This window comes from Scardinius erythrophthalmus (genome assembly GCF_964197995.2).
Source record: "Scardinius erythrophthalmus genome assembly, chromosome: 15".
Classification (NCBI taxonomy): Eukaryota; Metazoa; Chordata; class Actinopteri; order Cypriniformes; family Leuciscidae; genus Scardinius; species Scardinius erythrophthalmus.
Window position 1 is genome coordinate 37,535,467 of NC_138235.1, and position 72,089 is coordinate 37,607,555.

At 37.7% G+C, this 72,089-nt stretch overlaps 2 protein-coding genes across 3 annotated transcripts; both read left to right on the top strand.

The window, feature by feature from the left end:
• The first annotated feature begins 3,092 nt into the window (after window positions 1-3,092).
• On the top strand, window positions 3,093-9,120 carry LOC308702771 (uncharacterized protein). The gene is made up of 4 exons (XM_081385847.1): window positions 3,093-3,167; window positions 5,719-6,036; window positions 6,169-6,284; window positions 8,155-9,120. The coding sequence occupies exons 1-3, from the start codon at window positions 3,128-3,130 to the stop codon at window positions 6,270-6,272; spliced, it is 462 nt and encodes a 153-aa protein (XP_081241973.1). The 5' UTR covers window positions 3,093-3,127; the 3' UTR covers window positions 6,273-6,284; window positions 8,155-9,120.
• Window positions 9,121-25,329: 16,209 nt separating this feature from the next.
• LOC308703374 (uncharacterized protein) lies at window positions 25,330-49,564 on the top strand. Of its 2 annotated transcripts, none has more exons than XM_081386810.1 (4): window positions 25,330-25,469; window positions 29,231-29,557; window positions 44,353-44,492; window positions 48,127-49,564. In XM_081386810.1, exons 2-4 carry the CDS (start codon window positions 29,287-29,289, stop codon window positions 48,259-48,261), a joined length of 546 nt encoding a protein of 181 aa, XP_081242936.1. In that variant the 5' UTR covers window positions 25,330-25,469; window positions 29,231-29,286; the 3' UTR covers window positions 48,262-49,564. The 2 variants fall into 2 exon arrangements, with proteins under 2 accessions (XP_081242936.1, XP_081242935.1); XM_081386809.1 differs by lacking the exon at window positions 25,330-25,469 and adding an exon at window positions 27,943-28,137.
• Window positions 49,565-72,089: the final 22,525 nt, after the last annotated feature.

Consider the following 72,089-nt stretch of genomic DNA (forward strand, 5'->3'; position numbering starts at 1 on the left):
TCCGTAATCCGCCACAGGCTCCGTCTATCTCTGCTATCTTTGAAATGATGGGTTATCTTGTTTGTGCATTTCTGTTTTGCTTTCCTGATGCCACGGGACAAGACGGCTCTCGCTGTTCTCAGGCCAGTTTCATCTCCAGCCCTGAAGGCTTTATTTCTAGCCCCCAACAGTCGATGGATATCCCCTGTCAGCCACAGCTTCTTATTAGCCCGAGTGATGATGGTTTTTGTGTGTGTCACATCATCAATGCACTTACTGATGTAAGAAGTGACCGTATCTGTATACTCCTCAATGTCTGTGTGATCATTATATGTGGCTGCCAGCATTTACATTCACATTAGTTCGCTGCTGTTAACGTTACCGACGACTGCCCTGGATGAGCTAATTGGTTTAGCAAAGAGTTAAAATGCTTTTAAACAATCATCCGTCAGTGTCTGTGTTCTTCTGCTGCTCTCCACTATCAACCATATAAGTACATGATTTATACCTTAGTCATAAGTCACTGCACTAATGCTGCTATACTGATATCGGTGTCTGTTTTGAGTCATAAAGAAAAGCTATGACCAGGCTCTTCACTTTCGTTTCGAGTGCTTGTTCATCTGCTGTCTGTCTGCTCTCTGGAAGATGATGAGGACTTGTGTTTGTTCCTCTGAGGGTATGATTATTCTTTAAACAACATATTATTCATTTATTAACACACTCGCGGTCAAAACATGAGTTTAGTGTCATTTGTTTCTGAATGAAGATATGAGTTATGACCATATATCTATATGTATATATATCTATATCTATATGTATATATATGACCATATCACAGTAAAAAAGGTTATGACTGATATCCGACCGCAGGGTTTGAGTAACGATTTCCACCCGGTTTAATTTGGGATATATTAAATTAGGCTATTTATATAGAATTTAGCTATTTTTCAGTTTAAGTTTAAGTTTTTATTTCTTCCCAGTTAATTATTCTAGTGCTTCAACTTCAACTTATTTCAGTCTATTGCTAGGCAACATTTCTAATTTTCGTTACCTAATATTATAGGCCCTTTTTATGTTCAGCTTTATTTCAATGAACTTAAAATGCATTAATAGTTTTAGTTACAAATTATTTAGGATAAACCAGGTGTTGAGGATTAGTTGTGGGGGAGGGGTTAGGATTAGGGGAGGAGTTAGGATTAGGCAGGTACTGATTTCAACTAGGGGGTAGGCCTAATAATTTGGCAGGGGGTCGGAATTTGGCACAACACCTTCCGGGACACCATTAGGCCAGGAGTCGCAAGTTTGATTTGCTACATATTCCCGCTTTTGGGTCTTCTTTTCCTAACTATAATCCATTAGTGATTGACACTTCAATCAACCAACATTTTTCAAAATAACTTATTTTGTGTTCAGTAGAACAAAGAAATGTATACAGAATTAAAATTTTTAGGTGAACTGTCTCTTTAAATGGATTAGCATCTTTCGCATCTCCACCTATAATGCTGAGAAGAAGGATAATCTCCACAACAAAATATTAATGCTTGTTACTGAATTCTCTCTAATGTGATTTAGATTTTAATTTGTCTCATTTTACCATTTTATAAGGATTATAATAATGAACTATTACCAGTTGTACTCCTTTAATCCATGCTGCTATCGCCTCTGTTTTCTATTTCTCTGATAGGCCTTCTTTAATAAATGTTATACATCCCCCTCCAATTCCTTCTTCCTATATCATGTCTAATACTTACTTACACTCTAATTATTATATTGACTTGCTTGTGCATTCAAATCGTTTCTCACCCGCTCCTCCCATGTTATTCCACTAATATCAAGATGATGTGGAGCAGCCTTTACTATTACCTGGATTCTCTCTGTTTTTGACTTGATTTCCATTGTCGCATTTATCACTCCTGCAATGAAAGTTACCAACTGTTGTACTTCCACCAACATTTTCCTCTCAACTGATTCTTCTTGTACTTCCATAGCTTGTCTAGTCATTTTGGATCTTCCCTCAATTCCTTATTTTTGATTGATCCTTCTCACTGCTTCTGCATATGTGATACTTGTGTCTTTATTTGCTGAATTTCTTTCTCTCTCTTCATTACTGCACACCCTCCAAATGCCACACTGATTCCCCCCCCCCCCCCCCCCCCCACACATTGGCAGCACTTTGGCTGTGCCTGTGCACTACGATTACATTCCTCAAATTCATGATTCCCCCCACATCTTGCACATCTTTTCTTTCCTTTACATTTTTTGGCCACATGACCAAATCTTTGACAGTTAAAACATGATCTTACTGGTTTTGGAATGTATTCTCTTACATTATAACTCAGGTATCCTATAATGTTACTTTTGTTGGAAGTATCTCATCATCAAAAACTATCACAATGCCCTCACTGTCACATTTTCCATCCCTGACTGTTTGCAACCATCTTACCTCTTCCTTCCCCTTCGTAAATTTGACTTAGATCCTCCATTTTACATTGATTGGCACACCCCAGATTACTCTTTTACCCAATCACTTCCTATCCCAATATTGCTCGTATCACTTTGTATTTGCCTATCTCCTTGATTTTCCTTGCTCTTTCTATCTGTTCCTCACTCACTTTTACACACAATCATACGCTTCGAAGACACTCGCAATGCATTTGTACTGTAGGCCAACTGGTAATACAAATATAGTACACTTAAATGCACTTAAGCACACTACAAGTTTTTTTTTCCACCAGGGTATATTAAGAATAAGATCATTGTGCTCTCCATAAGCCAGAATTTTATGCACCAGCTCCAGATGCGCTATTTTGCAACAGATCTTGCGATCGGTTATCCGCGGACTTATCCTAATGTGTGTGCCGTAGCCTAATGTGCCAAACACTCTTACATCCACAGACAGATAGGTCACTGAGCCAATGCGTATTAAACGCCAGAGAACCGCTTGTAGGAGAGGGGAGGAGGCAAAAAAAAAAAAAAAAAAAAAAAAAAAGGAGAGGGGAGGAGGCGGGAGGCGTCGATCATTCCCTATTGGCTGTTTCGTTGTGCGTTGGGAAGGAGCCATGCATAGCCTATAAAGCCAACCGGCACGGTGAAGAAACTCAAACGGGGATTCAGCTTTGAGCAGACTTGGATATTTATTGAGCAAAAGATGAAAACCATTGTCGCTGTCAACTTGACACTTTTATCAGGTAAACTATAGGGTGACCGGGAGCTTTGTCCCGCAAGACGTAATCCGTGTCCCGCATTTCAATCATGTCTGTATTATTTAAGTTTTAATAGCGATAGATTCTATTTACATTAAGTGAAAATAGCGAAAGATTCTATTTACACTATGTAAAAATAGCAGTAGGCATAGACCTATTTTCTTTGCAATTGGCTAAGTGTAGGCTAAATAGTAGGCTAGTTAGATGCTATTTTATACTCGTTATAAATAGTGGCAGATAGGCTATTTGCACCCCAGTGTTGTTGTAGCCTACATGAAACGCGATTATAACATAGTGTATGATTATATTTATTAAGATTATTAAATGGATGCCGCCTTATAGGACTCTAACCGATAAACACTCTATCATTAAACACACAGTAGAAACTTCATTTCATTTCCACTTTTATATCTTATATTTTCTAAATTTTTATTGAAAATAAATGGCTTTCCGAGCTGATAGTGATGGGAAAAAGTAGAGCGAGTTCGGCAAAAGGCGGATTCAAACTGATGCTCGATTTGCTTCAAAACTCTCCGACACGAGCTTTACCGCAACACTACCGCTGTCAAAATCATCTTTCTGTCTTCCAGTTTTGACTGTCCCAACCAGACGCCAGTGTGTGTGAAGAAGGGCTATTCGCACTTGGCGTAAAGACACTCCGTTATTCCCCCCTGAAATTACAATACCACAACAATAAGAAATATAATACTAAAAAACCGATTGCCGTTTAAATATGCGCAGCCGTCATGTTGTAGCTCGAGCGGGGAAAATAACCAAGCAATGCGTTGTTTAATAGTAGCCTAGTATAATAGTATTGTATATCCAGGGGTGCCGCCAGAAATTCTGGGCCCTATGGAAACCAAAATTTCTGGGCCCCCTACTTTTTTTACAGATAAAATTTAACCCAATAAACATGCCCTGTATACTTTAAAAAAGATACTTAGCACACTGCGTAGTTAAAATGTCAAGAAAAGCCTACAAAAACAAGAATTTTTTTTTTTTTGTATAAGTCAAACACACACGTAATAACCATATTATTTCTATTGGCCTATTTAGTTTTCTTAATATAAAATATTAAAATATCTATTTTGTAAACTCCTTATAGCCAATGGTTACTACAGACACATGCTTTATTCAGTTTTTTATATATTTTTTTTTTCTGGGGCATTTTATTCATATTAAGAACGTCAAGTTTGACATAATCGAGCGTAGCAGCAGCACTGTCACTTCACAGAACACACGACACACACGGCAAACTGATTTTGTGATTTTTGAAGCGTATAGATTAGCCTACTTTTTGTTTTGTAAAGTTATCATCATGTGGCGAACACAGTAGATAAGACGTGTTGAGAGGCTTCAATCTTCGTGAAGTTTCGCGCTCAGGCTCACCTTGTTCAGCTGAAGGTCCTTGCACACTGAATGTGAATCCGAAATTTTCGCATAGGCCTATGCGTTTTTTCGTACCGTCATTCTGTGGCTCTAAACTGTCAAAACACCATTCAAATGCTTGTTACGGATGCGAAAAACGCAGAAAATCGAACCCGATCCAATTTATTTATTTATTTATTTATTTTTTGACGGACGAAAGTTTCGGAGGCAGTGTGCAAGTATGATTGACATAACGTGAGGTTGTATTTATTTTTTTACGTGCTAAAATATCGGACGCGAATTTCGCACGGGGGGAGAAGGAGGACGTGGGTGTGCAGCAGCCGCTGAATCTGTGTAGAGCTATTTTTTACAGTCTATGGTGTAGAGACATGATAACCCAGAGATGTTATTGTTGGATGTAAATCATAATTCAGTAATTATTTTACTAAGCTAGCTAGATAAAAGCAGGTCATGTAGCAACAAAAATAAGTAACTCTGAAAGTTTTGGAATGAATAGGGCAAGCTACCTTTCTTTTTGAAAAACTGTGTGACATACTGTCGCTTCGGCGTTCTCTGTCTTCTCTTTCCTTCATTTCTTTCCGTTGTTGATGCCCTGACTTTTGATGTGACATGCCTGCGTGTGTCACAGTCTGCGCTGCATCATAGCAAGTGCAATAAGCAAGAGACGCTACACGATCGTAGCTCGGACAGCGCAGGTGGAATGAACCATTGTAAGGGGGAGGGGTGTGACTGAAACAGTAAATACATTATTTGTTTTTTTAAATATTAAATCTATGGTCAAAACGGACAAAATACACATTTAGTACATGAGGGGCCCTAGCACATTTAATGTATGTATAAAAAAGAGAAAAGAAATAAGAAAAGAAAAAGGGGGTCTGCTCTTCTGGGCCCTAAATCAGCCTGGGCCCTTAGAATCGTCCTAACCTTCCACCCCTTTACGGCGCCCTTGTGTATATCTCACACACGTGTCCCGCATAGTGCCGCAAAATCACTTCTACTGTCCTGCAAGAGCAATAAGCAGGAGCTCACCCTGAGATAGACTGTTGATTTAATCTGCGGATACTCGGATACTCGTAGGCTATAACCAAAAGAAACGGTACTGTCAGATTATTCCTCATTATTCTAATACAGTGGTTCTGATTTGCAGCTCTGGTTGTTGCTGGGTCGAAGTTCGAGGCGATCGATGGACAGAATGTTACAATATCCTTCGACATCGATGAAGTGGAGAAAGCAGATGAAGTAAAGATTATTTTTAAAGAAGACAAGAAGGAATATGCTGTAGTTATTGCGCAGAAGCCTTGGGTCTATGATGATCCTCCAGAACCTGGAGTTTCACTGATAGTTGGAAAAGGACGTTTATCTCTAATCATTCAGAATGTGGACATCTCCAGATCAGGACTATATAGAGCAGAAGCCTACACTGGAAAGAAAGTGTGTGAGGGGAATGCCACGCTTGTTGTCAACAGTGAGTATATTACTATAATATCTGTATGTCTGTAATGTACAGAATCAGGATTATGTGATGGTCAGGATAAGAGTCATTTCATTTGCAGTTTTTAATCCTCTAATTGTTTCTTATTCTTGTTGTATTTTACAGACGCAGTTTCCTCCAGCCCAAAACCTTTCAGCTCCTCTGACCTCCAGTGGCTTTATGCTTTAATTCCTCTAGTTGTTGTGGTCTTAGGGGGCGTTTGCTTCTGAAAACTCAGGAGGGCAAGTAGCCTATACATCATATACATAATCCACCCGCAATATAACTTCATTATGTACCGGACCTCTGGGACCTTAATAACCCTGTGTGTGTGAAGGCATACTCAGAGGTTTCAGAGAGCATAGGCCTTTCCGGACGATATAAACACCTCGATGCGCACTTTAGCTGAGTCTCCGGTCTGCACTAATGCGATCTCTTCTTCATGACATTCAAAGCAGCGTTTTCCTCAGAGGAAGACCTCAAGTGCTTAAAGTGCTACTGATTTAGTCAGCTCTGAGTGAAGAGTTTAAGGATGAGGCAGAATGATTGTCTATCTATTAACAGGTTAAAAGATTGTGATTCATCTGAACGTTAATTCATTAATTTGCTTGTTTTTGAATGTTTAAAATAATGTCAAAGAATGTAGTTGAAATGCAATATTCCCTCTAATGTTTTTTTCTCACCAGAGTAAAAAACAAACCAGACCTGTACAGTATGTGGTTACAACATGCAGTCATAACGTAACTTTAATGTCCTATTTCTATTTGATTGGACCGATGTAACTGATGTACATTTTTGAAGACAAGCAGTTTATTCAGAAGTCACTCTTCTGTGCCCATCATTTCCACCACTATTTAAAGCATGATGACATTTTATTTAATTTAATTTCTTGTTGTATTGAGCTTTTTGGCTCCAGTGTTGCCAACTATTTTAAATGGAAATATAGCTAAAGCTGAAAAACACTTGACAACACTGTTTGGCTCACAATCACATCATGCTCTTTCTGTGAAACCTGTAAACCACATTCACTGGTTCTGAATCACTCACTAACTCTATAGCCACACTAACTCTGTAGCGACACTAACTCTATAGCCACACTAACTCTATAGCGACACCAAATCTATAGCCACACTAACTCTAGCGACACCAACTCTATAGTGACACTAACTATATAGCCACACTAACTCTATAGCTACACTAACTCTATAGCGACACCAACTCTATAGCCACACTAACTCTATAGCTACACTAACTCTATAGCCACACTAACTCTATAGCCACACTAACTCTATAGCGACTCCAACTCTATAGTGACACTAACTCTATAGCTACACTAACTCTATAGCGACTCCAACTCTATAGTGACACTAACTCTATAGCTACACTAACTCTATAGCCACACTAACTCTATAGCGACTCCAACTCTATAGTGACACTAACTCTATAGCGACACTAACTCTATAAAGACACTAACCCTATAGTAGCGACACTAACTGTATAGAGACACTAACTCTATAGCCACACTAACTCTATAGCTACACTAACTCTATAGCAACACCAACTCTATAGCCACACTAACTCTATAGCTACACTAACTCTATAGCCACACTAACTCTATAGCCACACTAACTCTATAGCGACTCCAACTCTATAGTGACACTAACTCTATAGCTACACTAACTCTATAGCGACACCAACTCTATAGCCACACTAACTCTATAGCTACACTAACTCTATAGCCACACTAACTCTATAGCGACTCCAACTCTATAGTGACACTAACTCTATAGCGACACTAACTCTATAAAGACACTAACCCTATAGTAGCGACACTAACTGTATAGAGACACTAACTCTATAGCCACACTAACTCTATAGTGGTTGACCAGAGCGCTTCAATTATTTCTCATTTACTAGATTACAATCGATTGGCTTCTCCACACATTTTGCGCCCGTCCTGCGCAGCCGAGACATGAGAAGTATCGCTTATCTTAGACGGAGTATTGCTGAAATGTATAAATTAAGCTTTGACCTTTTTATTTGGTTTGGTTTACATGATGTCTTGTAATTGTGTTTTTCACTAAGCTCAGTTTTCTGTTGTTTTTTTTACAGATCCTGCATGTTTTTTTAAAAATGGGAACCAGTTGCAGTGATTGTGTGTCCGTCGCCTTGAAAGTTTGTGTAGAAAACTCTGAAGATCTTCTTACAGATACCAGAGTGTCTTAAACCACTATATCATTCCAATCACTTGTTCAAACTCTCAATCCAAATCAGATTTGTGTTCATATCCGATCATATTTAGTTCACATGAAATACGATTTACAAATCTGTTTCAAGCTACATTCAAATGTGGTTTGAAATCCTATTGCAGTCTCATCTCTGGAAATTGTTTGTCTGACCGCTCTGATTGTATTTTATGAAGCTTGTCACTTTCTCATGCCACGTGAAACTTAAACATAAGCCCCCGGTTTCACAGACAAGAAAACCCCTCGATGGTGCTGGTGTTATTTTTTGGCCATATACACATATATATGCAGTTATTCCAGAAAATGAAAGACAATCACTTATATCAGATTCCAATCAGAAATAATCTGATTTGGATTGAGTGTGAATAGCCTTTGAAGCCAATAAACCTGCCAAACTGTCGGATGCATTTTTTTTCACACATAAATTGTATGATTGTTGATCAAATGACTCTTGTTGCATTAAAGTCGGGCAGGCTGCTTTGACTGTTTTCTCATCTGACTGGTTAAATCACTTCACTTCACTCCACATTAGAGAAATTAATATCTGTCTTTTCACTGTTAACTTGAAGCCGTAGCTTTTCAATAATCAGTTATGTGAGTGTTAGAGTGTTAGAACATGATTTTATCAGTTATCTTTATTCTTTTGTATCATTGTTTTGCATTTTAAGTGTTACTTTTGTTTTCTTTTGAGTCTAGTTTACTTTTTAAGAACTGGAAGGGACAGATAAAAATTAGCCTTTTTTGTATCTATTTATTGTATAATTTTCTTGTGTAATGAACACAGCGTTGTCAAATAAAAAGAAAAGAATAAAAATCAAACTTGGATTTTCATGAAAATGTAGATTTACACCTTCACAACACAAATTATATAGTTTAAATTTACTTATGCATGCTGCTATTTATGCAACGGATATTTTTAATGGCTTTTTAAGAAGTAGGCTACAATTACACATTAATTGGTTGAGATTGCAGGTTTGATGTATCAGAGATGAACAAAAGCTTCTATATGGATCTTCAATCAGATCCACACATTATGATGCACCTCAGGATATGCATTTACTTGCAGTCTTAATGAAAGAAGGGAAAATAATTGACCTGAATTTAGTTATTTGGCCAAAACAGCCCTACATAGCTGATAAATCAAGAGATCACACATGTAAAGCACACTCCTCTTCATTTAAAGGAATAGTTCAACCATATGAAAGTCAATGGGGTTCATCAACTGTTTGATTACCAACATTCTTCAAAATATCTTTCATACAACATGAGATGAGAGTGAGTAAATGATGAAGCATTGTTATTGTTGGGTGAACAATCCCTTTAAGCATCATGTAAAAAGCACATTTCCTCACTCTTTTCCCACATAAAAGAGCTGCCATCAGCACTTGTGAGTAAGGGTTGACTCGAACTGATTGATATGCAGAATAGAAGCTGCAGTTTGTATCTCCGCCCATAATGTCTCATTTCAGCAATTCTTGAAGCTTGATCACTGATCGATTTATATCAGATCGAGCAATGCAGAACTCCAATACAGTGAGTTATTCAGATATTTCATAGCCCGGTTTAATACCAATCTATTCAAACTTTACTCAAAAATATTAATTAAAATAAATGCTATAACTAATGATATTATGCAGATTGATATTAACAGATTTTCTGTTTGAACTCTGAACGTTACAAGAAAACATAAAACCCTGACTTTATAAGTAAACAGCCGATATGCATGTTAAGCGACTAGTTAATAGTGCGAATTAGACCCTAAACTAAAGGTACCTTTTTTTAAATCATACACTCATTGGAGGCTGAGCCCCCCTAAAATTAAAATCCTAGAATCGCCCCTGATAATAATTAATAATTTCTGAACATTGACTCTCAGTCTTTATTCACCCTTTTCTCAGTAGAATTCATAAAAAAGAACAGTATATAGAATATCATCTAATAAGGGCTCATTGTAACGCAGTGTTACAACATGCCCCGCCTGCGCAACTGGGATTTAAACCCGGCTAGTGTCTTCTGCTGGTTAGATCAGCATTAAACAACCATCTTTCAAACTTTCAAATAACAGATTTAAACCCTCTGAGGGTATGATTATTCTTTATTAATCATTTTTTAACACACTCGCGGTCAAAACATGAGTTTAGTGTCATTTGTTTCTGAATGAAGATCTGCACTGAAATAATAGTGTGTTTAAGTTGATGTTCATCTTTTGTAGAAATGGATCATGTTCCTCTCTCTGTAGAGGAGACCCGAGCAGAACCGGCCCAGAGTTCAGTGCGGCCATGTTCATTCACACACGAGGAAGAGTGTGTGTGAGCGATGATGAGGATGATGATGACGACGATGATGAAGAGTAGCAGGACAATCTAATACAAATTCACATTTGTATTGATTTCCTATTAAATAGTTTGTGATTCAAAATAAAGCACTTACTAAAAAAACTGAAATATTGTATTTGTTTACATGCATGTGACCAATAACCGACAGCAGATAATGTATCTGCAAAGGTTTTGTTAGATTATTGAAATATGAACTTCAAAGTAAATATTTTAGCTCAAAGTGGTTTGACTGACAAAAAAAGTTTGGGAATCCCTGATTCAGAGGATATAATAGTTTCACTGCAGGCCGATATGAAACACCTGATGCCTTATCAAATGTTCCTATTTTTAATAAGAATTTAATGTGTGCAGATCAATCCATCTTTTATTAAAACAATCAACAAACACTCATATTCAGATGTATTTGTTAAATCGCCCGAGTTGAAGATTGCAGTGTTGGCTCTGCACATTTTGTTTGTCTTTAAAATGTATTTGATAGCGTTCAAAAACTCTAGTTACATTTTGGTAACTAAATAGAATTTTATGAAGTTTAGTGACAACATGTTACAATGTTTACATTGTACAATGACTGGTAGGATACAGTTTTTATTATTGCTTGACAAAAATTTCAAGATTTCAATTCCATTCTTGTGATTTGATTCCGATTTTGATTCAATATTGACTAATTTGGATATTGTTTATTTTAAATTTTATTTAAAAAAATAATCTCACCTAATGCTGTAAACATAGAGGGCCCAATATGCTGGTATTAAAGGTTAAAAATAACAAATTATAAATATAATGCCGTTTTTATAATAACAATTATTTAATGACATAAGTAAAAATATAATAAATATGTAATATAGTACTCAGCAAAATCTCCTCTCTAGCTATTTTTTCTATTCAATTAACATGCTATGGTCATTAAATGGCTTTCCTGAGGTAGGCTAAATGTAACGTTATGTGACATAATTGTTCTCCTGCTGTTATATTGACCTCTTTCCGTGGTTGAAAAACACTAATTGGTCGAAATTATGTATACTTTCAGTAAGTTGTACTGCATCTTTAAATAAAAAAGTAACAGATGATCGGTTCACGTGCACTTGAACTGAGGCGCTCAGCGATCTGTCACGTCACATTTACAAGCGTCAAACGTACACTCACCTAAAGGATTATTAGGAACACCATACTAATACTGTGTTTGACCCCCTTTCACTTTCAGAACTGCCTTAATTCTACGTAGCATTGATTCAACAAGGTGCTGAAAGCATTCTTTAGAAATGTTGGCCCATATTGATAGGATAGCATCTTGCAGTTGATGGAGATTTGTGGGATGCACATCCAGGGCACGAAGCTCCCGTTCCACCACATCCCAAAGATGCTCTATTGGGTTGAGATCTGGTGACTGTGGGGGCCATTTTAGTACAGTGAACTCATTGTCATGTTCAAGAAACCAATTTGAAATGATTCGAGCTTTGTGACATGGTGCATTATCCTGCTGGAAGTAGCCATCAGAGGATGGGTACATGGTGGTCATAAAGGGATGGACATGGTCAGAAACAATGCTCAGGTAGGCCGTGGCATTTAAACGATGCCCAATTGGCACTAAGGGGCCTAAAGTGTGCCAAGAAAACATCCCCCACACCATTACACCACCACCACCAGCCTGCACAGTGGTAACAAGGCATGATGGATCCATGTTCTCATTCTGTTTACGCCAAATTCTGACTCTACCATCTGAATGTCTCAACAGAAATCGGGACTCATCAGACCAGGCAACATTTTTCCAGTCTTCAACTGTCCAATTTTGGTGAGCTCATGCAAATTGTAGCCTCTTTTTCCTATTTTTAGTGGAGATGAGTGGTACCCGGTGGGGTCTTCTGCTGTTGTAGCCCATCCGCCTCAAGGTTGTGCGTGTTGTGGCTTCACAAATGCTTTGCTGCATACCTCGGTTGTAACGAGTGGTTATTTCAGTCAAAGTTGCTCTTCTATCAGCTTGAATCAGTCGGCCCATTCTCCTCTGACCTCTAGCATCAACAAGGCATTTTCGCCCACAGGACTGCCGCATACTGGATGTTTTTCCCTTTTCACACCATTCTTTGTAAACCCTAGAAATGGTTGTGCGTGAAAATCCCAGTAACTGAGCAGGCGGCCCGTCTGGCACCAACAACCATGCCACGCTCAAAATTGCTTAAATCACCTTTCTTTCCCATTCTGACATTCAGTTTGGAGTTCAGGAGATTGTCTTGACCAGGACCACACCCCTAAATGCATTGAAGCAACTGCCATGTGATTGGTTGGTTAGATAATTCCATTAATGAGAAATTGAACAGGTGTTCCTAATAATCCTTTAGGTGAGTGTATTTTTGTCTGAATTTCGTAATAAAATTGACGGAATCTAAGAGAGAATTAGTTTAATATTAAAAGTACATCTTTGCTCCGCAATTTTTCTGTGCGTGAGAAAATGGATGTGTGGGGTGAGAGCGTGTGAAAAGTGTCAATTGCGTGAGAGTTGGCAGCCCTGCCAGCTCCAGCACACTCCTCCTCCTCTGACCTCCAGTGGCTTTATGCTTTAATTCCTCTATTGTTGTCATCTCGGGGGGCGCTTCTGAAAACTCAGGAAGGCAAGTATATACATAGCCTATATCCACCTGCTGTATAACTTCACTATATGCACCGGGCCTCTCTAGGACCTTAATGGACCTTAATGGTGGGTACGGCCCTGAGTGTATAGGCCTGCAGGTTTCAGGTTTCACTTTTGCTGAGTCTGCACGCACTAATGCGATATCCAAAGCGGCGTTTTCCTCAGAGGAAGATCGCGAGTGCTTTTCTCATCTGACTGGTTAAATAATTTAACTTCACTTCACTCTGCCACATAATAGAAATGAATCTGCCTTGTTAACTTGAAGCCGTAGCTTTTCAATAATCAGTTATGTGAGCATTAGAACATATGATTTGTCAGTTAGGCATATCTTTATCCTTTTTTATCATTGTTTTGCATTCTAAGTGTTACTTTTGCGATCTTTTTTCTTTTAAGTCTTTATGTTGCTTTTTAAGAACTGTCTGGGACAGATGAAAATTAGCCTTTATACTGTAAATGAATAAAAATCGGACTTGAATTTATTTCATGCGATGTTGATTTATAACACAAACATTTTGATTTTGTGGCTCTCTGTGATGGTACCACGAGCCGTCGCTCATTGACCGATCGTAGGCTTCTGGTAGAGAACATAGGTAGAGAATCATTTAAACTGTATTTGCAAGTAGCCTAATATTTTATTTTAAAATGAGCAATATGTCGAAAACGTCTCCACTATAGTGGACCTAATGCATAATTTCAGCAACAATTCATACTATTACAGTAACTGTTGTTTTTGAAAATACTTAATCTGCAGTAATGTTTTTTACCGTAAATAATTATTTGTGTAATTAGAATGTGTGTTGGAGCCAGTGTTATATGTATTTTGGGGCAGTATGTGCACTGAGGGTTTTTTAAACCGGTGTTTTACCCTTAGAGTTAGAAGGTTGGTGGGGGAACGCATACAGTTTTTACCACACAAAGCTTGATGTTCACCGTCTGAAGTATGTAACTGTTTGCATTTTGTTTAAAAAAGTAACCAAAGAGTTGAGATCGACTACAAGACTGTTGGTGTGCGTAAAGCGTGTTACATAACCAAGCTATTGGCAGCAAGCTGCTGTTACAACAGGAGATAACACAATATTTGCAAGTAAATATGGATTAAAGCTATAAACCGTTAATTCGCCAATTTTAAATAATTTTGGATTTTGGGAAAAAACTACTTTTTCGCACTAGTCCTAGGTTTTTGTAGAGTGGTAATACCGAACTCTGCTACTTCGCTTTGCTTCGTAAACAGAGTCTGGAATGGCATAATTGAAAAGCGTTTTCTTTCTCGCGGGGGGGTTTGGTTATGACATGGCTCAGCCGCATGATGCGAAAACAAAACCATCGAGCGAAATACCGGAGTGAACATGGCTGTGAAAGACTTTTGCAGATTATGTGAAGTAAATCTATGCATCCCCGGTACAATCAGCTTCTACGTCACGGCTCTCAGCCCGCCCTCTGTTCGTTGATTGGCCGGCTGTTTTCAGGCCGGAGCAAAACTGAGAGACAGGTCGCTGTCTCAGACTGAGTACAGAAGCGAAATGAAATTGAGCGGAAGTACGAAGTCTGACGTAGTCAGGCTAAGGTTTTTGGCCCAATCGGAGCCACTCCAGTGCAGCAAGATTCTCTGGAGTCTGATTGTCAATAATTATCAAGAAAAGTCTAAATTTCGCTGCACGGTCGCTAGGGGGTGCCAAAATATTCTACATGTCAGCTGCCACTTTTACAAAAATGGCTATAACTCATGAACGGAACTAGATATTTTCGCCAAACTCTGGACACGTGTATGAGCTCAATCTGAGGTCATGACGACTGGCCACCAAAAAATATAAAAATGTCTATAACCACCACCCAACCATTAGCCCAAATGACTTGAAAATTGACACACACTGTCTTGTACGAGATCTAGTCTATGAGGACATTGACTTATCTCAAAAAACATGGCCGCCAATGAAATTTGAGTAGCTATCAGACAAGGTTACCGGAGGCTGATCATAACGAAACTTAGTGAGCATGTTGGACCCTAGTAGGCGCTAACTAGTTTTATGGCTCATAATTACGTGATGCATATCATTTGTTAGATCTCCTTATAATAAAAAACTTTGCCTCAAGAACCACTGCTGTCAATCAAATCGTTCATTACATTGTCTTGATTATGTTTAAAACCTACTTTTGCAAACTAGTCTTCGCCCGATCAGAACCAAACCAGTCCCTTACAATTATCTGGACTCTCTAGATCAATAATTATCAAAAAAAGTTGAACCTTTGGGTAGCTATAACAGGGTCATTTAGAAAATGAGCATGGCAAAATACACTCAAAAGACTATAAATCCTAAACGAAAACTTAAAACTTTACAAATCTTGGTGAGCATATGTGACATAACATCATAAACAAAAATGCAAAATTCTATGGAAATCGGACCATAGGTGGCGCTATAACTGTCAAAACGTTTTAAAAACCATATATTTCCTTAGTAAATTGCCTATATTGGCTGTAAATGGTATTTTCCCTCTGTGACTTAATTGGTTACATTCTTGCTAAATAAAACTTAATGTATTTTAATGCTTATCTGCTTAAAGGCCTTAAACGCTTGAACCCCGATAAATGCTGCTCACAGCTTTAATATTTTATTTTTTAAATGTGCAACCACCTTACCCAAAATATGTCACGGTGGCTTTTCCAAACTCACACTTGGCAAGGTTAATTGTTAAATTGGCTTTGGCCAGACGTACAAAAAGTTCTTTAATTTGGTCAAGATGTTCGGAACAAAACAAAACAACATCGTCTAAGTAAGCCTTGCATCCTGACAACCCAGACAGTACTCGATTTACCCACCACTGAATCTGAAGCATTTCTGACCCCAAAATGCATAACCGTGTACTGCAGGAAACTATCAGGTGTAACAAAAGCAGGCAATTCCTTAGCACAAGATGTCAAGGGAACTTGCCAATAGCCTTTCAAAAGGTCGAATTTGCTGACAAACTGTGCAGAGCCAACACGATCCACGCAATCATCACTTCTAGGTAAGGGGTAACAATCAGGTTTTGTCAGTGTATTAACCTTCCTGTAGTCAGTGCAAAAACGATAAGAATTATCGGGTTTACTTACAAGAATACAAGGAGAGCTCCAAGAGCTAAAACTGGGTTCTGCTAAATTATGAGAAAGTAAGTAATCCACCTCTTTCTGAAGCTACTCCCTTTTTACAGGGTTTACTCGATATGCATGTTGTTTTACAGGTTGAGCCATACCAACGTCAATGTCATGCTCAATGAGTTTGGGTAGGGATATCAGAAAAGAGAGAGGGGAATGAACTTACCAACTTAATTAGGCTATATCTGTCTCCTCTGATTCAGACAAATAAGAAGTCAAATTAGCAAGAACTTCAGAATTGTGGAGTCGCCCTTCCTCGAGAAGGACTGTTCATTTCATCCGTAGCTATTGGACCCGAATTGTCCCCCATCTTCTCAGATACTTCTGAAGTGCTCCGACCAACAGTTGTAGTAGTTGACACAATATCAACAGACAGAGAAGTCACAGGAGTCATAAGGTTTTAATAAATTAATATGACAAACCTGTAGTTTATTTTGGCAGTCAGGCATGTTTAATAGATAGTTGTTATTGGGAAGACATTTTGCAATCATATAAGGTCTAATAAACCTAGCCTGGAAAGGACTAGTCAAAACTGGTAACAATGCCAGCACTTGGTCACCTACTTGAAATTCTCTGAATTTAACCTTGCAGTCAAATAATCTCTGCATCTTCCCCTGAGACTTACCTAATTTTCATGGGCAATAGCTCTAGCTTCATAGAGTCGGTAACGAAAACTACTTGCATAATCTAAAAGATTTTCTGGCGGATCAGACGTCTTCCATTCATCTGCCAAGACAGCAATAGGGCCCCTGACAGTGTGTCCAAACACTATCTCATTAGGACTGAAAATAGACATACAACTTGTCAAAGCCTTTAAAATCGATTTAGCAGTAATGGATCTCAAGGGGTAGGCTGCAGGATAACGTGTGGACTGACACATTACAGTGAGTAAATAAGCTTGTCCAGCCTTAGATTGTGATAAAGGACCAACGCATTCAATAATCAAATACTCAAAAGGAGTTGTAACAGCAGCAATAGGCTGTAAAGGAGCCAACGGAATTTTCTGGTTTGGCTTCCCGGTCATTTGACATGTATGACAGGATCGTATAGTTAATCACATCACGTTTGACTCTAGGCCAATAGAATTTTCTCAAAATCTTGTCATAGGTCTTTCGTACACCCATGTGACCAGCGACGCCCTCATGAGACAGCTGCAGGATGGCTTGACGAAAAGTAACAGGAACCACAATTTGGATCCTAGGATCTAGTAAAATGTCAGAACGCATAGGTTGTTTCCTACAGAGAGCAATCCGTTTCTAAGAAAGTAGACAGGAAATGAGTTCTGGTCACCTCTTCCTTCATTCACCAAAGAAAACAGATCTTAGAGGGTGCACAGGGCCGGCCCGCGGCATAGGCAAATGCTAGGGGCGCCACTAATCCATAGGGGCGCCAAAATGAGTGAACGAGTGATTTTTTTTTTTTTTTATAAAAAACAATTTTTACTAAAACAATTTTAAAACCATTTATTCGAAATACTACAAAATAAAGCAAGCAAAACAAATAAAATAAATAAATGTAACTAAGTCCCCCGACTCCGGTCCGGCACATCAATCTTCCCCCGCCCAGCGAGTGCTTGAAGTGCGTGAGAAACAGAGCGCGCGCGATCAGTTGTTGGTAATTTGTTGTGTAGCGTCGCCTCTAGCCGCATCCAATGTAGACAGCATTGCTTTTGTTTGAGGGCGCTTAACACACTCAGGCTCCCCTGTAGAAACGGGCCTGGCAACTATGGGGTGAGATTTCGGTCACAATTCTGCGCGCGCAAGATCACATTTTGAGCGTGCAAAAGGGCATTTCGCACGCGCGTGAACTGAGTTTTGCGGATAAATTTTCGTCTCGCAGATAAGAAAATATTGCGAGCGAACGAAAATCAATTTTGCATTTAAAATAAGTATTTGGATGTGCGCGGACGTTCTCTTTCGCGTGTGCAAAGTTTCACTTTCTTGCTCCTTTCATACCAGCCGTGAGCGCTCTCTAAGCGCAGACGGCTCGCTTGCTCAACACAACCCAGCCAGAGCCATAGAGAGACAACTCTATGGCTCTCTCTATGGCTCTGAACCCAGCGTTACAATATGCCATAATTCCAGCCAATCAGAGATGAGACTGCTAAATTCTGATTGGCTGGCTTGAAAACCAATCACAAGACTCCCTGCATCACCGACTGCGGAAGAGAACTAGTGCAGTTGAGTAAAGTTGGCAGTAAATTCACAGATTCGAACTTCCCGGGTCAATAACTCGTGAGCTAAACGTTGTTACTGCACAAATAACACCTCTTTTTAATCGCAGTAATGTAGACAAGCAGCTACAACCTAATTTTCCCCCAAACGAGCTTTCCCTCGCAGTGGACAAAATACATTGATCTCTATGCACAGGCGGCAGCGAGACAGATCCGAAGGGACCGTCTGCAAAGTGAAAAACCCGAAAAGCGTTAGGCCTACAACGAAAACAGTCAATAACTTCACTGTCACACACTATAGTGTCATCAAATTCAGTTCACACATCACTGCTGTCCTCAAGGGCGTAGATTTGGTTTGAACATTGGGGGGGTTGAAGTTTGGGTATGCCTCCTGATGCCTCCTTTTCATGTGATCATGGTATAAATATTGGGGGGGTTGTAATGCATTGATTTAAATATTAAATCATTTGATACATGATACAAATACATGATACGTGCCATAGTTTAGTGGAAGATTGCTACCATCAACTGGAAAACAAACACTTTTGCTTGTGCTTCATGAATAGTTTGTGCATGAATGACATTTGGACGATGACATCACTGTTTTATCCAGAGTGGCTATATATAAATGAACTAAATTAATAACTTATTTACAACAAAAATAAACCATCACTGAACTTACTTAAGCTGGACTGACACTATTTTCTTCTAGATCTGCTGTACAGCAGAAGCAAACTTTTTTTGTATTATTTTCCTGTTATCACTATAAAGCTGCCTTGAAATAATCTGCCTAAAAATAAAAAAGCGCTATATAAATAAAGGTGAATTGACTTGAATGCTAGATGTAATGCTCTTGCTATTTGTGTTTAGGCTGTAATGTGTGTGTGTATATATATATATATATATATATATATATATATATATAGGCTAAATAATCATGAACACAATGATGGGGTGAAATGGGCTGTGATGCATGGGGCACCAGGTAAAGTCTTGCCTAGGGCAGCAAATTGGGGTGCAATCTGACTGCTGTTCTTTATAGTTCATCTCGAGTTACACTATAAAGTGGAGATAAAGAACAAGCATTAACATGAACACAGTCAAAAGAACTTTCAGGGATGGAATCAGACTTTTCCACATTGTCAATGACAGACTGTAATTCAGACACAGGGATCTAATCTCCAGTACCAGTAAACACAATATTACTTTCTGGCTGAGAGGAATTCACAGAAAAAATAAAAGTATTACTAAGAATAGTTTCCCTTTCGTCTGATCTCATTTTCTTGGCCTTGGCTCGAGTTATTGCACATGCAGGGAGACAGACAAGATGCAGTCAGGGGAGTCATACATTTTTCCTACAACAGGAACTACTAAAGGCGGAACCCAACCATCTGACTTTACCCACACATTTCCCCCTGCTAAATCATTTCCAAGTATGAAATTGACACCAGGGACAGGAAGCACTGAACGAACTCCCACAACAACATCACCTGACACAAGCTTTGTGTTAAGATGAATGCGGTGTAGAGGAACTTCCATAAACCCCATCTCAAACCCTCTAATACATGAGTTCCAGTAGCAGTACTATCAGACAAAGGCAGAAGTCCTTCCAAAAAAAGGACTGTGAGGCTCCCGTATCTCGATGCATACAAACAGGAACAGTCTTCTCAGAGCCAGGCAAAGACACGGTCCCTTCTGTAAGAAATGGTGCATAATCATTATGACTCTTATCCACCTCAGAGATATCCTTCTGCGTTTTCACAAATGGAACAGGACTATGGTTCTCACGTGATGTCGAAATGAAGCCGACAGTTTAAGCAGATCTCTCTTTTTTCTTAAGAATCACACAATCAGAAATTTGATGTCCTGCCTTTTTACAATAAAAGCAAACAATCTCTCCTTTAACATGTGTAGCAACAGCATGATCAGGGTAAAAATTAGAAGCAACATTTTGACTCTTACCCAAAACGCTCATCTTAGGCCAATGCAGATCATTTAAATGGCTAATCGAACCTCGGTGAGTAAGAACAAATTCATCGGCTATGAGAGCAGCATCTGACAATTTACTCCCCTTATTATCATTTAAGTACATAGCGACAGCATTCGGTACACAATGTTTAAACTCCTCCAAAAGTAACTCATAAGCTGTTCCTTAGTGCTTACTTTCATTGAGATACACCAACGATCAAACGGTTTCTTTTTCTCTGGCAAATTCAAGATAAGTGCACTTCTCAGATTCAAGAAAAAACTTCTAAATCTCTGACGATATGCCTCAGGTGCTATTTCATATGCTTGTAGTAGTGCAGATTTAACAGTTTCATAATCACGGCTTTGCTCAACAATTAGCGCAGAGTAAACGTCCTGTTCTCTCCCTGTTAAAACACATTGCACCAATAACGTCCAAAATTCTCTGGGCCATTTTAGTGACTCTGCGACACGTTCAAAATGAGAAAAATATTTCTCTACCTCTCTCTCAGAAAATGGCGGTACCATCCTAATGTTTTTAAAGACATCAAAAACAGGTGCAGCAGAGACTGATTCATTAGAGGACACGGAAGGTGGAGTTTCAACTGTTTTTGCATTCAGCTCTAACTCAACTTTCCTCAACTGAAAATGTCTTTCATCCTTTTCTGTTTCAAACTGCAACTCCATTTTTCACATCTCAAACTGCTGTTGTAATTTCTTTACCTCAACATCTCTCTCTAACTCTTTCTCTTTCAAAACACAAGCATCACGCTCGGCACAAAGCTTTTCCGCATCAACACATGACTGCTTTTCTTGGAGAGACATCTCACTAAACTTTACATTTCTGTCAGTCTCATAAAAAGGAGACGTTAAAGATTCATCAGGGTGAGGTAAGGAGAACACTCAGGGTCGTTATAAAGTTGATCTTCATCTTTTATAGAAATGTATCATCAGGATGTTCGAGGAGACCCGAGCAACAGGAATATGAACTAGATATTCACATGTTTCTTTTTGTATTAAATAGTTTCAGTGATCACTTATTAAAAGAATGATTACATAAAGCATGTTTTCATTCCTTTTCATTCAATTTCATAGCTTATTATTCCATAGCTCCATAGTTTTTTTTCCCACACAATGGAAGTCAATGGTGCCCTACAACTGTCTGGTTACCAACATTTTTTCAAAATATCCGCTTTTGTGTTCAGCAGAACAAAGACATTTATACAGGTTTGGAACAATTTGAGGGGGAGTAGAATTTTCCTTTAGATGAACTGTCTCTTTAAAAGGATTGGCATCTCTCGTATCTCCTGTAATGCTGCAGTGACTGAAAATAAGGCAATTGAGACGGACCGAAACACTGCTATTTTCTGCCTTCTGCAAAGAAAAACTTGATTTATTAAAATAGCGTGGGGAAACTGCTATCCTCAAGCAGATGAGACTTCTGAAATTGGGGGACAATTAAAAGAGATTGTTGCAGAATTTATAATGGATAAATTTGATTAGTTTTTCAACTGCTTACATTTTCAAAACTTTGCCTCTTTTTTTCTAAACTTTACACACAAATCCAAGAATTGCACACACAAAATGCAAAATGCCGCACATCTCTTTCAAAATGAAGCACTGCAAAATATGATCAAACATCTCAAAAGCAAACATTTGTCTTACGTTGCAAACACCTTTGCCATAATAATATATTTTTTGGATATATCATACACAGTTATTCAAAACCAAAAGCTCTTCTTTCATGAGCTCTATGTACATTTCTGTACAAGATTGAAAGTAATTGTCAGAGAGATGTTGAAAAATTCACGGTAAACAAGAAAGAAAGATTGAAAGCAAACTTTTTATTTATTTTTACTGTAAGCGTTTGTGGTTGTGAATACAGTATTACACAGTCCGAAAAACCTATAACTTGACCTTTGACCTATTCTAAAGCCATGATTGGTTAGTGTTCAGTAAAGCAATGAGTGTTTGCACATGTGAGGAGTGTGTGTGAGTCTCTGATGAATAATGTGGTATTTTGATAGGTTGTGTTTAAAAAAAAGGAAATCAAGTTCCTGTTAGATTTTTGTGTGTTACATAGAGAATTGATGTGGTTTGCAAAAAGTTTTTTTAGGGAATTGAAAACTGTGTCAAATGCTGAGACTTAGTGTATGGTTTTGCAGATCTGATGTGTGGTTATGGTGTCAGGTTTCAGAATTCAAATTATGATTCAGAGTCCTGGATCATCCTGCAAAGAAAAGAGACTCCTGATAAACTGCTGCTTTATTAAACACGCTCTGAACAGAAAAACCTGCTATTTCGCATCAGCTGCGGAGGGTTTGGACGTTTGTCATCTTTTTAATCATGCTCCACATTTCCTTAACTGAAGTACCAATTTCTTCACAAAATGATCTCCAATACTCTCTCTTTACTTCCCTTATAACTTTCCTCATTTCTGCTTGAGTTTTCTTATATATTGCCATATGTTCCCAATTATGTGTTTTCTTCAGTGTTTTAAATGTTTTCCTTTTTGTTTCTGACTGCTATTGAACGCTTCTCATTCCAGCATGGAACAATTTGCTCCTCCTTTTTTCCTTTACTTTTTTGGACTAATTCTTTTGCATGATTCTCACTGAAACTAATACCATATTTTTTCCTTTCAATTTATTTGTATTCCTTCCTCACTCATCATTACTTTGTATTTTTCCCAGTTAGCTTTTTCAAACTTCCACTTTCCTGTATTTCCTTGTTTTCCCCTCCTTATCTCATTATTTAGCCTACAATTGTAGCCTACATATTATAGAAAAATGATCACAACTGTATTTATTTAATACTTCACAATTTATTATTCCTCCTAATTTATCTGAAACAATTGTTAGATCTATTGCTGATTCCCTTCCTGAATTCACATCCATAGTTTTTTATAGTTTCCGTCATTTAAGCAAACAGTTTTCCTTTCCATCATTCTACAAAAACCTGAATATTGTGTCTGTCATATTCTCCCCCCCATAAATAGTTTCCCTTGTTGCTGGAAAAACGTATTCCTTTGTTCATTTTCCTCCCTGAACGATCATGTGACCTGCTATGGCACTTCTTGGTGGAGCAACACTGACCAACAATAACGCTGTTATTAAAAACTCGACAGAAAATCCAAAAACAGCCTCCTACACACGAATTCAAATACAGCGGATAGAGCGGGATAGGGCGCGATCGTCTAAATGATGCAACACGGCGTGACGTCACCTTCACATTCCCTATAGTATTTTGGGACAACATAGAAGTACTAGACTACTATAGAAATACTATAGCGGCTCTAGGATATTATAGAGGTATTACAGAACATAACATACTTCTGTGATGTTCTGTAATACCTCTATAATATTTTAAAGCTGCTATAGTATTTCTATAGTAGTCTTATCGTACTTCTAGTATGTCCCAAATTACTATAGTATTCCTATAAGATTACTATAGTATTTTGTCCCAAAATACTATAAGATTCCTATAGTACTTTTTCGTAAGGGTATGTCCCCCACCGAATCGGCTTCATTAGCCTACCACTTACGGTTTGTAAAGATACAATTATAAAATTACTGCAAATTTTTAATCTATCAATATTTTTGTTCTATTATGCATTTTCCTTGTTATATGAATAACAGAAATTCATAAAATAATATATAGGCAGACACACAGTAATAAGATATTTATTCAAATGTTGATTTTGAAATTAGTGAACATCACCATATAGCCTATATGATTTGGAAAAATAAATAAATAAATAAAATTATAAATTAACATTTCTAAAGACAGTTAATCTTTTACATAGAATATCACAAAAATATTAACAATTAGTTTTTTCAACATCTTCAGTGAAAGTGCACACAGTGAACGTTTCAATGGCAAGAACAAAAACAATCTGTGAATGTCCTATTACAGGCGGAATTTATTGCAATTTATTGCAGAACACTGCTTGCGTTTTGACCACTTGCTCATCTTCACAGTTTTGTTGTGTGGCGTGCAAACTGGCGCTAACGATTTCAGCAGCTTTCAGTCCATAATGGCGGACGCGCCTCCGCAGCGCCATCTACAGACTGTTACCCATAACACAACAGAGTTTCGCCTCTTGGGCTTCTATACTCTTTGCTAGAGCCATAAAAAAAAAAAGATATACATCTATGGCTGTCTCAAACAAGCCTTGTATACCTATGAAAGACGACCGAGCCAATCAGAGTAAATAGACAAGTGCAGCCCCGCCCCATTTTGCACACTGCAGATCCTCCTACGCCATTTCTCAAAAACAGCCATGATGAACTGGTTTTCCCCAACCTTCATCACGGTCACAAGTAAAATATATTTACATCCGAGAGTATTAATCTGTTATTTAGATATAACCTAAATATGACAGTATATGGTAGACTAACATACTGCATATTTAACAAATAGTAAACACATTGCGTTTTATAATAAATAGTATATAAAATATGTTTAAAACACACACACACACACACACACACACACACACACACACACACACACATATACATATTGCCCTCTTTAAAGCTGTTAAAATGAATGTACGTAGCGAACAATCTACAATTTACTACAACACTGGAATTTGAGTGTAATTGCGTGTGAATGTTCAGTTCAGTTGTTTCAGTTGGGTTCATTGCTACGTGTATAACCATAACACCAAAAAGTATATGAAGCCTTAGTGTCAAAAGAGAACTTCCTGCTGCCAAACCACAGTAAAAACCACTTCTGGGCGGATCATCCAAGCAGGCAGCCAATCAAATCGGCAGAATTGTAGGAGAGAGAGGGGCTCAACATTCTCTATTGGCTGTTATGTTGTAAAGAAGGAGGGTGTTTCGTTGTGTGGTTTTGCACTAGCAGATATAAAGCAGTCTGCTCACAAGTGCGCCATTTCGCAAGAACTGAAACGATGAACTGGTTTTTCCAGTCTTCCTCGCTGTTACAAGTAAGTAAAATATATTCACATCCGATTAGGATGTTCATTAGATATAACCTAAATATGACTGTATATGTTAGACTAACACACTGCATATTTAACAGTTAACACATTGCGTTGTTTAATAAATAGTAGACTATACAATATGCTATGACGTTTTAAAGTAATATAAAAGAGCATTTCTTTTATAACTCGGAATTTAGATAGTGGCGGGCAGATCGAGGCTTCGTGAAACTGAAACAGTTTAAGCAAATGTGCCGAGGCTTTGAGCTCCTGTGGTCAGAACAGTGTAACTGCAACAAAAATCCGGGCCAAACATGTATAAAAACACCTTTTACAAATCTATTGCAATTTTTCATATTGAAAGTAAAACCTTTCAAATGCAATTATCCTACCATCTAATAAGATTATCAAGTGCATGTTCTTTTATTAATTGTCAGGGTTTGTTTTGTTTGTTCTATGAATGGCTCAGCTAAACAATAAGAGAATATTAACTACCATTATTCATTTTAATTCTACTAATGTCTAATTAAAACGTCTACAAATGTATAAAACTGATCAGATATCAGGTAAAACCCACAGACACTTATTCATTTGTTCTCAGTGACTCATGAATCATGGGTTGACGGAGATCGCCCCCCAGCGGCGATCCATTAAAGTGTTTCAAAACAGTTTTGACGTAATGAAGCCTCGTCACGTGACTCTGGCAGTTTGATACACGCTCCGAACCACTGATTCGGAACAAAAGATTCGTAAAGGTTTCGAAGCTTCATGAAGCAGTGTTTTGAAATTGCCGTCACTAAATTTAGACTTTGAAATTAGTTTGTCAGGCAGAATTCTTAATGAATATTTGGTTTTTGTTGTTGTTGTCAACAAAAAAGAAAAAAAGAAAAAGAAAAACTATTGCTGAAATCTATTGTTGGCGTGGGTGCGGTTTTTTATCCTTTCTTTTTACGAGAAGTGCCAACCCCCTGCAGGCCTCACTAACACCTCTTCCAACAGCAACCTGGTCTCACACCCAGGTATTGACCAGGCTCAGCCCTGCTTGCCTTCAGTGGAAACCAGACTTGGGCTACAGGGTGATATGGCTTTGAATTAAAGTTTGAACCGCTTTTAGATCAGGCATATTACTGGGGTCCTAAGCTTGGACTCATCACTTCACCACACCGGCAAAAGAGTCTTCATCTTATTGGCTGACGTCGTTGAACAAAACAAACCGTGATTGGTCATGTTGTTGTGTGAAGAGCAGAACCGTTAAATATGATTGGACCTTTTAGCTCCACCTGTTAACAATCCCACCATGGATGTTTTGTTATCCCAGGGTAGATTTGGAAGCTAAAAATATAATTAAATCAGGGATATATCAAAACGTTCAGCAATATATTGACATAAATTATGAAGACACAGTTCAGATTTTTACAGACGCATCAAAAGATCAGACTGGGAAAACAGGGGTAGCAGTACACATTTTAAAGTATAATGTAAATATTAAAAAAAGGACAACAGACCATCTGGCCATTTTTACAGCAGAAATGGTAGCAATAATTCTGGCTTTACAATGGGTGGAAGAAGTAAAACCAAATAAGGTGATTATATGTTCAGACTCAATGTCCTCACTAGAATGCATTCAAAGTGGAAAATCTACATGTAGACAGGATCTACTAGATGAAATTAATCAAATTAATTTTATAATAAGTCAACAAAGCATAAGCGTAGGATTTATATGGGTTCCTGCACACAGGGGAGTGAAGGGCAACGAGAAGGCAGACATGCTGGCAGGAAGCAATTACATCAGAACTGGTTGAACTCGATATTAAATTAAGTAGGTCAGAAATTAAAAGTATAATTAAGAACAAAATTAACATAAAGTGGCAGGAGATATGGGATAAGGAGGGAAAAGGCAGACATTTGTATAATATACACAAAAATGTTACAGCTAGAAAATTCAGTGGATTGGAAAGACAGGAGGAAACATGGTTTTCCAGACTGAGGATGGGACATACAAGTTTAAATAGTGGATTACACATAATAGGGAAACATCAGACTGGACTATGCATAAATTGTGGAGTAGTAGAAAATGTAAAACATATACTTATAGATTGTACACAATACACCAGAGAAAGGGAGAATATGAAGAGAGCAATAGACAGAGAGTTTATTATAAATTTATTGAGTGTAACCAGCACACAGTCCACAGTTAGGGCAGTTATTAATTATCTTAAAGAAAGCCAACTAGCAAGAAGAATTTAGTTTATTTATTTATTTATTTAATTAATAATATTATTACAAGTTTGAGGAGCTATAAGAGTGGAAGCTGGAGGAGCTGAACACGCAGCGCCAGCTGAAGCTTTATTTAGTGTTTATTTAGTTACTTTTTTTTTTTTTTGACATCCCTATGTGATCACACCTCAGCCCAGTAGATGGCGGTAATGCACTTTGACTGCAAACTGCCAATAAAAATTATAGAAGAAGAAGAAGCTCCACCTGTTGTGGGGAGGTCTTTTTCTGTGGGTGCTCACTGAGACACGCCATGTTTTTATTTTGAAGCGGTAGGACTGTACACAATTCGCATCGCTAGCGTTTGCTTCCACACTTGAAGTATTCCTTTGGGCCTTTGTTTTGAAGCTTTTCTTTTACAAGATGATCACTGTAGCCTGGCTCTTTGTCGCTACTACAGGTAGGTGGACACTTCTGTGTGGACTTAATAGGGAATGGATCCGAAACCCGGTATTAAACTGGACCCATTTAATTGAATTTACATTGAGTAAGCTCGCGTGTGTAGTTTTTTTCCTTTTCTTTTTTCTTAATGCTCGTGCTCATGTTCATTAAAGCTTCGAAATTCGAATGAACCCTTTCAATCCCAGCTTTTAAATTCCAATGCAGAATGTGCGTGTCAGATGTATGTTCTCCAGACACGCCATCTCCCGCGCGTTAGTTTCTAAAGTGATGCCATGTCACGTTAAACTGCTAACGTTACTGGACAACTGGAGACGAACACTCGCATAAACATATTGGTGGTGCTGTGGTGAGCATTATGTGATTTTGTAAGGGGCATACTCTGTATTGCGGTTCTCTGCCTGCCATTTCCTGATTAGGGTTGACAGGCTGTGGGGAGGTTTGGGTGCCATTTTCTTTCAATATTGTTTTTCTTCTTCTTCTTTTTTTTTTTTTTTTTAAGAGAGAGGGAGCTTGTAGCCCTGTGTCTTTTGTTTCATGTTCTTTGATTTGCTTTGTTTTGATTAACCACGTAGTGACTTTTTGTTTTGTTATTGTAGCTATATACAACAGAGAATCAATATATGAATCTTTTACTTTTTATATATAAGCCTTAGTAGTTGCTTTGTAAAAATGGTGGACTGAAGACGGAGCTCAAACAAACTAAATTATTTTAAGTTAAGTTACCTCTACCTGAGGCAGAAGGACTTAGCAGTGATCCTGATTTGCAATCATTTGATCGGCAAGAACAAAACGAGTTGCTTTTGTATCTAGGTTTTAACAAATGCTATTTTTGCATTGAGAAGGAATTTTGTGGTCTCAAACATGCAGTATATTTCTATAGTCAACCAACTTTTATGTCAAAATATCACATGTGATTCATGACCCCTTTAATACATTGTTCATCTGAAAAAAATTATACAAAATCAGTTTGGAACCAATTATGGTACATCTGCCTTACTGACGGGGCAGTGAATGTTTGAATGAACAAGACAAAAACTTGTTCTAAAGTGTAGTAAATAATTTCCTCCTTTGGTGTCTCTCTTTCCAAACAGTCGCTGTGCACGTTGCTGGGTCCAAGTTGGAGGCAACGGAGGGACACAATGTTTTCATGCACTTCGAAACTGGACTGGAGAGAATCGATGAAGTCAGAATCATTTTTGAAGGAGAGAGCAAGGGAAAACTTTTGCTTGCACATTACTGTTCCCCTGCCGCTGTTCCCAAATGTGACCCCTTCGAAACACCTCAACAACTGCAAGTTGAGGGAGGAAATGTGTCCATGATTCTTCTGAATGTGAACAGCTCCAGTTCAGGCCTCTATACAGCACAAGTCATCACTGATAATCAGATGTCTGAGGTGACTTCTACGCTTGTTGTAAACCGTGAGTATATTACTATTATAAATCTGTTTGCATGTAATGTACCAGAATCAAGATTATGAGAGACAATATTAATGGTCAAAACAGGCTGATTTTACCACTGGATTTCATAGCTTTGTAATATAAAAATCCTTCTTTGCTAGACCTGATAATTAATTTGGTATATAATCATATTAATATTAAAAAGTAGAATTCTTAAAGTAGCATTATAAAGTTTACTTGCAGTTAGCTATACAACAACAACTTGCTTTGTTCTGGTTTCACCTCACTCCAGGCTAAACTAAATGATTTTATGGGTAATTTGTCTACAGATTGTCATATAAATATCCTGCAAATACTGTAGATTATTAAGGCTAAATCTTACTAACCACTCTTTCTAAATGGTGTAAGCATTTCAGAGGTGTTCAAAATAAATTATTTGTTAGTAACGTTTTATAATAAGGTTTGATTTGTTAAAATGGGTTTATGTTTTTAAGTGTCAGAAAATTTGCTTTGGCGGCCAACAAAAAAATTTCAATGCAGGATAAAACCCTGCATAACTGCTCATTAAGTTTCTTTAACTCGCTAAAATTCCTTTACTTGTGCTGGCATGACACAATGTAAAGCATTTTATCATATGTTTGTATCTTGATAAATGAAGTTTGCACATGATCTAAAACTGCAGAGACTGAGGCCATCCTTAAAAATATTACATAACCAGACTGACCCTGTCAATTTAGGACCGACCCAATTATTATTTTTTTCTTTTAGTCTGATTACCTGCCTTGAAGGAGAACTCCGGTCAATTTTAACATTGAGCTCATTTTTTTGTACATTTGGAGTGCTGTCAATGCAGAGAACAATGACAAAAATCGGTGTTGCCTACACCGTGTTATCCTCTTTTTAAAATTTGCACCCTGTTGACTTCAATGGGGCAAGTTTTAAACCTGCTTTTAGCCTCTTAACATCCTTGATGTGTCATTACAAGTGCACAGACAATGTGAGTGATTCCTTCTGAGTGAACGCGGGTGAATCTGACTGCAGTAGATGTGAAAGATATGAATAAAAGTGATGTTAATTCAGCCAGCGCAAATACCTGTATTTACATCCTGTTTTCGGTCGAAGTCCACAGTAGTCGATTGTCGAGTTCACGCGCATGGTCATAGGTACTAAACCAATGCGTGTGAACTGTTTAACGACTGGCTTAAGGCCAAAAATACGTCTGTGGACAAAGTAGAGGGAGACGGGGAAGACGCTTTAAAGCCCCAGCTGCAGGCTTTTTATGCCACTGTCCGAAATGCATCAGGCGCAGAGTATTCAGTAGAGGCAGTGTAGAGAAAATAAATCTCTGATAGCCGAGGCACTCCTTAATTAAAATGTCTTTATTGCAAAAATGACATGTCCTAACTGGACAACTTTAAAATGCCCAGGCGTAGCGGCATGGGTCCTTCTTCAGGGCATAGTGAAGCAGATAAAAAAAACTGATCTTATAATAATAAAGACACACAGGTAGAAGCAAACACACAGGTGCTGACAATCAGTATTGAAGGTCTGCAGGTAATTGCTAGGACACGCCTCTCACATGGTTCTCAGCACTAAAGCTATTAGTCACAATAATAAACAGAAACACAGGCAACAGATAACATGCATATATTCATGGATACCTCTCACATGGTTCTCAACACTGAAACTGTTGGTCACAATAATAAACAAAGAAGCAACAGATGGCATGCATATACATTCATGCATACACATTCATGCATATATTACTAGGGCACGCCTCTCACATGATTCTCAGCACTAAAGCTGTCGGTCACAATGTAAGCAAAAACACAAGCAACAGGTAGCATGCATATATTCATGCATACACATGCATACACATTCATGCATACACATATACATATACAATACATATGACAAGTGAATAGTCACAGGAAAGAACAATATTCCAAAATCACAGAAAAGGTCTATAATCTATCTCCTCATTTAATCCTGGATAGTCCATTGCTTTGAAACTCCATATCCAAAAGGTTTCACGTTGCAACAACTGTTTTAAAATATCACCTCCACGTATTGGTTTTTTTAATAATTCTTAATGCCCTGAATTCTCAAAGATGAAGGGTCACTATGGTGTATTTCTTTATAGTGTTTGGCCATAGGGTAATCTTCGTTGTTGACTCGAATTGCGTATTTGTGTTCATAAAACCGCTCTTTTAGTTTTCTTTTAGTTCTGCCCACATAGAAACACCCACATGGGCATTGTAGGCGGTAGACCACATATTCAGAGTTACAGTTAATAAAACCATTAGTCTTAAATTCTCTCTGCATTCTCAGATCACAAAAAGTCTTACTTTGAATGACACCCTCACAATGACCGGAAGATCCACACCTATAGGTTCCCCACAACCCTTTTTCTAGCCATGTTTTTCGTCTAGGACCTGGGGGCTGTTCCATAAAAGCCGCTTAGAAAAGCGGGGATTAAACTCCAAAACCGGACTTGAATGAGCCTAACAAATGAGTTGGGGCTAAAGTGGTTCCATAAAAGGTAATTGAAGCTCACGCAATCTCACTAATTTGATCCAGGTTTATCTAGTCTAGATAATTGCGTGTGCACGCGTTTCTTAAGCAGCCCTAGAGGTCGATCGTGGATCAAATCGATCCACCATCAAACAGCGTATATTTTGTGCTGTTTTATGCGTTTGTGACATGTTTTCCCCCCCCCTCAGTTCAAAACGTACATTTTACAGTTATATTCTCCATTTGTAAATGTTCGAAAGTCATGCAAATATATCCATTTTGCTGCTAATTTTCATATTGAACGAGCGCTGCTGCGCGCATGCGCGCCAAATATAGGAGGGCAATAATTCTGACTAAAATATACATTTTGCTTGGAAAATTAATATGCGATATTTTATAACACTAGAAATATCTTCTAATTATAATAATTTATCTTAAGGATGTTGGATAAGTTGCACTGAACTTCTAGCGAACAGAAGTACTTCAGTGAAGTACTTTTTATTTTTTTTTGTAAGAAACTAAATATATAAAGATACAAAATATAGTTTTGGGTATAGGACCTATACTTAATAAAGATGATGTATACTTATTTAGAATGCTGAGAATTACAGCTTTTAAAGGGATACTCCACTTTTTTCGGAAATATGCTCATTTTACAACTCCCCCAGAGTTAAACAGTTGAGTTTTACCGTTTTAGAATCCATTCAGCCGAACTCCGGGTCTGATGGTACCACTTTTAGCATAGCTTAGCATAGATCATTGATTCTGACGAGTCCAGTAGCATTTCTTTCAAAATGACCAAAGAGTTTCAATATTTTTCCTATTTAAAACTTGACTCTTCTGTAGTTAAACCGTGTACTAAGATCGACGGAAAATGAAAAGTTGCGATTTTCTAAGCCTATATGGCTAGGAACTACTCTCATTCCAGCATAATAATCAAGGAACTATGTGGCTGTACCATGGGTGCAGCAGGCGTAATGATATGACGCAGCGCCTGAAAATAGTCCCCAGCTCGGTAACTTCTTCCAACGTGACCGGGACTAAGTTTGTCTAACCTATTAGAACTATTTTCAGGCGCTGCGTCATATCATTACGCCTGCTGCACCCATGGTACGAAGTTGCTTAGAAAATCGCAACTTTTCATTTTCCGTCGATCTTAGTACACGGTTTAACTACAGAGGAGTCAAGTTTTAAATAGGAAAAATATTGAAACTCTTTGGTCATTTTGAAAGAAATGCTACTGGACTCATCAGAATCAATGATCTGTGCTAAGCTATGCTAAAAGTGGTACCGTCAGACCCGGAGTTCGGCTGAATGGATTCTAAAACGGTAAAACTCAACTGTTTAACTCTGGGGGAGTTGTAAAATGAGTATATTTCCGAAAAAAGTGGAGTATCCCTTTAATGCAAACTTTTTTTTTTTGGAGAAAGCAAGAATCCCCAGTTTTAAATGAGTAGATTTAGTTTCTAAAGTACATTATGGAGAGGATAACATTAAATTAACCTGTTAACCGTTGCCAGTGCGCCCGCGCACTGAAGCGTTATTTATTTATTTAATTCAAAATTACTATCAGATTTAATGTTATACCTTGACAAACTATACATAATTAAAAAGATATAATACTAAAGTTTCAGTATTTGACCACTATTGTATTCTGAGAAACTCATAGTGACAGTTATGTCTTAATTTGTGTCAGGAGTTATGAAATGAAAAAATGAGTGGATACCTTTAATATGAATTATGCGCGTCAGCCGCTTTCATTCATAAAAAACTCTGTGCTGTCGTCATGACAGCGGTACACAAAACAACGTGCCTCAGGGCTTTAGCTCAAAAATGTGCAGATTTGGAGAAATATTGATAGATTCTCATAGATTTACATCATATTTCTATAGACAGGAATAATATTTATTGAATTTATACCCAAATGCGTCGATGTAATCTTTATGAGCATTTGGTATTCCGATACTGTGTTTTTTAATTCATACCAATAGCCTGAGGGCGCTACATGCACAATAATAGTCCATATATGGAACATGAAGAAGAGCCATGACCATGTGACATTCCAGGACGTCACTGATACCTGACTGATACACACAAAGCTAACAAGAGATCGCGCTGTAACATGCAGATACAGATGTTTTGAAGACAATAAACATGATTGCACTGATATTTGAGTTACCTGTGTTTTTCAAGCCATGCCAGGTATTTTCATAATAATAGATTATATTTATAATGTAATGCTAATCTATATAGACTATCATTGTGCAGAACACTATCCAATAGTATATTTTCTGTCTGATTTTTTTATCTGAAGCCAAATTAGATCACAGAAGATTATTTAAAATACTCAACGTGCGTTAAAAAGTAAGTTTAGAGCACAAACATGGTTTTAATCTCATAAATTGTCGTGTATTGATGGTGTGCTAAGCTAACATGCTAGCTAGCCCTAGGTGCACCTGCTACCTAGAGGTTATACTTTTATTATTTTTTGAATGCTACCTGAAATGTGTCTTTATTCAAGAAATGCATTTGATACAGTTTAAAATGTGTGGTAAACTTTGAGAAAAGAAATTAGGGACTGAAACCCTATGAATAGCCTGTGAATAGCCAGTCGTTAGTAGCTATAATGCAGACAAAAGAAATGCATATTTCGAGCCATAACCAGGCTGGAGAGGTGTGAATGTGTGCAGGGGGAGACTGAGACTGAATGGGGATCGTCTGCACCACAAAACAATAGAGACAATATACTGGATAGATGGTTAGAAGATGACAATAAACAACAGTAGCATTTTAGCGTCAAATCAAAATAAAGTCATTTGACATGGTCTTGAAAAACATTTAACCAAATACAGAGTTTTGGACTTATTATCTTCAGATTTTAAACATAGAATGTTTAGACATATGGCTTTAGCTGTAGTGCATTTCTAGATTGCTCCAGTGCCAACTTCAATTTTATTTTCATGAGGATGTTTCATAAAAATTAATTTCTAATAATTTTACAAAACTTTGAAGCTATTTATAACAATTTTTGTCATTATGACAATAATTAATTCTACATTTACAATAAACTGCCAGGTGTCAGCTTTCAAATGAGATCATACTTGTGCTTTTAATGCAAAGGGTTCATGAACTGTATCTGTTTCAGTTTGGGTATGTCATTTCTGGGGATTTTTCAAAAGTGGGGTTGCAGCTTAACAGGTTAAGAGCAAATGTATACATTTTGAAAAGATATGTGCAACTCTAAAATCAAAGAATATTCCATAAAATAAAGGAATATATATTAGCCTACATTAACTACATTTTTATATAACCCTCCCTCCCTTTTATTTCTAGTTATTTGTTATTTTATTTATTTACTTATTTAATATTGAATATTTGATATTCAAATAATATTACTTGAATAACTATTAGGAATTATGTGTCATTATAAGAGTTTGATATAAATATGTGAATGTTAAATTTTTATTACTATTTATTTATTGTTTTTTGTCTTTTCCCCCTTAAATCATATGTAAAAGTGTCTATGTACTTCTTGGTTATTGTTCTAATCATGTGTGTTGGTGGGTATTATCACAAAAGAAAAAAAGTAGAAGGAAAAATAAGGAATATTTATTGGGGGAAAATATGATGTCTTTAAAGGAACTGTCAATTTGTATAATTGTGTTAAATGTGTTTGAATTGAAAGACATAATAAAGACAAAAATATATATATATATATTATATATATATATGAATATTTTTGTTAGTTGGACATTAGATGTGCCTTATTTAGAATTTTAAACCTGTGTGTATATTTTTATGATAGCAATAACTGTAAAGTGACTATTGTAATGGGGTAAATCAAATGTAGGCTAATATACTGTCAATTACTAAGCTCAGATTCATCTTAATAGCCTAGTTAAAATTTATACTCTGCTTTTGTAATTATTTATTTTTAATTATGTGATTTTAACTTCTGCTTTAAAAAGCTTTTTTTTAGATTGTGTTCTAATGTTCTTCTAATAATCATAAACATGTACTACAGCTGCCAAACAAAACCAGAGAGAAATGTATTCATAAATCTTTAAAACAATCTAATTAAATCTTGGGCACAAAACATTCAGCCAGTAAAAAAAAGAAAACCTGTAGTATATGTATTGTATTTAGGCCTCTCCGTAAAATTTCGTGCCGCCTCCGGCTCTCGACAAAATTCGGACAGTCACATGGTCCGATACAGTTTTTCCACCGTGATGGTTCTGTTGCGGTTACCGGCTTGTGTCCATTCTCAACCCGTATAGTGCTGCGCGGATCGCGGATAATCCGCAGGTCGGGCGGGCCAAGTAATACAAACATTCCATTCCAATTAATCGAGGGTGGATGACCGATAAATTATAATGTTTTGAGTTTAATAAACACACGGAACTCTCATCACGGTAAAACGAAATGAAAGTGCGTCACTTTTACTTTCGTTTTCAACAACGTAACGTTAATTCTCTTCAGGGAAAACCCATCAAGGAAAACATCAAGGCTTGACAATAACGCTTGTCTGGGACACGTGTGTTTTTTTGTTTTGTTTTTTTTTGAAGGGAAAAGTGAGAGAGAATTGTTCTACTTGTCCAACCGAACAAATACCCTGATTAAAACCATTTTTTTATTTAAAAATAAAAAATATCTAGGGAATCACCGAAAATGTGAGAAAGATTCTGTTTTATTTAATTTAATGTAAGTGGCGATTGATAGCCTATAGTTGATAATAATAGGCCTACCTAATGTACTGACGGTAACAATGTTGCAACAATGTTGTTAAGAATGTTAAAGGGATACTCCACTTTTTTCGGAAATATGCTCATTTTACATCTCCCCCAGAGTTAAACAGTTGAGTTTTACCGTTTTAGAATCCATTCAGCCGAACTCCGGGTCTGACGGTACCACTTTTAGCATAGCTTAGCACAGATCATTGATTCAGATGAGTCCAGTAGCATTTCTTTCAAAATGACCAAAGAGTTTCAATATTTTTCCTATTTAAAACTTGACTCTTCTGTAGTTAAACCGTGTACTAAGATCGACGGAAAATGAAAAGTTGCGATTTTCTAAGCCTATATGGCTAGGAACTACTCTCATTCCGGCGTAATAATCAAGGAACTGTGCGGCTGTACCATGGGTGCAGCAGGCGTAATGATATGACGCTGCGCCTGAAAATAGGTCTAATAGGTTAGACAAACTTAGTCCCGGTCACGTTGGAAGAAGTTACCGAGCTGGGGACTATTTTCAGGCGCTGCGTCATATCATTACGCCTGCTGCACCCATGGTACAGCCACACAGTTCCTTGATTATTACGCTGGAATGAGAGTAGTTCCTAGCCATATAGGCTTAGAAAATCGCAACTTTTCATTTTCCGTCGATCTTAGTACTCGGTTTAACTACAGAAGAGTCAAGTTTTAAATAGGAAAAATATTGAAACTCTTTGGTCATTTTGAAAGAAATGCTACTGGACTCATCAGAATCAATGATCTGTGCTAAGCTATGCTAAAAGTGGTACCGTCAGACCCGGAGTTCGGCTGAATGGATTCTAAAACGGTAAAACTCAACTGTTTAACTCTGGGGGAGTTGTAAAATGAGCTTATTTCCGAAAAAAGTGGAGTATCCCTTTAAGAAACAATAGCCTAGGCTACACACGACAAGAGTGCTGTTTTCCTGAATGCCATCAAGACTGAAACCGAGACTAATTTCATAAGTTCATTAAACAGTTAAAATTAAGTCACTTACATTTTAGACGCAATGACAGTTTTTGTTCTGTTTCTGCAGCGAAAATAGTTCCAAACAAAGATCACTGCAGAACCATCGCGCATCTCACAGCAACGAACACTTGTAGCATTACTGAATGATTCAGCGTTTCGAACGAATCGGTTGAGTCAAAAATTCAATGACCCATTCATAAACTGCCTCACTCTGAATAAATCAGCCGTTTGAATGAATCGTTTGAATGAATGACTCAATGACTCGCTCATTAAGACGGTCGCCTGCCGCCTCCTACTGGCGGTTTAGTTTAATAAAGTATCATTCTTTTCAACATTCCTTATTTGTATATTCAAAAATATTTAAATTAATCTAATTTAATACAGTTATAATTTTTCAATGTCAATTATTTAATTTGATTGGTAACAGCCTGTGTCTTATTATTTTAATTGAGTATATTGATCAAATTTAAGAATTTGAAATTAAAAATGGAGCAAACATTTAATAAAATTAGGGGGGGAAATGCCCTTTTATATAAGGTACAAAAAATGTAAAAAATGAAAAAACAGGAAATTTAATTTTGCCAAAGGAAGAACTTTTATTTTAAATAAATGTTCATTTTAAATCAGCCTACTTCAGTGTGAAATGTTACCATCATGTTTCACAATGAGAATTTGAATAATTGTAATGTGGTGATCAGATGCAGATATCTAAATCAAAGAATATAGGCGGTTTGCGGGTGGATTATTTATTTTTAACAGTGGATTCGGGTGACTCAAAGTGCATCAGATTAATGAATTTATCTTTAAAATGTACAAAATTTTCTTCCGGGGGGGCATGCCCCATTGAGGCATGCCCCAATTGTCATTGTAGCCTTATTTAAGTTGATTTTCTGTATACTGTGTATTTATTGTTGGACTAATAGTGGTTAATAAAGTCAAATAATGGTATGAGAGAGTGTCAGTGGTAATATCATTGTGTTCTTGTCGGTCAGTGTTAGAGGATCTGTGTAACAACTGAGGCTTAGCCTGACAGTTAGCCTGCCCTGGACCAGGCTAGTTTCCCAGCATAAGTTGCCAGGGTAACTGAGTTTGAACTATTTTAAGTTTGCTTTATGAAACAGAATCCACCGACAATAAGCCTGACTAACCAAAATAAGCCTGGCTTATACTCTAATCTTGGTTTATGGAACAGCCCCCTGGAAACCTGGAAACTATCAATTGAACATTTCAAAAACATCTATTAATTTTTTGGACTTGACTATCTCCATAGATGACAATAATCTTTTGCACACAACAATATATAGGAAAAGCACAGATAGAAACACTTTATTAAGGGCTGACAGCTTCCATCTAAGGAGCCTGAAAGATAACATTCCTTTTGGACAATTTCAGCGTCTTAGACGCATCTGCAATAATGACTCTAGAAGAAGTTACCTTCCAGGCCCTAGACGAAAAACATGGCTAAAAGGGTTGTGGGGAACCTATAGGTGTGGATCTTGCAGTCATTGTGAGGGTGTCATTCAAAGTAAGACTTTTTGTGATCTGAGAACGCAGAGAGAATTTAAGACTAATGGTTTTATTTAGAGATGCACCGATTACAATTTTCTAGGCCGATTTCCGATTTTTCATTGAGTTTGACCTGCCGATACCGATTTTAGCCAATTCCGATAAAAAAAATTTCTAACCACTTTACAGCACACACAAATATTTATTTTCGATTTTTCTTTAACCCTTTCACGCGTAAGTTTAAAATATTTTAACTGACACCCCCACCCCACACTCCTGAGTGAGTTTTTTCAAGGCGAACGTTCCCTTTAATGTTTCCATGGCGACGCGTCACGCGATCCACCGCAGCCACAATAATACTATATGACAGATGTGTCGCTTTTATTTCGCTTTTCCTTTTTTATTCAAAATATTCACAAACTTGCTTACCATGTCATCAACTAGCCTATCTGATATTCCGATTCTCAAATACGTGTAAGTGAGTGTGTTTGGTCGTTTAAAAACCTTTATAAATAATCTTGATCTATAACATGAATGGGCGCCGCAATGTTGTCCTGTCAGTCGGATTTACAGCACGTGAATTCATCAGTTTCTCCCGAAATAAATGCAAGAAAGTGGCCGGTGAACTGAGAAGAATAGAGTAAACACTGCTTAGTTGTGATATATGACAGCGCTGAACGCGTCCGACTCTGGCTCAGCGCCAGCCAACGCGCGAAAGCACAGTTTGAATCTGGCAGTAATGCGACGACGACGTCACTGAACATTCTAAATGTGGCACCATACTTTCAGGGCCACAGAAATAATAATCCCATATATGAGACCGTACCGCTCAAAAGGTTAATCATGCGGCGGCGGCGCCCGAGTGCATTTGACCGGCATAAAATCGGCATATGTCAGAATGACCGGTCGCCGATCACGTGAAAATCGGCCAATTCCGGTCACCAGCCGATCAATCGGTGCATCTCTAGTTTTATTAACTGTAACTCTGAATATGTGGTCTACCGCCTACAATGCCCATGTGGGTGTTTCTATGTGGGCAGAACTAAAAGAAAACTAAAAGAGCGGTTTTATGAACACAAATACGCAATTCGAGTCAACAACGAAGATTATATGTGTATGCATATGTATGCATGAATGTATATGCATGCCATCTGTTGCTTCTTTGTTTATTATTGTGACCAACAGTTTCAGTGTTGAGAACCATGTGAGAGGTATCCATGAATATATGCATGTTATCTGTTGCCTGTGTTTCTGTTTATTATTGTGACTAATAGCTTTAGTGCTGAGAACCATGTGAGAGGCGTGTCCTAGCAATTACCTGCAGACCTTCAATACTGATTGTCAGCACCTGTGTGTTTGCTTCTACCTGTGTGTCTTTATTATTATAAGATCAGTTTTTTTTATCTGCTTCACTATGCCCTGAAGAAGGACCCATGCCGCTACGCGTGGGCATTTTAAAGTGGTCCAGTTAGGACATGTCATTTTTGCAATAAAGACATTTTAATTAAGGAGTGCCTCGGCTATCAGAGATTTATTTTCTCTACACTGCCTCTTAAGATCTTCTACCTTGGACAGAAGAGCACCCAAATCAAACTAAAAGGAACTGAGCACGCCATTCATCTTGAATCTAAGCAGAGTATTCAGTGTCAAGTTTTATCTTCCGAGCTGGACTGAACCGCTATATAGGGCTGCACGATTCTTGCTAAAATGTGAATCACGATTTTTCTCCATGGGAATTGAGATCACGATTCTCTTAGAAACACTTTTCAAATATTTTCAATAAATCATGTTCCCATTCACTCTGGCGACGAATTTTAAAATTAATTAAACTATAGGCCTATTCTATTTATAAGGTAAAACTTTTACATTTTTAGGCATTAACTAATTCAAATCCCAAATGCCCAAATGTTTTCTTTGTTCACCAAGTAATTTACTGGTCAGGCATTATTGTTAACTCACAAGACAGTAAGGAGAAAATGACAATTTGATGGATAATTTAAATATATTCTGCAATCACATTTTGGTAATGTAGGCCTATTCATTCCGCCGTCACATCTGAGCACGAAACACTGCTTGCTTTTTCAAGATATAAAAATAATTCATAATACAATAATAATTTAATTGTTCATATGTGTTTATTCTTGTTAGAAGATTTTTTTTACTGATTATGAACACAAATTAATCACGACAAACCAAATTAATTGTAATTGTATTATTTATACCATTGAAAAAAACAAGCTGATACCATGGTATTTTAGGTCTACCAATTTTAACAATTTTTCATGAAAAATCAAGATTGTATTTATTTATTTTTCGAAAGTAAGGTTAATGTAAGCAGCTTCTTGCAATAGTCTCCTAAATGCGAAATAAAACCTAAGTGCAAACATTACCACTTTAATGACTGTCCTTTATTTTTCAGTGCATTTGTTTTGCAATATATGGCTATTACTGTCATGGGATTAATATTATAACTATTATGTAGTAGTGTAATGTAGACAGACACAACTAAAAGAGGTCTGAATTTTTCTTTGTACACTGAATGTGGGTTGGCACTTTTAATTTTGAACTCTCAAAGTGCACCAGATTGATGAATTTAACATTGAAATGCACAAAATTTTCTTACGGGGGAGCATGCCCCCGGACCCCCCTAGAAGGCCAGAGGTCCACTCACCACAGATTTACCAAAATCCTGTGAGAAACACTGGTATTGCTACACCAATGCAGCTCATAGCTTGTTTTTGGGATTAATCACTGGAGTATAGTTCAATTGTATTAATAAAAGACAATTTTGCACTTATTTCATCTATTAACTCTCACTCGTTCCTGCTCGCTCATTAGTTTGGGGGTGGGGGGCGTTCAGGGACCTGAATATTGGATAGGGGGCGCTGGCCCAAAAAAGGTTGAGAACCACTGATTTAAAGCTTTATGTTGCTGAACATAATAGAGAACATTAACATAATAGCCTAAATAAAAATAACTAAATAGAACCTGTGCTTTTTGCTCCAATTGGCACAGAATGTACATAGTAGCCTACTTACATCTACTGTGTTTCAGGGAATACTCGACTTGGCGTTTTGAAATATTTCTGTGTTTATTTGGCCGTTTAGGCGCGCAACCAGAGACAGACTGCTTGTCCGTGTTGCGCTCGGAGCGCGCGCACAGCGTCCTGTCAGTATAATTCAGTTCTCTTTCGTGACTTATCGCGCTTTTAATATTTATTTTCGATATAAAGCACATTCTGCTCTTTTCTTTCTCTTTCATCCATGATTTGTTATTAATAACTTTAAACAGAATCATCAACTAAAATCTGCGCCGATTATCAAAAATACGACACATAAAAGAGACATAAAAGAGTCTCTGCGTAAAAGTGTAAGTAAAAGGACAGCAAAGCACCCGTTTCAATAAAAGGATATATTAAAGTTTATATAGCCTACTTTTACATTTTCGCTGCTGTTCTAAAATGGTTTTCGCCATTACCTTAAACAAGCTGCAGCTGCTTAATCCAGTGCAGGAGCTGTAACTATTAGATTACCACAGAAATGTAAGCGGTTAGTTGATTGCTGTGGTGACTCGTGAGACGTGACACTCGCGAACTGCACTGAACACGCACTTTTGCCGGTACAACTTGAATATTATTAGCATACACTTTTCATTAACTTCGGTAGGCTGTACAACAAGGGAATTGTAATTGGCTGCTTTTTCTGCAGAGATCTGAATGCAGGGAAATACACGGAAGTGAATCGCCATCATTAAGAAATGAGATTGCATTTATGTTTGAATCGAGATCGTGATTTTTTTTTTTCTCTTTATTTTTTTTTCGATTAATCGTGCAGCCCTACCGCTATATATCCAAATACAACATCATTGGGCAGTCAGAATTCCAATCATCCAACGACGTATTTAAGGCCGTCCTCAAAAAGTTTCGCAAGGCTGGGAAAGACTCCAGTTCTCATCATCCTCCCATTTTGACCGCTGAAATAGAGTGCATTCGTAACTCTACGTATCTGTCACCAGACACCGCAAGGTCTGGTTTGACATTCAGCTGAACCTGGCAAGGAGGGGGCGTGAAGGAAATCGAGAATTAAGAAAGAATTCATTCGTCATTAAAAAGATGATGCTTGTATGGATGTATGGATCAATGATCAATGATCAGCGGGGCAGTCAGGTTATACAAAAGATACACCAACCATTCATTAACAAGCACTGCAGTTCAAATGCTGTCAGAGGCAGGGCTGGAGAGCAGGCAGATCATGTCTGTCACAGGGCACAAAAACAGGCTAAGAAAAAACATGTCTTGCCTAGAACGATTAGTTTCAGTGAACAAAAAAATTAACAAACAAAATCATGTAAACAAGTTTTCCACCAAGTGGGCTAATTTGAACGGCGCAAACACCCTGCATCATTCACTGACGCTTGCGCACAGTCCACACAAGTAAACACCGCCTTTCATGTGCAGCTCCCACACACTACTTTGTGACATTTGGCACATGTCTCCTTGTTTTTGTTTTTTTTCCCCCAGTTCCTCCGTACTATCTGCTGCTGCTCCTGCTCTCAATAGCGGGAAATGTAACGGACTTATGACATCTATAATGGCCATTCTAGGTAGAAATAGTCAGAACTGTTTTGTGATTTTTAATAAAATAAGTGTCAGAATAAAATATACACATATTTAGGAAAAGTCAGAATCCTACACCTACATTGATTTTATTTGAACAAAGTTATTACACTGTAAAATTTAAAACCGGTCAGAATGACTGCCTTTGTAGTTCTAGTGTTAATGATGTAAAAACTCATTGTCGCATTGTTTGATCCACAGCATGAAGTCCTCAAGATTTGTATAAAGCCTTATGAAAAATATGGCTTGCCTTGCACTGTTTCTTGGAAATTTTGCGTTTGAATCGGTTCAAACAGATCCTCATTTGACTTTGACTAGAAAAGAGCAACAGCTCGTCAGATAATTTGGCACATAACATTTGCTAAAGTAGGATTGGCCAGTAATGTTTTAAGGTGATAGTTAAGCGTGGATTGTTTTGCAGTTTAAAGTCCTCTAAATGTCTCTGTTCTTGTTGTCTCTTACAGAAGCTCCAGTTTCCTCCACTACATCTCCTCCACACAGCAGCCCAACACCTCCCAGCTCCTCTGACCTTCACTGGCTTTATGCTTTAATTCCAGTCATCATCATCATCTTGGTTTTTTGCTGCTACTGTAGATGGAGGAAGGCATGTATTACTTACATTTATTCTTTTATCAGTGGATATGAGCATTACTGCAGTTCTAATCAGGGTTTCTACTCGGTTAGGAAAAGTATGGAATTAGAATTTCCAGGTCTGGAAAAGTAAGGAAAACCAAATACAGAGTATGGAAAAGTATTTGTATTTCCAGACTATTGCCCCTATTTATTTTTCTATAATAAAAAATTAAGAATTTAATGAAAACAAACTAATCATACAAGACGCGTTTTTAACTTGGTGATTATTTAAAACACGTTGCACTTTTGCAGACATTTTTAAGATCCAAAGTTGTATCTGTTAACATTAAATAATGCACTGCGAACTAACATGAACAAATATTTTATTAACTAACACCTAAATAATGCAAGTCATTGGATAACATTGGGCTGCATATAAAGAAACAAAATGCATGTGCCATGGATAAATAAAATGGAATCGCTTCCGCACGGACAATGAGGAAATTATTTTAATCAATGTTATTATTATTATTATTGTAATTATTTCAAATAATTGCCGAAGAGAACGAGCACCGGGAAACTGAAGAACTTTTCTAGCGGGTTGTTTAACTCAACGAAACGCATCCTATGTGAGATTAATCAGATATTTATATTACATAAACTTAATACTACGACTTATATCTGCACAAAATGATGTGAATGCTGCACAAGCGAATTGACTGTGCTGATCAGAAGTAATCCCTGTTCTGGACGCGCTATTTCCACAACAATGCGCTGTAACTGCAACTAAAGTCAGGGAATTCACAACGTTTTATTACAATAGTGTTCTCATTTTATAATGGCATGTATATGACAGTGCATATGATATAATATTAATGTGCATTGTTGTTTGAGCTGCGCACGCTAAAGATAAAGATGATCAGTACAATGAAGCGCTTTACTGCATCGTTCATTAACTCAACCACACGCATCCTACAGTATATGAGATTATATATATGTTTTGAAATGTAAACTGATATTAGTATTTGACATATTTGATGTACTTGCAGTAATATATATATATATATATATATATATATATATATATATATATATATATATATATATATATATATATATATTACAACTTACAATGGCACAAAATGCTGCGAATGCTCAAGCGAACTTAACTGTGCTTGTCGTGAGGGCTTGACTCCAGACGCGCTCTTTCCGCCACAACACGCTCAACGCGCTGAAACACTGGCGAACAAGTATTCACAACTTTCTTTTACAGGCGTGCTCTTATTATAATGTTATGAAGCCTATGTGACAGATTTGTGCTGCACATGTTGCACTTAACTGTATCTTCCTTTTCTAAGTGATTACAATCATTCAAAAACATCATGACGAACAGCACGCATCTCTCAACTTAAAGTCCGCGTGAACCGGAAGTTGCAAATTACCTTTCTCCAGTGTTGTGACGTATTTCCCAGTGAAAAGGAATATTGAACAGAGGCAGGGTTTTACTCTAGCGCTCCTCCTCTCCATCTCTGCTCATAGCAGACTAACGGTTAGAGGGGAGTGGTTAAGCGTTTCCCAAACCAAGCCGTCAAACCTACGTCATCAGAGAAGGAACGCCATTCCAGACCGGAAGTAACTTTTCAGATTTTGATTAAATATTACCACAGCAAACTATTTTTTACTGTGTATTAACTTGCACGGATTAATTTTTCACCACAAGACTAGTAATATGCGCTAACAAAGTAAAGAGGGTCAATTTTGATTTCAGTTGGACTTTAAGTAAATAAGCTATTATCTATCGACTTGCAGGGTATACGCAGATACGGCGTATACCCACTTCTTTTTCAGTCGGCATTGCGTATACCCACTTCTAAATCCCCTCTGATGTGCATCATTTAGTAGTTAATCCAATCTCATGTGAATAAAAAAACACCCAGTCAGGGCCGTACCCACCATTGAGGTCCCCAAGGTCCCGACCGCAGTCACTTTTTATAAATATATGCTGCAATGATTCAGCCTCCTCATCTGAGCTGCTTCAGCACTCAAACACGCTCGTCAATGTCAAAATGTTTGTTTTCACAGAAGCGTGTGCCGAGCGCGGATCCCAACGCCATGCTTCAGTTAACAATCATACAGTGCGAGATAAGATGCAAGTAGCAAACTAAACAGCTGTTTTTCGCTTTGAAGTTTTAAATGACCGACATAAATAATCAGTGGAAACTTTAAGCTCAATTTAACAACACAAGCACCCTATAAAAATATTTGTATAACGTTACCTCGAATTTGTTCGATTATTTCCCCAGTATCAGCACTGGGACTTTTCACTGTTTGTATCACTCCACTTGTTTGCGCAACTTGCATCAATAAGCCAGAAAGTGGCGACTAGTGACGGTCTTTATGAGTGAGCAATTGAACCATTGATTAAATGAACCGATTAGTCCTAAACCATTGATTTAATTTAGGAAAGAAAAAGTAGCTGAAACTGATCTTTGATGCTCATACTAATTGCTCATATGCCTCTGGACACAGAAAGATTGCATTGCCGTTTGTTTGAAATGTAACATCTATGCAAAATAATTCTTGAATCCATTCCCGTTTCGAATATGTGATTGTTTATTGTCAACAATAAGCATAAACATTCTGCATTTCCATGTAATAGTGTGGATCAGTCATTGCAACATTTAAACTGATTCTCATGTTTAAGAATCTGATATCTGATAAAATACTTCATGCTACTGACCACTGACATGCTTTTAAAGCTTGTTGTCTTTTTTTTTTTTGCCTTCAAAACACCTTAAAATGCACATGTTTGTGATCAGAAAAATCTAAATTTTCTTGAGGGAAATTTCCTCGGCCATTAAGATTAATCACTGGCACCACTACATCACTGGCTATATGGCAAGAAAGTGTTCTTACTGTGAATTTGAGTGCATCCATATAGAGAGAGCACTGGTAGGACAAAATATCACAAACTCTGACTCTTTCTTGGCCTAAGAAATTATAAAAATGTGTTCTCAACTTGTGCAGAAGTAGTCAAAATGCTGGATCTGTAACACATGAGAGGATAATGTGTCCTTAAATTTCTCGCTGACGTGTTGAAATACTCTTCAGTTTTTAATGCCTTATTTAACATCACAACAGACATAATAAACTGAATACTCGGAGTCAGATACAAGAATCATGATTAGGATATTTTTTACCTCACTATACTGGGAAATATCCTGATTTAGCCTATTAATAAACACTCCACCTTTGCTAGAGAAATGGAAAAGGATCCTCATATATAGGCCTAAAACGAAGTAATTAAACAAGCAAATTAATAAGTAAATAAGCAAGTTAATGATCAAATACGTAAGCCCTGCCCCCCTCACAATATTATCGTGCATCGCTGATCTCACAGGCGAATGATAGGTAACACTACACCCAGATCAATTTAATTTACTTTTCTGTTTTATTTCACAATACCAATTATGTTACATGTAGTAATATAACTCTGTTAATCCAGCAATGAAAATACATTACTTGTATTGATCTGCAGCTGCCACACACTGCCATACCCTTCTCAAATGTAGAAATTAAGCTTTGACTTCAGCACCTTTTTATTTCATTTGATCTTGTAATTGTGTTTTTCACCAAGCTCAAGATTTCTATTGTTTTCTCTACAGGTCCTGTGTTTTCAACAACCACAACAAAAATTGGAGGGAACCGGTTGCAGTGATTGTATATCCGTCACCATGAACGGTTTTGGAGAAAATACAGACGCTCTTCTCACAGATGGCGAGTGCCTCAACACTAAATAACGTTCGAGCACTTGTTCAATTTGTGAAATTTGATATTGGGATCCATAGTAAGTTTGAATGGCAAAAAACATTTCAAGCTACTTTCATATGTGGTTTTAAATCCTATTCCAGCATCTTCTCTGTAAATCCGTTTGTCTGATCGCTCTGATTGTATTCCGTGAAGCTTTTTTTGCCTGTATGTCACTTTCTCACGCCACGTAAAACTTGAACATCAAATGTCTTTGTCAAGACAACATCTGTGTTGAAAACCATGAGGCTGTTACTGTGTTTTTAGACACTAATGCGCAGGGGTTCCAGAAAATGAAAGACAATCATTTAGATGCTGTCAATTAATATTAGAGATGCACCGATGTATGGGCCAATAATCGGTATCGGCCGATAAAGGCCAGTATTTTCACAATCGGCTGATTGTTTAAAAAGCGCTGCTGATTATATCCTGGCCAGACTGAAACTCACTGTGTGTGAAGAAAATCTCTCTTGTTGAATTTAGGGCAAGTTAATGCAACAATAATGCTTAAACAGTTAAAAACAGCTACACAAAAGCGGCCTCTATTTGACCCAATGAAGCACCCGTAGTTCAAGCCAGGGTTGCAGGTCTGCAGTTTTCCCCTTTACTAAACATTATTTGTAGCGCCTCTCATCCAATAATCGCTAATAGCTCTTTGTTTCTTTTTAGAAGTAAGAAAGCACAGTGCCATTTTTCAAATTCTGTCCATTTTATCACAAATTCAAACAATAAATAGTGTTTTGACGCTCTTAAATGTGACGTGAGATCACTGTAGCGCCTCAGGTCAAGCAGCAGCGCGAGTCTTTTCTTCCACTTTAATACAAATTATATCTATAAAAACATGCATGAATATCAGAAGGCATGTTGAAAGTTACAGTACAACTCACCAATATCATGTAATCACTCAATCAGTGTTTCAACCGTGGAAAGATGTCAATAAAACAGCTTCTGAACAACGTCACTTAATAATAGCTCGAATATAACAGTGTTATATGTGCAATTGAGTTGTATACAAACATTTCAGCTTTATAAAATTATATATTTTTAAAATAAATAGTTGAATATTGTTACGACCGCTAGGGGTCAGCCGCAACAGGAAAAGGAAGAGAGTCACACTATCAGAGAGATGACGTGTAATATGAATTTTATTGACCATGAAGGGTTAGCGTCAGGGGCAGACAAGGCCAAAATAACAAACAAAACAATCTTCTTTTTATAATCTAAATGACCTTAAACAAAAGAAAAAAATGAAAATACAGTTTAACTTACCTAACTCCCTTACCCATAACCAAAGTGAAAAAGCAATACAAATAAAATGGCGTCTAACCCCCTACATCCCTTAATATGGTCACATTATATACAAGAATAATGACACGCTTATTTAAAGAAGTATCAGGTTGACAAGTTAGAATCGTAATCCAAGGAGTAGTTAAACAGGCAATAGTCAGATATAGGAGAAAACCAGAAGTAGTTCCATTCAACAAACACTCAAAGTTTCACTAAACACTATCTCTAAACACTATCTCTTTGGGCACAACACTTCAATCACATTTTCACTAAACACTATCTCTCTGGCATGACACTCTTAATTAAATAATGGTGAAACGAACAAAGCTGAAGAGAAGCACAATTAAAAAAGGTACGACCGCAAAGTACAAAGGCATAAAGCACAAAGTCAGCGAGGCTCAAAGGCAACCATGGTGTGTCAGGGGCGGTCCTTATATCCAGGTCAGGTGCATAGCTGGTCCAATCACAGTCTTCCACAGATTAACAGAGGCAACGCCCATCTGAAACACACTTGTGTACACACAGAGAGAAGGCAAGCAGGACACACCCACACACAAGGACAATTGATACAAACACACAAAATCCTAACAATATAATATCTCTGTTGTGAACCAAATGAGAAGTTCCCTGCAATAGTTTGCAGCATCATTTGGGAGAATGTTTTTTTTCCCATTTGAAAAACCAAACTATCAGTATCAGCCGATATCATTTTGAATAATGGGCTGAGAAATATAATATCGGTGCATCTCTAATTAATATTAATGTTATGTTTTATAATTTATTAATCAAACTATTATTAGAACTATGAATTGACTAATCATTGTTTATTTCAGCAATTAATCAGTAGACTTTAATCAATTATTCAGCTTTACATGTAAAATATTGAGTTATACACTTATTCTAACTAATAGATAAAACAAAGAAATCACTTCAGCTTTTAAAAATTCAAGCTTTAATCTATGCAAACCAAATGATCACTTTACTGCAATATGTTTTGAATTTTGCATTCACTTATAATAATATAGCTCCAGCTCCAGCTGTCACATACTCACACTCTCATGAAATGCCACTTTCATCTTGCATGCATTACAAATTACAGTTTTTTGTTTTCTTTTTAATGGTCAAGCTTTCCCACACTTTACTGGTTTGGCTTCATTTGCACTTTATTGATCTGGTCAAAACATGTTATTTTACTGTTTTCAGTAAGGTAATTATGGTTAAGGAATTATTTTGAATGTATGTTTGTGTAAGTTTAGAATATAACTAATTGTTCATACAAAACTATGTATATATTTGTTTTATGACTTTTATAAATTGTTACATATCTGCTAAAATATGTTAAGTTTGTTATTTGACTATTTTGTGCCTTTTTTTTAGTTTGAGCTAGCTTGAGTGATATTTTCACAGTGAAATATTTTGTTGGCATCAATAATAATAATAAAAAAATCTTTAACCATGTGATACAGTTCTGATGCATTAGAATCAAATGTGTGCTGGTCAAGTTGTGTATTTGTGTATCAAGCAGTATTTCAGGGAGGATTCAAGAATATAGTGTAATGAAACTTTGGTCAAAAAATGGCTAAATTATAAAACATTTCTATCCTGTAGTATACGTAGTAATCTGCACTTGATTTGATGAACTGTTACGGTGATAAGTACACATTATTGGTCATCATCACATACATAATACATAACAAAAAAAAAATGGTTAAGACGACAATTAACTTGTTTGCAAAACTGGCTTATGACATGAGAAATGCAGTCTCCATTAGGAGGAAAGGCTTCTGCGAACTAAATATAATTTACAGACGGAACTTAGATTTAGTCATTTATTTTCAAAATGATATGGTTAAAAGGATTTGTTCTCAGTTTATGCAAATTAGCAGAGTCTTATGAACTAAGAAAAATTGTTCAGAGGTGGAAAGAGTAATAAAATATTCTACTCAAGTAAAAGTACTATTACTACAATTTGTTTTTACTTAAGTACAAGTAAAAGTACCGGTCGAAAAATCTACTCAAGTAAAAGTAAAAAGTAGCTCATTTAAAATGTACTCAGAGTAAAAGTAACTGAGTTACTTTTTTAACAGCGGGGGTGTGGATTGCAACCATCAGTTTGAAGCTCATAAAAGTGCATCTATCCATCATAAAAGTGCTCCACACGGCAACGGGGGGTTAATAAAGGCCTTCTGAAACAAAACGTTGAGTTTGTGAAGAAAGATATTCATATTTAAAACTTTCTAAAATAAAATAACTAGCTTCCGGCCAAACGAACATATGTATTCGACTTAAATCTAAAGCGCAACTTATGCGAGTAATGCGACGTACTGCTGATATTTACGCTACGCCAGGACGCACTACACTACTTCTGACGTCATGAGTTGCATAAGTTGCGTTTAAGGTGTAAGTAGACTGCGTATGGTGTACTTTTTTGAGCTTTAAACTGATGGTTGCAATCCACTGCCATTATAAAGCTCAGAAGCATCAGAGTGTTTATTAATAATATAACTCCGATTGTATTCGTCTGAAAGAAATATAGCCTACACCTAGGATGATTTCAGGGCTGATAAATCATGGGGTAATTTTCATTTTCATTTTAACTACTCATTTAACAACTTATTTTTTATCATTAATAATTTATTAAAATGTTCAATAACAATAGACTTCTATGAAATGTATTTAATTCAGAAAAATCCTTTTTGTTTTTATGATTTAAAACAAATATATTATCCAAAACGGTGGTAATCAAATAAAAGTTTAACACATTTTTTTATCCTTTTATTTTTTGGCAAAGTGCTGCAAAACAGATTTACTCAATTAAACCATGGACAAAAATCCTTAAATAATGTTTAAATAATCTGTATTATTATTGTTGTTGTTAATATTATTATGAGAAGTACATTCTATTGTAGGCCCACAACAGTTAGGCTATGTCATCATTTCTTCGTAGTTAAACCAAAATTTTGATGGGTTGTAATGAAGTCCTGTTTCAGAGTGTAGGCTATTTGACAAGGTTTTTCTCAAAGGTCATTCTCTCAGAGCAGCTCTGGAGATGTTCATGTTTTCATGTTCTGATATTGTTTGTGAGATGCTGAAAACACTTAGCACGTCGCGTACTTGAGTATGTAGTAGACGAAACGGCTCGTCTCATTCGCACTGATTCACACAGACACGCAATTATACATTTATATAGCAGTCTCTTGTGCTTTAATATATAGACTACAGACCATGTCGCAATTTGATTTATTTATTGTACAGCTTTACTTTCATGTGTTTTACGTGACGTCTGCGTTACTGTAGGCTAAATTCCATTTTCATGATAATGAAACTCCGGGATTCCCTCTGCATCACAGAAATCATTCGGCCTTAACTTATAAACGGTTACGGGGCATATCTTAATCTGCACGGAGGGATGGTGTTCCCGAACACGTTCTATGTGTTTCCTTCTTTTGCAGCCAATTTGCGTCCACAATTTTTGCAAAATGAATAGGCTATGCTCGAGCCTCGAGGACAACCACGCGTTCGTTTTTTTTTATATCCAAAGTATCCCCATACTTACCAGGGGTTTGCCTCACGTGTGTGTGTAAAGAATCTGTGTTGTCCGTCTCCATATTTTTTGTGGTTTTTGCGTGTCTGTTCTCCCGCCCTTCAATCAATCAATGCTGAGCACGAGCGCGCGCGCTGTTTTACCCATAGTAGGCTAGTTCATTTTTTTAATAATGTGTTTTTTTTTTGTTTTGTTTTTTTTACTCAGTAACGGATATGTTTTAAAATGTAGCGAATTACAATACTTTAAACAAAACATACTTAAGTAAAAGTAAAATTACAGATTTTAAAAACTACTTAAAAAAGTAGAAATACACAAAAAAACTACTCAATTACAGTAACGCGAGTAAATGTAATTCGTTACTTTCCACCTCTGAAATTGTTTGTATTATTCATTAAGATGGTAGGCTAATTAAAATCATTCCCATTATACATCATGATGCCTTGATAAACAGAAACATCCATGTAATGTGTGGTGGCCTGACATGGATAAGGATGCAGAGAGGCATGTCATGTGATGAGACCTGATAAACCAGAGCCACTGAGAATGACACGTCTACCTGAAAACCCTTGGCAAGATCTAGCCACTCACATATTAGATCCTCTGCCAACAGGAGAGTCCATAGGCCTACTAGTGATAGTTGACTACTACAGCCGCTGTATGAGTAGCCTATGCGATACTCAAGTCTGCCACGGCTCGACTGTATGGAGGAAGTTTTCAGCCGTCTTGGTCTGCCATGCACCCTCAGATCAGATTGTGGTCCACAGTTTATGTCCACTCAATTCCAACAATAAGACAAATGGTATTCAGCATGTAAAGACTACACCTAAGTGGGCACAGGCAAATTGCGAGGTGGAGAGGCAGAATGCATCTATACTGAAACGCGTACAGCTAAGCAGAGACTGATCCAGTCAGATCAGGGACAGAGAAAACTCTTGAGTGATCCTGCTGAGGAAATAGCATGCACTGAGATGTTATGCATATACATATTTTCACTGTGTTCACATTACATTTACATTTAAAAGATGTTTAAAATCAATGTGTCCTCAGGTCACAATGGAAATAAGAGGAAGTGTAACATTGAACAAAACAGGTCTATGTTCTGAAGATATCACTTGTGTTGGTGGAACGTTGATAGGTCATATTGATTCATTTATAACAGTTTTATACATTTACAATGTTTTCTATGCAATTTCTAAAGGCAGGTTTCATGTCATGTCTCTAGCGAAATGCGAGAGAACGAAAAAACGGGGTATAAAGACACAAGTTGAGTTCACAATAAATCTTTCTCGATCAAGACTTAAATCGACGTCTTTAGGAAGCGAGGGCACAACACTATCCACAACTTACAACAACACGGATTTGAATGGAATTGCGTGTGAAAGTTAGCGTTCATTTCTATAAAGTAGATCAATAGGCTATATAGCCTAGGGGAGAGCGGGGCACAAAGTAACGCTTTTTGACTTTCTCAGTTTGTGTAAATCTACTTATGGTTCAGAGTATTTATTTTTCCCCACATTAATTTCCCACATGTCTACTACAATTATGTGTTTTTGTTTTATTAATACAGTATATACTTTTTTCTTGACATACCCCGAAAGAATGGAAGTGAAATGTGACAACATGCCCCATAGGTGGGGTACATTGTAACATAACATATGACAGCTTAAAATGCTATCTGATCTAATAAAAAAAATATACAAAACAAACTAAAATATTTTCTAAATAAAATACAATTAAAAACTTTTTCATATAAAATAATGGCAATTTTTAATAATTAAATATAAACTAATTTTTGAGTTTTGACTACGAACACATGAAAACACAGCTATACAACATAGTTCAAAACAAATAAATAATTAGTAATTTCTGAACATTGACTCTCAGTCTTTATTCACCTTTTTCTCACGTTTTCTCAATAAAATTAATAAAAGTATAGAATATAATAGCATATTTTTAATGGGGGCACATTGTAACGAAGTGTTACAACATGCCCCCGCCTGCACAACTGGGATTTAAACCCTGCTAGTGTCTTCTGCTAGATAGCAAAGCATGAAATAACTATCTCAACTGTTAAATAACATCTTGGAGATTAAAATAATATCAGATTTGTCTTATTTTAAATAAACACAAAAAATAGAGATGAAAAATTAGCTTAAGTAAGAAATTTACTTTTGCCATGGTTTAATAAATGTCTATGGATATCTTCCAAAAAAAAAAAATTTGGCGGATTATTTTTTTATATATATATATATATATATATATATAGTGTTGATATGGCAACTAGTAAATACACAAAGTTTCGTCATCCAAGCATGTGCGGAAGTATTTAAAACAAGCGTGTTACAACTAGACTATAGCCCCGCGTTAGGTTGTGCAAAGTATATCAAAACATGTAAAAACGCAACTTTAAAATTGAATGGCACTGGACTTACACAATAATGACAAAGCTATAATTAATGAAATTTAAGGCGAGACACGGCAGGCAAAAACATCGGTTTTTTTTTACTGATAAATTGAGATTTTTGGATATTATGTCTTCAATAAAATACTCTTTCAGAGTTGTGGGGGAAAAAAGTCCGAAATACACCTTTAGGTCTTTATTTTACTACACTTTGTCTGTTTGCGTCAACAAAATAAATTAAACAAAAGTTGACGTTCTTAATCAACACGCTGCTCTGCGAATCGCTGTATAGGCTACATATGTGGGAAGCAGACAGCGATTCGCAGAACAGCACTGCTTCAGTTCATTTAGCACTGCCTGCCAGACCCCCCTGAAAAGCTCTCTCTCTCTGCCGACAATGCTGTCAGATCCAAATATGGACTGATCGACAGTCATTTCCTGTCTATCAGCAACCACTGTTTTCACAAAATGACTTTTTCTCATTCATACTCCAAGTCCGACATCTCCACTTCAGTAGCACCTATAGGCTACGACTACACCAACAATTTCCAGTCTTGCACCTAGTTATATTATGAAGACATTTACAGAGGGATTTGTAAATATATTATTCCTAGTCTGATTTATATAACATTTTATTCCAAAAAACATGGCGAATTTTTTTAAGGCTATTGACAGTATATTCTGATTTACAGGATAACAAAAGTAGATATCCATAAATAATAATAAATAAAATATCTATCTAAAAGCCATCTAATAGCCATCTAAAAAACATCTAATAGCCTATTAACACAATGAAAAAATATTTTTTAACCTGGCTTTATCCAATAGCTAGATTTCGTTTTTTAAAATGCAAATTAGAGCATATTTAGCTAATTAGATATTGCCTAATTTGCTAATTTAAGCATTAAATTACAGAAAACTTGTAATACATTTTTTTTTCTCATCTTAATGTAGGTAATCAACTGGGAAAGTTTCATGGTGATATCTGCTAGTTAACATTTTTACCCTATTCACCTAGCAGTAGTGCCTCGCCTTAAATACAACGGAGAAACTTAACAAGTGGTGTTTACCGTGCCACCACTTCCTGAACTCAGCGCTGGGGGATTCTCCCTCTGAACATAAAAACCACAAGCGCACATCGCACAGTCTGAAACTCCGAGACGCTCAGAAAAATGACAGTGCATATTGACAGCGCTTTTCAGCCGGTGGGCGGGGCTTACCAGGACCAGCACCATACACTGCTGCACATCTCTTCTACACTCAAGTTGAACAAACTCCTGGCGTACATCTATCATGCAGAACTCCTCAACAAGTGAGTTATTTCATATATTTCATTTATTAAACTTTTATAAAAAATGGCAATTTGTAAATCAAGAAGAGCGAACAGGCTTATTGTGTGCAGAATATAGCCTATTTTGATAATTGTGAATATTATAACTATAAAACATGAAGTCAAACAACCCTATTTTTTAATTAAAAATACCACATCGAGTGTGTTGTGTGTAGATTTGCTGTTTAATAATAATCAATGCTGAGTGACAGAGATTTGTGTAAATGTAACTGATAGACTTAAGAGTTTTTGGCAACACTTTACAATAAGCTTTCATTTAGGCTATTAGTTAACAAACATGGGACTATTTAACGATGATGACTTCATGCATTTATCATTAGTTCATGTTAATTCAACTCAACATCTAATTCAGAAATTAGCATTTGTATTTTATTACGTATACCCTAACAGGGATTAATAAAAGCTGTATTGCTCATTGTTACATGCTATCTAATTAATATTTAATAACGTAACTGTAAGTCTCAGTGTCAAGTCTAGTATCAAGCAAATAGTTGCTTTTCAACCTTTCGTCACACACTCATTATTCTAACATCATTCGTAACCGCGCGTTCCCAGCAAACATTTGGACGTTTAATGACCGTTGAAAAGACGTCCGTCCGAGACGTCCCGTCATGGTTGAAAAATAGTTCCAAAATGGAAGTTGAACCGACGTCTCTTCTGGCCGTGAATTCCACGTCTCTTCTGGCCGTGAATTCCACGTCTCTTCTGGCCGTGAATTCCACGTCTCTTCTGCGCGTCCCTGGACGTCTAAATGCGTCGTCATATGTGTTTAAATGTGTTGCTGCATAATTTAAGTGTATATATAAGCCTGCATATAAAATAATCACACACCTATTGTGTAACATCGTGAAAGACAATCAAGTCTTGAGGTTTAGCCTACACATCTTGACAAAGGTTCTAAAAAGGTCCAAAATTGGTCCAGTCAGACCTGAACGTCAATAAAACGTTTTAATCACGTGTACATCAAAAACAATAACACATTATTTGTGGATATAAGCAATAAAGAAGCATGTTCTGATTAAGCACAACATTTTATTGATCTTGAACAGCCAAAATTTCTCTTTATTTTTTTCAATGTTTAACATTTCGTGAGCTTAGAATTTTAAGGTTCTATCTCCACTTTTGGTCGAAATTGAGTTTTTGATAATCTGATTCATTAGGTGTTTATTAATGCCTGTGTGGTGTTATTTTTGTAAAAAAAAATATTTTGTTAGTAGTTATTAATAAAATAAAAGGTTCCATCTCACAAAACATAAACCGAGTTTAAAAACTTTGATCCTCAATAAACTACAATAAACGGAGATAGAACCTTATAATTCTAAGCTCTCGATTTGTTAACCAAACTAAATACCAATAGCAAAATACTGAATTATTATATAAAGATAGTTCACCCAAAAATGAAAATTATGTAATTTACTCACCAAATTCCAAACCTGTATGAGTTTCTTTCTTCTGCTGAACACAAAAGAAGATATTTTGAAGAATGTTTGTAACCAAGCAAATAGAGCATCCACTGACTACCATTGTTGGAGAAAAAATGATTATTAATGGGAAGCGACATCTGCTTGGTTACAAACATTCTTCTAAATATCTTTGTGTTTAGCATAGAAAGGTATGCAGATTTGAAACATGAGGTTGAGTAAATGATGACAATTTTCATCTTTGGGTGAACTATCCCTTAAACACATTGTTTGGCTCATTTTTTGTATCCACCACCCCCAGCTCTTCCTGGAGTGTGTTTCAGGTGTTCTGCCATTGCTGCATCAATTTCAGTGTCTGTATAGCATGTGGGCTCCACCTCTTCACAGCATCTAAGGGAAGAGAATATATTTCTTTTTAAAATAAATGAAAATTAAAAATTTGAGGTAAATGACATGCACTTATTTTCAAAATATTTGTATGGTCTTCAGCTAAATTCAAAACAGCATTTGTCCCCTGCCTCTTCAATACCACTGTGGTGCCCTTGAGAAAGACCCTTAACTAGGTGTGTAACAGTGAGAAAGTGAACAGGACATTTCTGATAAAGACAGGTGGGCTGTGATGTCCCCTGAATAGACATGTTTAGCAATTCTAAAATTACAAAATATTTTTAAAGCAGTTACTGAAAACATACATGTTCAAATCCAGCTAAACATTTCATTCTACTTCAGATAATTTACTTTCTGAAAGAAACTCTCAAAAGGCTACATTAATAATTTACAGTAATAACTTTGACTGTATCATTAAACATACTTTATACTATGGTATACCGTTGTATAAGTTCATAGCAACTTTTAGCCTACTAGCTAATTTTAGCCAAACTCAGTTAACGTTAGCCAATTTCAGTTGACAATGTGGGCATCATTTCTTTCGGTTCATTCATGTCAAACAAGTAAAACTCTAGCACGTGAATCTAATAATACAAAATGTACGTACCCAACAGTAGATTTTTAATAATATGGGCCTCAATTCCTCCTCTCTTCGTGGTTGTTCAAACTTCAGTGTTCCGGAGTGAGTCTATGGGGAAAACGCGTTAACATCTCGTGAGATAATCTAACCTATCGCGGGATTTGGTAATGTCGGGAGATCTTTTGTTACATCTTGGCAGCACAGTTTTGGCAATTACATCCAACTCAGACATAAATGGTGACCAGATATATTTCTGTTTTACATGCATACATTCCATAAAAAAATAAAAAAAAACACAACGTATCAGGTTGAAATAATGACTAAAATGAGGCTTTGCATTCACTTAACCACACTGGGAACTGTGAGATTATAATTTATTTAAACAAGATAAAGTAAATATATTTACTTTGTATACAATTCGTGTATTTCATAAAGATAATTCCTGGGGGTTTTTTTCTGTCTTGCTTGACTAGATGTGTAAAGGACGTCAGTGGACGTGTATTCACAGCCTTGACGTGTAAAGGACGTCAGTGGACGTCTTCACACCTCTTAAAAACTACTTGGGCAATTAAATTAATTTTTGCAGTATTAACCATGCAAGGATTAAGCACAGCTTTTGCATATTTCACAAGGATTCCATGATGGAGGGTCATGACGGACTATAAATGCACGTGTAAAAGACGTCGCCAGGGGCCTCATGTACAAAGACTTGCGTTGAATTCATACTAAAACATTGCGTAAGGACAAAGCTGTAAATGTGCATACGCACAAAAAAATCCAGATGTATGAATCTCTGCGTACGAAGGATCCCACGCATATTCTCTTTGTACATCCCAATTAACGTAAATTTGAGCGCACATGCACGAGCACAACGCCCCACCCAGTCTCCTCCCTTAATTAAACCAATTTAAATATGGTAATGAGTCCACTTTGGCAAAAGAAAACAGTAAGAAAATGACGGCAAGAAATGAAACTTTACAGAAAGTGAATTGGAAGTGCTACTATCGGAGGTAGAAACGAAAAAAAAAAAATTGGAAAAGTTTGGAACTTTGTCCTCCGGAATTAATAACAAAAGGAAAAAAATATGAGTGGGAGAGTTTGGCTGATGCCGTCAATGCGGTGGGATCGTCGTACTGTAGAGTAGACTGAGTACAGTTGAGACACTTTTTGCGTTTTGATTTTTCACACAAAAATAGACATTGAAAAGAAGTGAATTTCCACATGACATGCCACATGATTACATTAGCTTGTAGACTAAGATGTTATCAATCAATAATACCCACAAGTAGTTTTTATTTTAAATATAAGGTGCTTTTTGTCTCAACTTTGTCTCAACTGTACCCATGTAGTACACTTGAGACAGTGCATGGTTGTCAGAAATCAATCAAGTCCGTTTCAGTCCACCACTCAAAGATCACTCTCTCCAGAATATTAATTCCACACACCTGTTCATCATCAATTACCTCATCAACCAACCTATAAAACCCTCACAATGGTATCAGTCTTTGTCAAGTCTCCAACAGGAACAGTTCACATGCCTTTGTCTTTGCTGCCGCTGATTCTTTCAGACTCCAAGATGTAATGTATACTTACCTGACATACTAACCTCCGTATCCTGTTGTTCCGTCTTCAGAATCCTTGCCCGAATCCATGCTGTCAGAGATCCTATGCTCCTTCAAGAGTTCCAGTGTATGTCCTCCGAATCCGCTTACTGCTATCTGCATCTGAAAGAGAAGAGACAAAGTTATTGAACAAGTGACTACTTGACATCAGCTCATCTAAAGTGAACTTGCTTACCTGCTGTCTGCCGCACTTCGACTCATCACGAAATCTGCACTTGATTTGAATATATACTCACCTTGCACTCTGATCATCTGTGAATAAAACTTCACTTATACCACTTACCTCTGATCTCCTGGTTATTATCCTGACAGAAGACTTGACCAACAACAACAGAGAAGTAACAGTGCAATGGAGTTTGGCATCGATATTGACAATCCTGCACAACCCATCGCCGCCGCTGTGAATCCCAGTCAGCCCGTACCCGATGCTTCCGCAAACTCCGCTTCCTCTCTGGTTTGCATCGCAAGTTCCACTTCTCGTCCAGCGCCGTTCTCCGGCCGGGCGGAGGATTGCAACGGGTTCCTATTGCAGTGCTCACTGGCTCTGGAACAACAAACCCAGTTGTATCCCACTGAAAAATCGAAGGTTGCTTTTATTATTCAACAATTATCAGGAGCTTCATTACGATGGGCTGAAACGTTATGGATGCAAGAATCTACTGTTACTTCTTCGGTACAAGAATTCGTAAATCATTTCAAGGAAGTTGTCAGAAATGTATTTTCTTTATCTCAGCTTTGTCCATGCAATAGCTTTATTCATAACTATGTTTTGTCCAGAGCATAAGTTGTGTCCAGAGAACAAAAGGCCCTGTACAGTAAGAAAGCCTTGCTTGCACATTCTTTTGTATGTATGTAATGCACATCTGTTTCATATTAAGAAGCACCCCCAAATATAGAAGGGGGGAGAGAGATGTGTGTTTTCTATGCATTGTGTGTTACAGAAGCCTTTTGGACCACAAGGCTCAGAAGGAAAACTTTACCGGATATTTACCATTTATAGGATTGTTATATAAGCATATATGATACCTATGATATCATGGATGATTTTATTGGTTGAGATCGTGATACTCCCTATACATTTTCAGTATATATTTGTCCAGACTCTTGGAAAGCCTAAGCTATCTTCCTGAGCTTCCCAGCGCTGGTTTCTTTCTTTTTGTTTTATTCATTCACTACCTAAATAAAGGACGGAAAGAAAAGGCACTTCGTGTTGGAATAACTTTATTTCTCACAAATGGGAGCTCGTCCGATCTACTCCAGATGGTAAAGCAGATTTCTTTTATTAATAAGAACAGTTTATTACTATCTGCTGAGATAGATGAATTTTAAAAACGTGCCGTGAGCTATGATTGGATATCCTTGCATTAGCAAGAAGAACGGTAAAGTGACCTGATCAGTCCTTTTATCGTTATGGTTAACCTCGTGTTTAATTAAGGCGTGCTTTAATTAAGACGGGAAGAACGACAAAAGAAAGTGATCTTTTATCGTTACTTTTTGGGTGTTCCTTGTGTTTTAATTAATACAAGAAGAGCGTGAGAAAAAAAAATTGATCACTTTTTCTGCGTTTTTGGTTTTACCTTACTTTTGTAAGAAGGAAATATTGTCGCGAGATATTTCAAAGTGCTCCGTTCCTTTTTTGTGGTTGTGAGTGAATGATACAATACATTGTTTATTTTGATCCTTTCCTTTTCTATTCTTTTTATCTCTTTGTTTCTTTGGCCAAATGTACTAACAATTGTAACTGCAGACTTGTTTTCTTTCATTCTCTATTTGACTGTTTTGAAATTTGTTTGCTTTGAATTTGAGGAGAAATTTTTGTGTGGCTTAAAATGGGCAATAAAATATCTCCTCCGTTAATTGATGAATCTCCAAAAGATTTCATGATCAGAAACGATCAGGCTTTTTATACTGAGCCCTACCTGTCGAACCTGGCAGGGTGGTCGACTGGCAAAACACAATTAGACCCATTTCCTCGAGAGGGTTCATTTAAAGACGCCGACATGCAAAGTGCCAAAAATATGATTTTTAACGGATGGGGGGACCCTTTCTGGCCCGGGGATTATATGGAGAAATCCTTTAAAACTTGGCAAACCATGAAAAAATACTGGGATCAAGGTCCAGTAAGAGTTAAGAGTACTGAAAATAATAGTTTATCATACCCTGAATTGGCTGTGCGGAACAGTGCAGTTTCTGCCGTCTCTGTCTCTCCGACAGACACAGAGAAGAGTTCCCTGCACACGGAAAAAAAGTCTCTCTTGGAAGAGACACAGACGCCGCAACCCCTCCCTCCCAAATATGAGAGCATTCAGGCTCCCGCTGAAGCACCCGTTAAAAATAGATTATACCCTGACTTAAAGCAGGCGACTGCGTTTCCTTTCGTTGAAACTTCAGATGGATTTAAAGTTCATCCGCTAAATATCTCTGAAGTAATGGCTATCTGTAAAGAACTGCCAGATCCGTCCAAAACCCCGCATCATTATGTTTCTGTTTTGAAGCGTTTGACTGCCTATAGCCAGTTGACTGGGCGTGATTATCGATTTATATTAACGAAAACTCTTCCTGCTGACATTACGGAGGAAGAATTAATTGAAGCGGTTGATCTTTTGGATCCTGTTAATGATGTACCGCCGTCACGTCGTCTTGTGAAAACAAACCCTGAACCAATTGACCTCTCTAAATCAGTTCGTGGTTTGAGATTTAAGGACGACGACGAAGACGAAAATTTGGACAATGAATGGCTATGGGCGACCCCTAGCAAACTTAAACTCTTTTTTAAACAATTAACTGCATTTTTGCTGAAGTTGTCATCTACTAAACAAGATATTTCGCATGCCGCTAATACAAAGCAAAAATCAGGCGAGACGCCAACAGTTTTTTTTAATAGGTTCAAGCGTGCGTGGATTGAGGAATCAGCACTTCCGATCGATGATGACAATTGTCTGTTGTTTGTGAACACGTTTCTGAACAACATGCACAGTGAGACTGCACAATTAATTCGGCTTACGACAAATAATCTTTTTACGATGTCAGTTGATGACCTTGGCAAGCGTTTACGTGAACTTTCATGTGCCGGTGCTTTCGACTCTAAAGGTAAAATTCCATTAATGTTGCAAGTTAACCCTGAACAGGTTAAGGCTCCGATTCGTCCGTTCAATACCTCTAAAAAGCCTCTCACTTGCTTCTGCTGTGGCCGTCCGGGGCATATTGCCAAGTTTTGCAGAAGGAGAGTTGCTAATGGAAACCAGATGTTTCAGCGCTCTGATGGCTGCGGGCCAAGAGCCCCCTCCTCGCGCTCTTCCGACCAAGGGAGACAGTATCCAACTGAATGGAGGAAACAATGACTACGAGTGCATACACAGGAGCCTGCCTTTTCAATGATTACATTAAATTATGGTAACAAGTCAAATGTTCTGCCATTCATTGAATTAAATGTTGATCATAAACCATATGTCTTTCTCGTCGATTCAGGTGCCAGTGTATCATCATTGTCATCAAACTTTTATGAGGGTCTGATCACGGGGAAGAAAATCAGTTCGGTCGGGATTGACAACGTTCCCGTGAAATGTGAAATGACGCCACCTTTACCGGTTACTTCTAAGGATGTATCATCCTTGTTTAAAATGCATGACTTTGCAATTATACCGAATTCACCATTCTGCCTGTTGGGTAGAGACTTAATGCATAAACTTGGTATGAAATTGGATTTTGATGCTGACTCTCTGACACTTATGTTTCCTGCAGCTTTTTCCATCACAACCGACACAGGAAGTGCTCTTGTCGCTGATTTGCCTGCAACTGTGCTGCCACAGGACATTTCGGGCGTCAATCCTCAATTGTGGGCGGAACACAAGGATGACGTAGGGCTAATTGATGTCCGGCCCTACAGGGCAAATTTGATAACTGATAGACCTGTGTTTCAAAAGCAATACCCGCTTTCAAAGGAAAAAGAGGAGGGAATTGCCCCCCTCATAGAACAGCTATTGGCTCAAGGCATCCTGGTTCGCACTCATTCACCTTATAATACACCAATTAATCCTATCAGAAAGGCGAATGGTTCTTGGCGTCTAACGCAAGACCTAAGAAAAATTAATGATTTGATAAAACCACTTGCACCAATTGTGCCAGATGTACAGACTATAATTAATTCTATTCCTTCAGAACATGCATTTTTTTCTGTTATTGATTTAAGCTCTGCCTTTTTCAGCATTCCGGTTGATCGTGAAACTCAGCCACTGTTTGCGTTTTGTTTTCAGAATTGTCAATTTATGTGGACCCGCCTTCCTCAGGGGTTTAAGGATAGCCCGGCCGTTTTTGCCGCCGTAGTGCAAGCGACACTGAAAGATGCCAAACTCCCTCCAGAGACTTGTCTGCTCCAGTATGCGGATGACATCCTAGTTACTGGCGCCTCTGCGGAGATGTGTGCTGCTGCCTCCACAATTGTCTGCAATATTCTAGCTGAGGCTGGATTTAAGGCATCCAAAGAGAAACTCCAGTGGGTGCAGAGAAAAGTCACCTACTTGGGCCATGAACTGTCACAAGGCCAAGTCCGCCTGTCTGTTGACAGGGTTACAGCCATCGCTGCATTCAAGCATCCAGCAACACGGAAGCAAATGCAAAGCTTTCTGGGACTGGTGAATTACTGCAGGCTATGGGTTCCTAATTGCTCCATGTATGACAAAATCTTGCGAGAAGCTACGCTGGGTGATAAAGAGGACATTACATGGACTGCTGAAATGGATCAGGCATTCAGACACTTGAAATCCTCTCTCCTAAGGCCTCCCGCCCTTGGCCTCCCTTCTTATTCTCGCGAATTTCATTTATATGTGCACGAGGGTCGCGGAACGGCCGCGGCAATCCTGGCCCAGGACCATGGTGGTAGTTTTCGCCCCGTTGCGTATCTGTCCAAAACCCTTGATTCAGTGGCCAGGGGTCTCCCTGCCTGCCTGCGCGCAGTGGCTGCTACAGCGATCATGGTACAGGATGCTGAAAAGGTTGTTTTATCACATCCATTAACTGTACATACTTCTCATCAGGTTGGAGCTATTATGCATAATATTTCTACACAGCATATGACTGCTCAACGCCGTTCAGGCTATGAGGCTATATTGTTAGCTACTGCTAATTTAACTTTGAAAGTAACCTCTGTTATTCATGGTCCCACTGTACATTTGCACAGGTTGCTGACACAAGGTGAATTTCAGAGTGACGACCACGACTGCCTGACCAGGATCCAGACTTCAACTGCTTGCAGGCCAGATGTGTCTACATCTGTCCTGGAGGAGGGGAAGCATTATTTTATTGATGGATCCTGCTTTAAGCCAAACGACAGTACATATTTGTGTGGTTATGCTATTGTTGAATTGCCCGATAATGTAATTGAAGCATATTCGCTGCCATATAAATCAGCACAAGTTGCAGAACTAATTGCTTTAACAAGAGCTTGTCAATTGGCGAAAGGTCAGTGCATCAACATATACACTGACTCTAAATATGCGTATGGCGTAGTCCATGATTTTGCTAAATTGTGGGAGGAAAGAAATTTCAAAACCTCCGATGGAAAACCAATTTCGCATCATAATATTGTGGCCGAGCTGATTAGTGCAGCACAGCAGCCATTAAAGCTTGCTGTCATTAAAGTAGCTGGTCATAAGACAGGTGAATCTGATGAAGCCAAAGGAAACAGATTTGCAGATGAAGTAGCGAAATGGGCAGCAAAAGAGGCGATACGTAGCCCACATGTAAATGACCAAAGCACTGAAGTGCCAATGATGAATTCGTCATTGACTAATGATTTGGACATAAAAATACTACAAGCGAATCCTACTCAAGATGATTTGAATCATTGGGCAGCCAATGAAGTAAAACCAGACCAAGCTGGTATTTTGAGAGATAAACAAGGTAGAATCGCACTACCTGCATCCACCATTGTAATGTTGTGCAGGCATTATCATGGTGTATCGCATGTATCGAAAGAGAAAGTGATACAAAATTTGAATCAATCATATTGCATAGCGAACGTTCGAAGGAATACTTTGTTAATATTGGATGCTTGCCTGGTGTGTGCACGAACAAATCGGCACAAGGCAATCGCCCATGATGCTTTACCGCATCCGGAACTTCCTTTCCAATATTTACAGATCGATTTTACACACATGCCTCCATGTGGAAATAACAAATATCTGCTTGTGATTATTGATCGATTTTCTAAGTGGCCAGAAGCTTTTCCGTGTGGAAAAGAAAATGCAAAGACAGTAGTAAAGGTTCTTGCAAAAGAAATTATACCGCGCTTCGGCATTCCAACCGTTATAGCAAGTGACAATGGAACTCCGTTTGCTTCTAAAGTGACACAATTATTAGCCAAAGAGCTTAATATTAATTGGCATTTTCATATTCCCTACGCTCCACAGTCTTCTGGGAACGTAGAGAGGACGAATAAAACGATAAAAGAACGTCTTAATAAAGCATGTCTAGATACGGGCAGAAATTGGGTTGATTTGTTGCCCGCCGTATTGACAGAAATGAGAATGTCTCCATCAGCCACCACAAAAATGTCTCCATTCGAAATTCTCATGGGTAGACCTTTCCCGACCCCTTGGGTCAGAGGTCGCGCTGGCAATCTTTCCACAGGTGACACGGAGGTGATCATCGCGGATTATGTGGATTCCCTTGTTAGAACTTTGAATGGCATAAATGGTGATGTTTCTCTGTCTCTCCCTCTTCCCTCAGAAAAGCCAACTCATCCTTTCGTTCCAGGACAACAGGTGCTGATAAAGTGTCTGAAGCCCACGAAACTTGGGGAACCAAACTATCTGGGGCCTGCCACGGTGATCGCTGTGACGAGGACTGGTGTTCTGACTGACCTCCAGCCGCAGTGGATCCACGCTAGCAGAGTGAAGGCAGCTCCATCCCAGGGGAACGCATAAGCCTATGCGGAAGTGAACCTCCAGCACTGATCGAAAGGAGAGCGAGGAAGAGAAGTAGACGAAGAACGAGATTGCTAATTGAAATTAGCAATAATTATCCTTGAATCCATTAAGTCATGTCCGCTAAGTTGCTATTACACCTGTTCGTGCTGATAACCATGCTCATTTATGCACAAGCCCTTGTTAGCAGTGGTAATGAAACTTGGCTGAGCCACGAAGACGAACCACATGCGTTTGCCTCCAATATGTGGTGGAGGTTAGCCAACTTCACTGCTAAGTCTACAGGAAAAAAGGGTGACTGTTATGTTTGCACAAAAATGCCGCAAAGTGCTGCCGGACCTCATGTAAGTGTTAAATCACCAACGACAGAAGAAGACTTATTCTGCCCTTTATTCATTAGTAATATTGGAATGGTTGCACCTCAAAATTCATCGGTAAATTGGACTTGCCCTGATAGCAACAAGAAAGTGACAGTTGCAGTACAAGTACATGTTAAAGTGGCAACTGTAGGTCCCATTCCAGACTCATTGTTCTGTATTGAAAGAAAAGTAGGAGCTGCAACACTAGGTACAATTCCTGAGAGTAAATGTAAGCAAATATATCGCCGTTGTGAAGTACGAAACATGCCCTGTTGTCTTAGCTGTTTGTCGGGAGAAGGAAAATTTGATTTAGAATTGTGTACCAAAACATCTTCAAACCCTCTATCTACTTTGGGTGTTTATGGATCATCAACTCCTGAGATTCAAGAATTGTGTGATGAGTATTGTGGACTTTACTCGGGAAAAAATTGTAATAGGTATGTTCCATCTGTAAAAGGAACAAGAGCTTTGGGAGATTGGTTTTGGTTATGCGGACACATGGTTTACACTTCATTACCTTTTAATTGGAGTGGACGATGTGCCCTAGTAACTTTAGAAGAATATTCTATGATTGTTAGATCACATGAAAAGGATAATGTGTTGAACCAAAGAAACACACGCTCTCTCTCTGACCGCAGTTCAGTTAGTAGTTTGGGAAGAGATAATCCAGTACCGAAAGAACATCGACTATGGACTGGTACGGAAAAATTCTTTGAAGGTATTTTTCCATCAATAGGAATTGGCAGTCTTCAAATTGAGGTAGAAGTTACAAGATATGAATTAATTTCATTTATTAAAACTACGAGGGACACTTTAGCTGGTGTCCAAGAAGAACTGAGAGCGCTTCGCTTAATGGCGCTACAGAATCGCTTAGCCCTGGACATTGTTACTGCGTCCAGAGGAGGGGTGTGTGTCATCGTTGGTGTCTCCTGTTGCACTTTTGTACCGTCAAATGACGAAGATGGCCATATTATCGCTGAAGGAATAAATAATATGACAAGAATTGCTGATGAACTACAAAGAAGAGAAGTGAGTGACAGGAGTGGCTTTGGTGATTGGTTAACGAGCTGGCGGCAAATGCTTGTCTCGGCATTAATTCCAATAGGAACTATACTGTTAATCCTTGCATTTATTGTTTGTTGTATTATTCCATTCATTAGGATGTTGATTTATCGTGCTATGAATACTTTTGTATCTTCTCAATATGCTATGATGAATAGAACTGTAAAACCTTAATGATTTTGAAGGAAATGTTTGAATGAAGAATGTTTCACTGTATTATCCTACAAATAATGGACATGCTGAGAATAGTGTGATATGATAATTCTGTTACATGATAATTATCTTATCAAAGGGGCCATTGTCAGAAATGTATTTTCTTTATCTCAGCTTTGTCCATGCAATAGCTTTATTCATAACTATGTTTTGTCCAGAGCATAAGTTGTGTCCAGAGAACAAAAGGCCCTGTACAGTAAGAAAGCCTTGCTTGCACATTCTTTTGTATGTATGTAATGCACATCTGTTTCATATTAAGAAGCACCCCCAAATATAGAAGGGGGGAGAGAGATGTGTGTTTTCTATGCATTGTGTGTTACAGAAGCCTTTTGGACCACAAGGCTCAGAAGGAAAACTTTACCGGATATTTACCATTTATAGGATTGTTATATAAGCATATATGATACCTATGATATCATGGATGATTTTATTGGTTGAGATCGTGATACTCCCTATACATTTTCAGTATATATTTGTCCAGACTCTTGGAAAGCCTAAGCTATCTTCCTGAGCTTCCCAGCGCTGGTTTCTTTCTTTTTGTTTTATTCATTCACTACCTAAATAAAGGACGGAAAGAAAAGGCACTTCGTGTTGGAATAACTTTATTTCTCACAGAAGTTTTCGGACGCCCAGTGGAAGATTCATCCATCAGTGATAAACTGTTACAATTGTATCAGGGCAAAAAGTCAGTCTCCGATTATTCGCTGGAGTTTCGTACTTTGGCTGCTGCAAGTGGGTGGAACGAGAAGGCTCTCATCTCTGTTTATCGACGTGGTTTGAATCCTGCTCTTCGCCTCCAACTCGCGATTTATGATGACAACATGGGACTTGAGAAATTCATACAACAAGCCCTCCGTGTGCATCAAAGATCTCAAGGCTGCTATCGCGAAGTTCAACAACCCATTTTTTCACCTCCTCAAAATGCTGCTGAAAGTTCCTCCAGCCCAACTGTAGAGAAGATGCAGGTAGATACTTATCGACTGTCTCAAACAGAACGTTCTCGACGTAGAGAGTTAAGATTATGTCTTTACTGTGGAATGGGAGGACATTTCCTTCGTTCATGCCCTACACGACCTCCTAGAATGCTTGTGAGTCCAGTGCTAATGTCCGTTTCTGTATCAGCTCCGTTAACGATATCAGTGATTCTAAAATCCACTAACTTCCATATCTCTGCCACAGCCATTGTGGATTCCGGGTCGGCAGGAGATTTCATCTCCGGACAGCTCTGTCAGAAGCTCCAACTCCAAAAGTGTACCACCATCAAGCCTTACTCCATCCATGCAGTAACTGGTGAAACCATCAATAAGGGGTACGTAACTTCTCAGATTAAACCTATCATACTCTGTGTAGAAGAAACACACCATGAGCTTTTTGAACCTCTCATACTTGAGAATAGCCAGACTGATATTATCCTTGGACGTCCATGGCTCATACGACATCAACCTAACATCGACTGGAAGTCAGGCAAGGTATTGAAATGGGGTTGCCGGTGTGCTTCCACGGACGTCGAATTATCAGACTCGAATGATGTTGACTTACCAGACTCCTGTCCAGTGAATTCAACTTCCATTGAAAGTCCCATAGAAAATCTGTCTGTGTCCATTCCTTCTTGCTATTCTGAATACTCCGATGTATTTAATCCTGTCGAAGCTTCCAAGTTACCACCTCATCGACCTTGGGATTGTGCCATCAATCTGGTTCCCGGGGAATCCATCCCCAAGGGTCGAATCTACTCTCTGTCAATTCCGGAACAAGAGGCTATGCAACAGTACGTTGAAGAGGCTTTGAAACAGGGTTACATACGGTCCTCCACGTCACCTGCCGCTGCCAGCTTTTTCTTTGTCCCTAAAAAGGATGGTGGTTTACGGCCATGTATAGACTATAGAGCCTTGAACAAAATAACTGTGAAGTTCAGTTATCCACTCCCATTGGTTCCCTCTTCTCTTGAGCAACTCCGAGAAGCCAAGATATTCACCAAACTAGATTTAAGAAGTGCATATAATCTCATCAGAATCCGAGAGGGCGACGAGTGGAAGACCGCATTCATCACACCAGCGGGACACTATGAGTACCTCGTTATGCCTTATGGCCTGGTAAACGCCCCTTCAGTCTTCCAAAGTTTCATGGATGAAGTGTTCCGAGACTACCTGAATCATTTTGTAATAATCTACATTGACGATATCCTAATCTTCTCCAGAAACCCAGTGGAACATCAACGACATGTCTCTTGTAAGGGAAATTTTACATTTAGACATGTGTTTGACTCTTAGATGTGTTTTTTCTATTAGAAGTGTTCATTTTACTTAGATGTGTTCTTTACTTATAGATGTGAACCTTTTACTCATGTGTATCACTTGTATTAACATTTAACACTTATAGATGTGTTCTTTTACTCTTAGATGTGTATCACTGGTTTTGACATAAGACATTTAACATTGAACATGTATTTGTACTTGTGAAGCAGTTAAAGAAATATAATCATATAAGCTAAAAATACATTATTGAAGATATGTAACCAAGTTTTTAGAAATGCATAAGTGAAGACAAGCTTGCGGGAACAAAATGTTCTGGGTTAGAAGACTAAGTAACAAAGAGACAATGTGCACTTCAAGTGACCTATTGTACTCGAAGTGTGAAAAGCATGTGCGTAGATTTGAGCAGCTTCGAT

Excerpts from the sequence above, each read along its gene's own strand:
- LOC308702771 (XM_081385847.1), top strand. The coding sequence starts at position 3,128 with ATGAAAACCATTGTCGCTGTCAACTTGACACTTTTATCAG. Across the intron at positions 3,168-5,718 it reads CAACTTGACACTTTTATCAG|CTCTGGTTGTTGCTGGGTCG; the intron begins GTAAACTATAGG and ends TCTGATTTGCAG. Across the intron at positions 6,037-6,168 it reads TGCCACGCTTGTTGTCAACA|ACGCAGTTTCCTCCAGCCCA; the intron begins GTGAGTATATTA and ends TGTATTTTACAG.
- LOC308703374 (XM_081386809.1), top strand. The coding sequence starts at position 28,101 with ATGATCACTGTAGCCTGGCTCTTTGTCGCTACTACAG. Across the intron at positions 28,138-29,230 it reads GCTCTTTGTCGCTACTACAG|TCGCTGTGCACGTTGCTGGG; the intron begins GTAGGTGGACAC and ends CTTTCCAAACAG. Across the intron at positions 29,558-44,352 it reads TTCTACGCTTGTTGTAAACC|AAGCTCCAGTTTCCTCCACT; the intron begins GTGAGTATATTA and ends TGTCTCTTACAG.